The sequence below is a fragment of the Triticum urartu genome, chromosome 6, assembly GCF_003073215.2.
Source record: "Triticum urartu cultivar G1812 chromosome 6, Tu2.1, whole genome shotgun sequence".
Lineage (NCBI taxonomy): Eukaryota > Viridiplantae > Streptophyta > Magnoliopsida > Poales > Poaceae > Triticum > Triticum urartu.
In genome coordinates this window covers 367,549,863-367,621,951 of record NC_053027.1, presented here as the reverse complement: position 1 = coordinate 367,621,951, position 72,089 = coordinate 367,549,863, and the positions used below count along the sequence as shown (strand labels likewise).

Below are 72,089 nucleotides of genomic sequence, written 5' to 3'. Positions count from 1 at the left end.
TTCCAAAAAATCTGTTGCTCGCTCCATAGTTCTGGAGAACGGCGTTTTAGTCATCTTGCCCATAAGGCATGGTTTGCAAGTACCAAGTGATTCCAAAAGTCCATCAGTATGGAGTTTCTTCATGCGCTTTATACCAATATGACCCAAACGGCAGTGCCACAAATAAGTTGCACTATCATTATCAACTCTGCATCTTTTGGCTTCAACATTATGAATATGTGTATCACTACTATCGAGATTCAATAAGAATAGACCACTCTTTAAGGGGGCATGACCATAAAAGATATTACTCATATAAATAGAACAACCATTATTCTCTGATTTAAATGAATAACCGTCTCGCATAAAACAAGATCCAGATATAATGTTCATGCTTAACGCTGGCACCAAATAACAATTATTTAGGTCTAAAACTAATCCTGAAGGTAGATGTAGAGGTAGCGTGGCGACGGCGATCACATCGACTTTGGAACCATTTCCCACGCGCATCATCACCTCGTCCTTAGCCAGTCTTCGCTTAATCCGTAGTCCCTATTTCGAGTAGCAAATATTAGCAACAAAACCAATATCAAATACCCAGGTGCTATTGCGAGCTCTGGTAAGGTACACATCAATAACATGTATATCTCATATACCTTTGTTCACTTTGCCATCCTTCTTATCTGCCAAATACTTGGGCCAGTTCCGCTTCCAGTGACCAGTCTGTTTGCAGTAGAAGAACTCAGTCTCAGGCTTAGGTCCAGACTTGGGTTTCTTCTCCTGAGCAGCAACTTGTCTGCCGTTCTTCCTGAAGTTCCCCTTCTTCTTCCCTTTGCCCTTTTCCTTGAAACTGGTGGTCTTATTGACCATCAACACTTGATGCTCCTTCTTGATTTCTACCTCCGCAGCCTTTAGCATCGCGAAGAGCTCGGGAATAGTATTATTCATCCCTTGCATATTATAGTTCATCATGAAGCTTTTGTAGCTTGGTGGCAGTGATTGAAGAACTATGTCAATGACACTATCAACAAGAAGATTAACTCCCAGTTGAGTCAAGTGATTATGATACCCAGACATTTTGAGTATATGCTCACTGACAGAACTATTCTCCTCCATCTTGCAGCTATAGAACTTATTGGAGACTTCATACCTCTCAATCCGAGCATTTGCTTGAAATATTAACTTCAACTCCTGGAACATCTCATATGCTCCATGACGTTCAAAACGTCGTTGAAGTCCCGGTTCTAAGCCGTAAAGCATGGCACACTGAACTATCGAGTAGTCATCAGCTTTACTCTGCCAAATGTTCTTAATGTTGTCAGAAGCATTTGCAGCAGGCCTGGCACCCAGCGGTGCTTCCAGGACGTAATTCTTCTGTGCAGCAATGAGGATAATCCTCAAGTTATGGACCCAGTCCGTGTAATTGCTACCATCATCTTTCAACTTTGCTTTCTCAATGAACGCATTAAAATTCAACGGAACAACAACACGGGCCACCTATCTACAACAATATAGATAAGCAAAATACTATCAGGTACTAAGTTCATGATAAATTTAAGTTCAATTAATCATATTACTTAAGAACTCCCACTTAGATAGACATCCCTCTAATCATCTAAGTGATCACGTGACCCATATCAACTAAACCATAACCGATCATCACGTGAAATGGAGTAGTTTTCAATGGTGAACACCACCATGTTGATCATATCTACTATATGATTCACGCTCGACCTTTCGGTCTCAGTGTTCTGAGGCCATATCTGCATATGCTAGGCTCGTCAAGTTTAACCCGAGTATTCTGCGTGTGCAAAACTGGCTTGCACCCGTTGTAGATGCACGTAGAGCTTATCACACCCGATCATCACATGGTGTCTCGGCACGATGAACTTTGGCAACGGTGCATACTCAGGGAGAACACTTTTATCTTGAAATTTAGTGAGAGATCATCTTATAATGCTACCGCCAAACAAAGCAGAATAAGATGCATAAAGGATAAACATCACATGCAATCAATATAAGTGATACGATATGGCCATCATCATCTTGTGCTTGTGATCTCCATCTCCGAAGCACCGTCATGATCACCATCATCACCGGCGCGACACCTTGATCTCCATCGTAGCATCGTTGTCGTCTCGCCAACTATTTCTTCTACGACTATCGCTACCGCTTAGTGATAAAGTAAAGCAATTACAGGGCGATTGCATTGCATACAATAAAGCGACAACCATATGGCTCCTGCCAGTTGCCGATAACTCTGTTACAAAACATGATCATCTCATACAATAAATATAGCATCATGTCTTGACCATATCACATCACAACATGCCCTGCAAAAACAAGTTAGACGTCCTCTACTTTGTTGTTGCAAGTTTTACGTGGCTGCTACAGGCTGAGAGAGAATCGTTCTTACCTACGCATCAAAACCACAACGATAGTTTGTCAAGTTGGTGCTGCTTTAACCTTCTCAAGGACCGGGCGTAGCCACACTCGGTTCAACTAAAGTTGGAGAAACTGACACCCTCCAGCCACCTATGTGCAAAGCATGTCGGTAGAACCAGTCTCGCGTAAGTGTACGCGTAATGTCGGTCCGGGCCCCTTCATACAACAATACCGCCGAACCAAAGTATGACATGCTAGTAAGCAGTATGACTTGTATCGCCCACAACTCACTTGTGTTCTACTCGTGCAAATAACATCAACGCATAAAACCAGGCTCAAATGCCACTATTGGGGAACGTAGTAATTTCAAAAAAATTCCTACACACACGCAGGATCATGGTGATGCATATCAACGAGAGGGGAGAGTGTCGTCCACGTACCCTTGTAGACCGTTAAGCGGAAGCGTTATGACAACGCGGTTGATGTAGTCGTTCATCTTCACGATCGACCGATCCTCAGTACCGAACATACGGCACCTCCGCGTTCAGCACACGTTCAGCTCGGTGACATCCCGCGAACTCACGATCTAGTAGAGCTCGGGGAAGAGTTTCGTCAGCATGACAGCGTGGTGATGAAGTTACCGCAGTAGGGCTTCTCCTAAACACCGCTACAGTATTACCGAGGTGGATTATGGTGGAGGGGGGCACCGCACACGGCTGGGAGAGATCTTTGTGATCAACTTGTGTGTCTAGAGGTGCCCCCCTGCCCCCGTATATAAAGGATCAAGGGGGGAGAGGCGGCCGGCCAGGAGGAGGCGCGCTAGGGAGGAGTCCTACTCCCACCCGGAGTAGGACTCCCTCCTTTCGTAGTTGGAGTAAGAGAAGGGGGAAGGAGGAGGGAGAGAGGAAGGAAAGGGGGGCGCCCCCCCCCCTCCTTGTCCAATTCGGACTAGAGGGAGAGGGGCGCGGCCTGCCCTGGCCGCCCCTCCTCTTCTCCACTAAGGCCCATGTTGGCCCATTAAACCCCCGGGGGGGTCCGGTAACCCCCGGTACTCCGGTAAAATCCCGATTTCACCCGGAACACTTCCGATATCCAAATATAGGCTTCCAATATATCAATATTTATGTCTCGACTATTTAGAGACTCCTCGTCATGTTCGTGATCACATCCAGGACTCCGAACTTCCTTCGGTACATCAAAACACATAAACTCATAATATAAGTGTCATTGAACTTTAAGCGTGTGGACCCTACGGGTTCGAGAACTATGTAGACATGACCGAGACATGTCTCTGGTCAATAACCAATAGCGGATCCTGGATGCTCATATTGGTTCCTACATATTCTACGAAGATCTTTATCAGTCAAACCGCACAACACTTTACGTTGTTCTCTTTGTCATCGGTATGTTACTTGCCCGAGATTCGATCGCCGGTATCCAATACCTAGTTCAATCTCGTTACCGGCAAGTATCTTTAATCGTTCCGTAATACATCACCCCGTAACTAACTCATTAGTTATCATGCTTGCAAGGCTTATAGTGATGTGCATTACCGAGAGGGCCTAGAGATACCTCTCCGACAATCGGAGTGACAAATCCTAATCTTGATCTATGCCAACTCAACAAGTACCATCGAAGACACTTGTAGAGCACCTTTATAATCACCCAGTTACGTTGTGCCGTTTGGTAGCACACAAAGTGTTCCTCGGGTATTCGGGAGTTGCATAATCTCATAGTCATAAGAACATGTATAAGTCATGAAGAAAGCAATAGGAGTAAACAAACGATCAAGTGCTAAGCTAACGGAATGGGTCAAGTCAATCACATCATTCTCCTAATGATGTGATCCCATTGATCAAATAACAACTCATGTCTATAGTTAGGAAACTTAACCATCTTTGATCAAGGAGCTAGTCAAGTAGAGGCATACTAGTGACACTATGTTTGTCTATGTATTCACACATGTATTATGTTTCCGGTTAATACAATTCTAGCAGGAATAATAAACATTTATCATGAAATAAGGAAATAAATAATAACTTTATTATTGCCTCTAGGGCATATTTCCTTCATATATAGGATGAAGAATTAGGTCAGGTGAGTCACGAGGGGCCCACAAGGCAGGGGCGCGCCCTCCCCCCTTGTGGCCATCTCGTGGCTCTTCCGACTTGATCTCCAAGTCTCCTGGGTGTCTTTTGGTCCAAGAAAAATCATCGCGAAGGTTTTATTCCGTTTGCTATTCCTTTTCTACGAAACTCAAAAAGAAGGGAAAAATAGAAACTAGCATTGGACTCTAGGTTAATAGGTTAGTCCCAAAAATAATATAAAATAGCATATTATTGCATATAAAACATCCAAAACAGATAATATAATAGCATGGAACAATAAAAAATTATAGATACGTTGGAGACATATCAACATGCTTTTCCATAAACCATTTTATATGGAGACATACCCACAGGGTTTTTATAAGCAATTCTATAAGCCCATAATGCATCATCTAGCACTACTGCAGGTTGCAGCTAACGCGACACTACGATCAGAGACCATTTAACGAAACTATGTGCGATGCATTAATCGCAAATGGTGGTGTAAAAAACCCGTCAAAAAAGGTGCAAAACGTTTGTGTTGACGGATGCATCAAACACGGTTCAAATTTTAGTTGCGTGTGCGATGCAGGGCATATGGTTCAGTTCAATTAACTGTTTGCGATGTGGCAGAACAAAAGAAACGGGCAGCTAGATGAAGGCGTGTGCGATATACAGCTTACGATTCACTCGGAAAAACTGTTTGTGATTAGTCAACATAACATAAACAGTCGGCCAGATCAAGGTGTGTGATATACGGCATATGGTTCACTCGGATGAACTGTTTTCGATTAGGTAAAACAATAAAAACGGTTCAACCAGATCAAGGTGTGTGCAATGGAGGGCATACAGTTCATTTCGATAAACTGTTTGTGTTGAGCCAAGAGAACATAAATGTTTCACATAAACAAGATGTGTGTAATACGCGGCAATCATCCAATTACATAGGTGGCTAGTACACACATGACATGTCCACACACCAAAGTAAACTATTACATGCATAATTAACTAGGATAAACGACCATCTAATCATCATCTACTTCTTATGCTAGCTCGATGTTCCTTCTATTCTAAGTTTCCATTAATTGATGGCATTTTATGAACACGCCACCATTTCCCACCATTCCCTCACAGGTTTCCCGCCACCCAGCGATATTGCGCATACACCTATGTGGCGCGTGACGTACGGAGGCAACAAGCGCAACCTGTAGCACATCCACCTTTTCCAAGCATGCCAACCCACCCAAGCGTCGCCTCTGCCATCAACCTCGTCGACGAGGAAAACGAGCAGGTGCCACGGCCCGTCGAGGCCGAGGCGCTCCCCGGCAACGTGATGAACGACGCCGTGATACGCGTCATCGCCAGGGTTAAGCAGACCCTTGGCGCATGGCGCTTCAGCGTCGCGGATTGATACGTCTCCAACGTATCTATAATTTTTGATTGTTTCATGTTGTTATATTATCAATCTTGGATGTTCTATAATCATTTTATAGTCATTTTATATCATTTTTTGTACTAACCTATTGACATAGTGCCCAGTGTCGGTTCCTGTTTTTCCGTGTTTTTTACATCACAGAAAATCAATATCAGACGGAGTCCAAATGCCACGAAACTTTACGGAGATTTTTTATGGACCAGAAGGAACAAGTTGGGCCTTGGTAGCACCTGGGGGAAGTCCCGATGGAGGGACAACCCACCAGGACGCGCTAGGAGGCCCAGGCTCGCCCTGGTTGGTTGTGCCCACCTCGGATGCCCCTCGGACCGCCTCTTTGCTCTATAAATACCCAAATATTCCCAAAAACCTAGGGGAGTCGACGAACTATTCATCCAGCCGCCGCAGAGTCCAGAACCACTAGATCCAATCTAGACACCATCTCGGATGGGGTTCACCACCTCCATTGGTGCCTCTTCGATGATGCGTGAGTAGTCCTTTGTAGACCTTCGGGTCCGTAGTTAGTAGCTAGATGGCTTCATCTCTCTCTCTCTCTTTCTCTCTCTCTCTCTCTCTCTCTCTCTCTCTCTTGTTTCTCAATACAATGGTCTCTTGGAGATCCATGTGATGTAACTCTTTTTGCGGTGTGTTTGTTGGGATCTGATGAACTTTGAGTTTTTGATTAGTCATATCTTTTTATATTCATGAAAGTTATTTGAGTTTCTTTGATCTCTTATATGCGTGATCTCTTATATCCTCGTATTTCTTCTCCGGTATTTGGGTTTTGTTTGGCCAACTTGATCTATTTATCTTGCAATGGGAAGAGGGGCCCCGTAGTGGGTTCGATCTTACGGTGCTTGATCCCAGTGACAGAAAAGGGAACCGACACGTATGTATCGTTGCTACTAGTGATAAGAAGACAAGATCTATATCTACGCGATAGATAAACGGATCTTGTCTACATCATGTCATTGTTCTTATTGCATTACTCCGTTTTTCCATGAACTTAATACACTAGATGCATGCTGGATAGCGGTTGATGTGTGGAGTAATAGTAGTAGATGCAGGCAGGAGTCGGTCTACTAATCTTGGACGTGATGCCTACGTAATGATCATTGCCTAGATATTGTCATAATTATTTGAGGTTCTATCAATTGCCCAACAGTAATTTGTTTACCCACCGTTTGCTATCTTTTCTCGAGAGAAGCCACTAGTGAAACCTACGGCCCCCGGGTCTTCTTCCTCATATATTTTCTTGCGATCTACTTTTCCTTTGCATTTTTATTCAGATCTATTAAACCAAAAATACAAAAATATTTTGCTGCAATTTATTTTATTTGCGATCTATTATTTCAATCTACTACAATTTTCTGGCATCGTTACCCGAAAGGGGTTGACAACTTCTTTAACACGTCGGGTTGCGAGGTGTTATTATTTGTGTGCAGGTGCTATTTACGTTGTGTTGCTTGGTTGTCCTACTGGTTCAATAACCTTGATTTCTTCACTGAGGAAAATACCTACCGTCGATGTGCTGCATCATCCCTTCCTCTTTGGGGAAATACCGACGTAGTCCTAGCAGACAGGAGCTTTTCTGGCGCTATAACCAGAGAGCAATCAAAAGGAATTTCTGGCGCCGTTGCTGGGGAGGATCTTCTTTATAACCAGGTTCCTAATCACAAATCTCATCTCCTTGCAATTTACATTATTTGCCATTTGCCTCTCGTTTTCCTCCCCCCCCCCACTTCACAAAAATTTGCGGTTTTATTCGCCTCTTTTTTTTCGTTCGCCATTTTCTTGTCAGATCTATCCTTTGCTTGCAATCATGAGTGATTTCGTTATGACACCAACATATGATGGCCTAACTCCTAAAATAGGATGTACGGGCAATCTGGATGTTAAAACTTTTATCTTGGGGCAAGGGAACGTTATGGGAAAAGAACATATCCAAGAATTTTTCAGTTGTGTGGGAAATTTGAGTCTTGATGATGCTCATGTACTTAAAACTACTAGATCTTATGCGGATGCTATTTCAGCACTAGTTCTGAAATTTGAAAGTAAATTTATTCGTACCCATCCTACCTTGCAAAGATTTTTTTGAGCTCCCCGTTATAAAGAATCCTAGAGCTAAAAAGTTGGTCACTCTTGTTCTTATGAATGAGTTTGACTACATAATACGGGAAGCTAGGGAAATCTTTGATTTTTATGATATGAATTGTGAAAAACCTGTGATAGATGAAATTCTTTACAATAGTGACTATGCTTTTAAGACATTTTCTTGGGGACAATAAAATCTTTGATGAGAATCTTAAAAAGGAAGTCCCAGTTCTAGATATAATCCAACAAGTTTTCAATAATGTTAATCAACATTACTCTTGGATTGTTGCGGGAAATCAAAAGGGGTATGATGAGAACCAACTTAGGATTGCTAAGGCCTCCATGTATAACATGTTTTATGTTGTGTTTACAAAGCCTCATGATGAAAATACCTCTAAGAAAGTCAAGAAGAAGGATGACAAATTTTAGATCCTTACTTTATGCCTAGCTAAGGGCGTAAAACTATAGCGCTTGTTAGGAAGCAACCCAATGAATAAAATTTATTTTTGCCTTTTGCTTTATGTTCTTGTGTGTTAGCACAATTATGCTACTGTTATGATTGTGTTTTTATGTTTTAATTAGTGTTTGTGCCAAGTAAAGCCCTTATGATCTTCTTGGGTGATAGTTGTTTGATCTTGCTGAAAAAACAGAAACTTTTACGCTCACAAAATTAATTTTCATCTTTTACCAGAGAGCGATAAAATACCCATTCCACTTGCAGTAGATCAATATACAAATTTCTTAGGACGACCTAAATTTTCAGAATTTTTGGAATTACAGAAGTTTTCGAAATAGTCAGATTGCTACAGACTGTTCTGTTTTGACAGATTCTGTTTTCTTTGTGTTGTGTGCTTATTTTGATGGCTCTATGATTTTATTTGATGAGTTTTTGTCATAGAAAAGTTGGAATATAGTAAATATAATACAAAAACAAAATATGAATTGGTTTTATACAGCACTTATAGTAGTGGTTTATTATTCTTATACTAACGGATCTCACGAAGGTTTTGTTGATTTTTGTGTGATTGAAGTTTTCAAGTTTTGGGTTATCTTACGATGGATGAAGGAAGGATGGAAGAGCCTAAGCTTGGGGATGCCCCGGCATCCCAAGCTATTATCCAAAAATGAGCAACCAACTAAGCTTGGGGATGCCCCCGAGTGGCATCCCCGCTTTGTTCCAACAACTATCAGTATTTTACTCGAGACTATATTTGTATTCGTCACATGATATGTGTTTTGCCTGGAGCGTCTTGTATGATATGAGTCTTTGCTTGTTTCATTTTGTGTTTTAAGTCATCAATCCTTGCTGGACACACCTGTTTGAGAGAGCCAAAATTATGTCATGACTTGTTAGAATTGCTCTCTATGCTTCACTTAAATCTTTTATGGGCTAGGACTTGCTCTAGTGCTTCAATTATATCTTTTTGAGCACAGTGTGCTTAGTAGTTTTGAAGAAATGCTCTCTTGCTTCACTTAGATTTATTTGAGAGTTAGTAAAATTTTGAAGAAATTCTCTCTTGCTTCACTTAAATTATTTTGAGAGAAAGAAATATTATGCTCATGATCTTCACTTATATTTGTTTGAGCTTATGAAAAGCAACACATGAAATTAGTCCCAAAGTGATAGATATCCAAGAAGGATAAAGAAAATAAAAATGTCATGAAGATCATTGGACAAAATAAACTTGATTCTTAGTAATAGTTTTGAGATATGATTATGTGATATGTGAGTTATGTTGATGAGTAATTATGCTCTAGTAGGAATATTGGTGTTAAGGTTTGTGATTCCCGAAGCATGCAGGTATAGTCTCTCGTTATCCTATGATGTTGGAGCATAATTTATTTTTGATTGTCTTCCTTATGAGTGGCGGTCGGGGACAAGCGATGGTCTTTTCCTACCAATCTATCCCCCTAGGGGCATGCGTAGTAGTACTTTGTTTAGAGGGCTAATAAACTTTTGCAATAAGTATATGAGTTCTTTATGACTAATGTGAGTCCATGGATTATACACACTCTTACCTTTTCGCAATTTGCTAGCCTCTATGGTACCATGCATTGCCCTTTCTCACATTGAGACGTGGTGCAAACTTCGCAGGTGCATCCAAACCCCGTGATATGATACGATCTATCACACATAAGCCTCATTATATCTTCCTCAAAATAGCCACCATACCTACCTATTATGGCTTTTCCATGGCCATTCCGAGATATATTGCCATGCAACTCCGTTTTTGTTTGATGACTTGAGCATTCATTGTCATATTGCTTTGCATGATCATATAGCTGACATATTGTTTGTGGCTCGGCCACCGCTCATCATTTTTCATACATGTTACGCTAGATCATTGCCAGTGGCATTCATATAGAGTCATACTTGTCATAGGTATCGAGTTGTAATTTTTGTTTCTTTTGAGTTATAAGTAAAAAGAAGTGTGATGATCATCATTATTCATTTTTAGAGCAGTGCCCCAGTGAGGAAAGGATGATGGAGACTATGATTCTCCCACAAGTCGGGATGAGACTCCGAACAATGAGAGAAAAAGAAAAAAAGGAAAAGGGGAAAAATAAAAAAGGAAAAAAAGGAAAAAAAAATAAACAAAGAGAGAAGGGGCATTGCTAGTATCCTTTACCACACTTGTGCTTCAAAGTAGCACCATGTTTTTCATATGGAGAGTCTCCTATGTTGTCACTTCCATATACTAGTGGAAATTTTTCATTATAGGATTAGATGCACACCCACTTAGTTTTCATATTGAGCTTTCATACACTTATAGCTCTTAGTGCATTCGTTGCATGGCAATCCCTACTCCTCACGTTGATATCAATTAATGGGCATCTCCATAGCCTGTTGGTTAGCCGCATCGATGTGAGACTTTCTTACTTTTTTGTCTTCTCTATATTTACCCCTATCATCATACTCTATTCCACCCGTATTGCTATATCCATGGCTTGCGCTCATGTATTCCGTAAGAGTTGAAAAAGCTGAAGCGCGTTAAAAAGTACGAACCAATTGCTCGGGGTTGTGCATGATAAATACTTTGTGTTAGGAACACAGAGCATGACAAGACTATATGATTTTGCAGGGATAACTTATTTTAGCATTGATATTTTGAAAGACATGGTTGCTTGTTGATATGCTTGAGTATCTAAATTATTATGTCAACACTAGACTATTGCTTTGAACCACATAAAAAGTCCAATTGTCCATGCTATAAAGAAAAGAATAAGATATGACATGTTAAACAACACTCCACATCAAAAATTCTGTTTTTATCACTTACCTACTCGAGGACGAGTAGAAGTTAAGCTTGGCGATGCTGATACGTCTCCAACGTATCTATAATTTTTGATTGTTTCATGTTGTTATATTATCAATCTAGGATGTTCTATAACCATTTTATAGTCATTTTATATCATTTTTTGGTACTAACCTATTGACATAGTGCCAAGTGCCAGTTCCTCCTTTTTCGTGTTTTTTACATCACAGAAAATCAATATCAGACGGATTCCAAATGCCACGAAACTTTACGGAGATGTTTGATGGACCAGAAGGAACAAGTTGGGCCCTGGTAGCACCTGGGGGAAGTCCCGAGGAGGGGACAACCCACCAGGGCGCGCCAGGAGGCCCTAGCGTGCCCTGGTGGGTTGTCCCCTCCTCATGTGCCCCCCGGACCGCCTCTTTGCTCTGTAAATACCCAAATATTCCCAAAACCCTAGGGGAGTCAACAAAATATTCATCCAGCCGCCGCAGAGTCCAGAACCACCAGATCCAATCTAGACACCATCTCGGATGGGGTTCACCACCTCCATTGGTGCCTCTCCGATGATGCGTGAGTAGTTCTTTGTAGACCTTCGGGTCTGTAGTTAGTAGCTAGATGGCTTCATCTCTCTCTCTCTCTCTTGATTCCCAATACAATGGTCTCTTGGAGATCCATATGATGTAACTCTTTTTGCAGTGTGTTTGTTGGGATCTAATGAACTTTGAGTTTATGATCAGTCATATCTTTTTATATCCATGAAAGTTATTTGAGTTTCTTTGATCTCTTATATGCATGATCTCTTATAGCCTCGTATTTCTTTTCCGATATTTGGGTTTTGTTTCGCCGACTTGATCTATTTATCTTGCAATGGGAAGAGATGCCCGGTAGTGGGTTCGATCTTACGGTGCTTGATCCCAGTGACAGAAAAGGGAACCGACACGTATGTATCGTTGCTACTAAGGATAAAAAGACGGGATCTATATTTATGCAATAGATAAACGGATCTTGTCTACATCATGTCATCGTTCTTATTGCATTACTCCGTTTTTCCATGAACTTAATACACTAGATGCATGCTGGATAACGGTCGATGTGTGGAGTAATAATAATAGATGCAGGCAGGAGTCGGTCTACTAATCTTGGACGTGATGCCTATGTAATGACCATTGCCTGGATATCATCATAATTATTTAAGGTTCTATCAATTGCCTAATAGTAATTTTTTTACCCGCCGTTTGCTATCTTTTCTCGAGAGAAGCCACTAGTGAAACCTACGGCCCTCGGGTCTTCTTCCTCATATATTTGCTTGCGATCTACTTTTTCTTTGCATTTTTATTCAGATCTATTAAACCAAAAATACAAAAAATACTTTGCTGCAATTTATTTTATTTGTGATCTATTATTTCAATCTACTACAATTTTCTAGCATTGTTACCTGAAAGGGATTGACAACCCCTTTAACACGTCGGGTTGCGAGGTGTTGTTATTTGTGTGCAGGTGTTGTTTACGTTGTGTTGCTTGGTTCTCCTACTGGTTCGATAACCTTAATTTCTTCACTGAGGGAAATACCTACCGTCGCTATGATGGATCATCCCTTCCTCTTTGGGGAAATACCGACGTAGTCCTAGCAGACAGGAGCTTTTCTGGCGCTATAACTAGAGAGCAATCACGGATCAAGATAGGCATGTCAGCGCGAAAAGGCTGCATCTCACTGCACAATAGGATCGATGGCGCGCAGCAGAGCAAGCTAGGCGCATCCGCGCCGATAGGCTGTATCTCGCCGCACGGCGAGACCGTTGGAGCGCCGCGGAGCAAGAGGAGCGGCACGCCGCACAGCAAGAGCGGATCCATCAGCGCTTGCCTGCTATTGACAGGGCGTCGCAGCTGGGTGCACTTCCCGTCAGTACCCCCATTCCTCGCCAGGAGAGGGCAGAGGCCCTCTGTGCCGTACTTGCACCAAAGGACGGTCGCGTCGTACTTGCACCGGACGCCCGCCGCGCCGTTTGCCTTATCTGCGGCCCACTCGATGCCAACGCGCTGGTCGGTATGCTCGACCGCCTCCTTGGCCCAGGTGTCCACCTGGGCATAGTAGAGGAACATGGTCGTCGCATCCTCGAGCTGGTGATCTCCAATGAAATAGCCAACTTGGAGCTCGAGATCGCGCTCTAGATGTACCACGAGCATATCAACCGCTTGGACGAACGCTTGCATGAGTTCATGCAGAGCCAGGAACTACCGTAGTCAAGGGTTGTTGGTCATGGTCTCATGGACGCATTTTATTTTGTTGAGTCGTTTCGATGTGGATAGCTATGTATTCACATCAATCATAGTATTGCTTTGTTTCAATGTGTGTACTCTGTTTTCTGTTCTTATATGTTTTGTTTCAATGTGTGTGTATATGATTTCCATTCTGTATATGTGGATGATAACAGCTTGATCCAAATTATTATACAAAAACAGATAGAACATGGAATTCATAATATATATATATTAATTGTTCATTAGTTCATCACAGAATATATATATATATATATAAAATATCATCACATATACGTGATGATACTTAACTACTAGGTACAATGCATAAAATTGAAAACGAACAATACTAAAACTAATAATCTCTCATGGGGCCAGTATTCCGGCAGCCCTTCGCCAGCAGCTCCCTGGTGCGCAGCATCTTCCGAGTGCGGAGGCAGTACTCCGCCTCCTCCGCCTCGCAGCGCTTGACGTACCGATCTGCCTCTTGCTGGCGGACGATCCATGAACGATCTTGCCATTTTGTTGGGCGCCCACCAGAGCTCCTCGTCGGTGGAACGCTGGAGCTTACCGGCCCACCTCCACACAATGATGAGGCGCCCGGTGCCTTTGACCTTCCTCGCGAAGTACCCGTCTTTGTACACCTCCTCCGCACAATGACGCGCCCGCCCCCAAAGCTCCGCCGCCTCCTTTTTCCAGGCGGCATCACAGGCTTCACAGGCCGCCTGATACCTGGCTTCCTCCTCCACCATCTCCTTCTTGAACGCCACTCGCCTGGCTTTCTCAGCCGGCGGCAGCGACTTCCACAGACAAAGATTGTACTGGCCCCAAAACCAATCCAAAGTTGGGGGCTCCGACGCAACCTCGTCGAGCGGCACATAGAGGTCCTCGTCGCTAGTATTCGAGTGAGCGTCCTCGGGGGGCGGTGACTCCTCATCGGCGCGTAGGCAGACCGGCGGCGCCATGGCAGAGATTTGAGAGAGAGAGGCGGGAGAGGGGAAGGATGTAGATGAGAATGTAGGTGGGATGACGTGAGCAAGGTAGAATTTATTAGCGGCTGGAATCTAGCTCGACGGGAAAAGTACACACGCCGGTCACCGGAATTTACTGTAGTTTGAATTACACACGATTCCTACAGCAAACTCTGTGTGTGAACTTAATAGCTGATGGTTTCCAATACAGAACCGTGTCTGATTAATGGCCCTTGCTACTCACCTACCAAACCTCGAGCCGCGAAATAGAGTGCCAATCGTGTGGGGGCCGGTTGTCGTGCCAGATCTTTATATTTTGTTTTTTGAACACCAGATATTTACATTGTTTGATGATTTTTGAACTCGCACACAAGTACACAAAAATATGATTTTTCAAACAGTTATGGTTAGCCGTTGCATGTGGATGTAGTTCAGGATTACAGTCATTAAATGGCTAGAAAATCACTTAAATGTCTTTAAAAGGTCAAATGACCCCTAGAATTTTCCAAATTTTCACATGACAGTTGTAGTAGTGCACGTTGAACATAGAAAAAATTTGAAGGCCGTAAGAGGAAGCTATCTCCCGTTCGTCATCAAACATGTATTGTTCCCTCTCGGAACCACGAGCCTTCTAGTGAGTTGCTCCGGTTTGTGAGGGGTGTGTGTCCAAACTTTCGTCAAACAGGCCAATTTTTTTACCACATCATCTTGGTGGCATGACATTACATCAAGTAAGGTTTCATGTTTTTCTGGTCATTTTTTAATTTTCTGGAATTTAAATGCCATGGCACTCCATGCATGTGTCCATGCCGTGAGACCAATATGTTTGAAAATTCATTCGAATTTACTACACATGGAATTAACTCACACACAAGTACACAAATATGATTTTTTTTAAACCGTTATGTTAGCCGTTGCATGTCGATGTAGTTCAAATTTGAATTACAGTCATTAAATGAATAGAAAATCACTTAAATGTATTAAAAGGTCAAATGTCCGCTGGAATTTTCCAAATTTCTACATGATAGTTGTATTAGTGCACGTTAAATGTAGAAAAAAATTGAAGGCCATAAAAGGAAGCTATCGTCCGTTCATCATCAAACATGCATTGTTCCCTCTCGGAACCACGAGCCTTCTAGTGAGTTGCTCCGGTTTGTGAGGGGTGTGTGTCCAAACTTTCGTCAAACATGCCAAATTTTTTATCACATCATCTTGGTTGCAAGACATTACATCAAACAAGGTTTCATGTGTTTCTGATAATTTTTTATTTTTTTGGAATTTAAATGCCATGGCACTCCATGCATGTGTCCAAGCCGTGACACCAATATGTTTAAAAATTTGTTTCAATTTACTGCACATGGAATTAACTCACACACAAGTACACAAATATGATTTTTTTAAACCGTTATGGCTAGCCGTTGCACGTAGATGCAGTTCAAATTTGAATTATGGTCATTAAATGGCTAGAAAATCACCTAAATGTATTTAAAAGGTCAAATGACACTTGAAATTTTCACATGGCAGTTGTATTAGTGCACGTTAACTGTAGAAAAATTGTGAAGGCCCTAAGAGGAAGCTATCACCCGTTCACCATCAAACATGCATTGTACCCCCTTGGAACCACGATCCTTCTAGTGAGTTGCTCCGGTTTGTGAGGGGTGTGTATCCAAACTTTCGTCAAACATGCCAAAAATTTTACCATATCATCTTGGTGGCATGACATTACTTCAAGCAAGGTTTCATGTGTTTTTGATCTTTTTTATTTTTTTGGAATTTAAATGCCATGGCACTCCATGCATGTGTCCAGGCCGTGAGACCAATATGTTTGAAAATTCCTTCCAATTTACTGCACATGGAATTAACTCGCACACAAGTCAACAAATATGATTTTTCAAACCGTTATGGTTAGCTGTTGCATGGGGATGTAGTTTTTAATTTGAATTACAGTCATTAAATGGCTAGAAAATCACTTAAATGTCTTTAAAAGGTCAAATGACCCCTGGAATTTTCCAAATTTTCACATGACAGTTGTATTAGTGCATGTTACTTGTAGAAAAAATTGAAGGCCATAAGAGGAAGCTATTGCTCGCTCGTCATCAAACATGCATTGTTCCCTCTCAGAACCACGAGCCTTCTAGTGAGCTGCTCCTGTTTGCGAGGGGTGTGTGTCCAAACTTTCATCAAACGGGCTAATTTCTTTACCACACCATCTTGTTGCCATGCCATTATGTCAAGCAAGGTTTCATGTATTTCTGATCATTTTTTAATTCTTTGGAATTTAAATGCCATGGCACTCCATGCTTTATGTCATAGCCGTGAGACCAATATGTTTGAAAATTCCTTCCAATTTACTGCACACGGAATTAACTCGCACACAAGTACACAAATATGACTTTTCAAACTGTTATGGTTAGCTGTTGCATGTACATGTAGTTCAAATTTGAATTACGGTCATTAAATGGCTAGAAAATCACTTAAATGCCCTAAAAGGTCAAATGACCCATGTGATTTTTCAAATTTTGACATGATAGTTGTATTAGTACTACACATTTTCTCGTACATTTAAAACACCATCTGTTGCCACTTTACTCCAAATTCGTCTTTCACAACTAATAAAAAATATCAACAACATCACATACAGTTTTTTGTAGGAACCGTTTGCGATGAAAATTCGTGGGCCTATTTAAGTCTTCCTCCTTAAGCTTCGCTAGCTTCGTCTGCTCCAGTGCCGGCAACCTCGAATCCCCGGATCCTGATCCCCATTCCCGTAACCCCTTCATGCAAAGATGACGCCGTGGAAACGCTTCGTGAGGGCCCGTACGGTGGCCACCGCCTGTGTCGAGAGCGCGTCCGCATCCGCATTGAGTGCAGCCGCATCCGTCGAGAGGGCGTCTGCGGCAGCTAATACGGCAGCTGCAGCAGCTGCTGCGACGATGGCTGCAAACGCCGACAGCGCTCGAGCTGTCGTCCGTGCCGCCGATGTAGCCTTGGCTAGTGTCGAGGGCAGCCATGCCAAGATCGAGGATGCACACGCCAAGATATTCCAGGCCACCTCGAAATCCAGCATGCAACCCACGTCCAAAAAGGCACCGGTGGCCATGGAGCACCTACTTCCTCATGAGATCGTCGAACGAGAGCTGGAGATGCAAGAGGCAGCGGAGATCGAGGAGCGTCGGGAGGAGGAGTTGCGCGTGGCCGAGGTCGAGGTAGAGAAGAGTTTGTCCGTCGAGGAATCGGTGATGGAGTACCAACGCGAGCTCTAGCGCATCCACTACTACGAGTACTACAACTTTGAGGGCAGCGCCGAGGATGAGGACGAGGACACGGTCGACTTCAGTAGGGGGATGTGGATTCCACCAATGGCGGCATGTCGCTAGGACAAGTCATCACGTCTCATGTCACACCGGTGATGCATAGGTCGGCGCTGCGGCGGCTATGTTAAAATTGCGTACTTAGGCTTTGTTTATAATGCTGGTCTTCTGTTAAAGCAATGTTTTGGTCAATTGGCTCTGTTTAATTATTAAAATTGCTCGATTCGGTAAGTGTGGTATGTGTGTTGTATGCTCTTTTGTGTGCCCAAATTAGCAAGCGATGTCAAATTATGCAATGACATGGATGAAGACAGTACCCAGGGAGATTTCCACCAAAATTTGAATTACCAAACTCATCCCATGCGCGTAAAGCAGAAGAATCGTCTATAATGCACACAATCATTCAAAGTGAATGGTGTCCGGCGGCACCGCACGCAAAGTTTCCCTCCACATTTCAATTTTTTTGGCCTACCGCCGAAATATCTACCCCCTTCCCCACCCCCTTTTCTCCCCGATCACAAGTCACATTTCCCCTGTTTCCTCCTTCCTTCCTTCCAAAGCTATAGCCGCTTCCTCGCTTGCTTCCTCGCTTCTCGCCGTCTCGCATCCTACCGTTGGGGTCGCCATGGTCTTCTTCAATGACCTCTCCAGTGGTTCCTCCTCTGACGACGACTCTTTCACCACCCGGATATGTCTCTCTTCTCTCTCTCTCTCTCAGGTTATGACTTGGAATGAAGGATTTTAACCCGACATTTCTTCCTCTTGTAGCTCCCTAGGACCATCAGTTGCAACGAATGGAGCGGGGTGGCTAAAGATCTGCCTGCTCGTTGTCACCAGCAATCTCCATGCGTGAAGTTAGTTACGTTTGAATCCGTGGATAGTGGGAGAAAGTTTCTGTCATGTGCAGAGAAGGTTAGCCCCACTTTTGTTGTTACAAATCATTTGTTAGATGTGATTCATACACTGTCACTGTGCTATGTTATTCTGGATGTTAATACAATGTCACAATTTGTACCTAGTATCTAAAAATGTTGTCATCTCATCAGCGGTGCCATTAAAAAATTATTTGGAACCGCTTTAGTAGTTTGTGCAGCCAACTTTGGTCCACACGTCCTAGCAGCCAAGCAGTAGAATACTAAATATTTATGGCACAAAGGAACTGGGCATCGAGGCAACTAGGTGCTCGAGAGTCCGGTTCCCTGTTTTTCGCTACATTGGCTCGCCAGTGCAGGGCACCGGTGCCAAATGTAGCAACAGTTGTCTTGACACCGGTTTTGGCATACATAGTGGACGACCTTAGTGCTATTAGTTCTATGTTACTAAATTTGTGCATGTACACACTTGTTAGTATCAGTTTGATGTCATCCAAACACTGTCGCTATGCTGTTGCAGTTATATTTAGCTTCCTCATAAAATGTTCAATTTGTTACTTATAGTACATGATTAAGAACTCATAGTGTTATTCTAGTTAATTATAGCTTCTGATGTTTCAAAATTTGGTTGTTGTCCCAGTAGCAATTAATTCATTTGCAAATTGATCTTTTTGAGAAGATATGTCATAATTAACCCGTTTCTTCAGTTTTTAAAATATGTACTTGGTGATTTTCTATGTTGCTAGAAACCCATTTCCCCTAAAATTGTTAGTGGTCTAGTTTTTCAATATTATAGGATGAACGGAAGTGTTCTTACTTGGAGTGGGTTGATCAAGAGTGGCCACAGTCTTTGAAGATGTGCCTAGCAAAGCTCTGGAGCATGTATGAGGAAGAGAACAGATGTAGGCTTAGAGAAAGTGTTGTCAATGCTGAAGAATATTTCAAGATGCGGGAAAAAAGAGGAAGATGGAGAATGAGCTCAGATTTTTAAAATTAGACTTTACTAAGATGATGTTGGCGAAGGAGGAGGCACTTTCCCAGTTGGTCAGTGCAAAACAGGTTCTTACTGAACTGAAAGCAGAGGTGGATAAGACGAGTCTGGATGATCTTGATTAGGGAAATGAACATATTATTCTTATGAAGGTGAACTAGCTATATGTTGTTTTGAGGTAGAACAATATTATTCTCCTTCCACCAGCGGTGCCTGATATGGGATAAAACTAGCTAATATTGTTCTCCTTCATCGACTTAGCTATCGTACTGTGATGTTAAAATATATTTATGTGCCTGATATGAAATTGACAAAGAGCTGGTTGATACGAAATGTGAATTTGCGTAATACATAAATTATTAATTGTAAACTAATAAACCTGCTAAATGGGTCATGGAACTTTGCAAACGGTTCTAGGAGTAAAAGCGATTGTGATGGATATCCCAATGCCATATAGTTTTTTTCATCAAATCGTGTGTGATGTAGTTGAATAAAAGCAAATGGTTAACCGAGGCAGAGCATGTGTGATTGTTACACCTATCACACACGAGGCTATACATAAAACTGTGTGGGATGTATATATGAACGGAAACGTTTTCCCTCGATTGACTGTGTGGGATGTATATATGAACGGAAATATACTTCTTGGATTGATTGTGTGGGATGTACATAAGAACAGAAACATATTCCTTGGATTGACTGTGTGGAATCTACATAACAGATGGAAACGTTTCTCTGGGACTGACTGTGTGGGATGTACTTACGACCGGAACCGATTGGGCATGTATAACTGTATTTGATCGCTCGCCCATCGCACATCATTTTGCCTGGCGTTTGTGTGACCGGAGGGCCTATCCCGACGGTTTGTAGGTTGTATGGGAAGGACCCCCCTATTGCACACACTCACTTGGCGACGGTTCAGAATGTCGTCGCAGAAAGGGGTTAAAAACAGTTTGTATAGCAGCTCGCTGCACCAATGACTCCTATTGTGAAAAAGATGTATGTTATGAATATTGATGATAAAATTGAACATCCATAACACGATGCTAAATGTCGCAAGACTAAAAGAATACCACATCTGTGTGGCACTTCATTTAGTCACATTGGATAAACCAGCATGGGGAAATTCCATAGTGATGGATTTTGAAGTCATCTGATTATGAATCATCTGACACTTGCAACTTTCATCCAATTTTAGTGAAGTAAACTAAAATATCATTCACCGGCAATAAAGAACGAGCAACAAAATAGTTGGAAATGTGCATATTGATGTGCGTATTGCAATAAGTATTGTTGCAAGTAGTGGATTTATCTATCGTCAAGATGACTCAAGTAAATATATATATTTACTTATTGAGACATAAATCTGGATCCTTTGAAATGTTTCAGGAGATTTTCAGAATAAAATAGAATTTATTGTAATAAGAAAATTTTGTTTCTTCAATTAGATTGCGGAAAGAAGTATTTGAGTCACAAGTTTAGCAGATACCTAATGAGTTGTAGAAAATATTTTATAGCTTGCACCTCCTAGAACACTACTAATAGTAGAGTGTTTTGATCATATTGGTTGGGTTACCACCATGGCAACTCGTGTGGGTCTCATACCCATCTCCCTCGATGCATTTTCCATCACAAATGTGATAGTCCTTTGGTAAAGGGTTCCAGATTCTTAACTGGCCAGATGTTTGCTTGCAAGACTTCCATAAAATAGCGCCACCTCTAAGTGTAAATACATATCCAATTGTAGACTTCATCTCATCAACATCATATATCACAATTCCCATCACTATACCCTTCAATTACTGATGGGTATCCGGTATAGTGAAGTGTGCTGAAACCACTTCTCTTCTCAAGCTCTAATAACATATGGAAGAAGAGCCCATTATAAAGAGGTCCAAGTCTTTTCTCCAAATCCGAGTGGTACTAAACTTCCACCCGAAATCATTAATTTAGAAGTACATTTGCAAAGGTCTCTCCCACCTCATCAGGTTGTGACAAGTGGCGCGCTACATGTGCGCCACTTGTCGCAACTTGGGAGGTGGGAGAGACCAATCTCGGAGTTCTCCCTTTTTTGTAGATTTGTTTATTAAAAAGTTTTATCTCTTAAACCGTGCGTTTGAATCTCGAATCATTTTCATCGTTGGATTCATCACGTCGACAGCTTCAAACTAGATCCCATGTTGATAGTTTTCGATGATTTTTTTATGAAAAATCCGAATCGGGAGCATGTTCTTTTTTCCTTTCCGAAGAGGCACAACTGTGACTCTCGCGGAAACAAATTTGTGCCTTCACGAGAAGCAAATCTCTGCCTCTCGCGGAAAAAGGAAAACACGTTTTTCCTTTTTCTAAGAGGCACGATTGTGCCTCTTGCGGAAACAAATTCATGCCTTCACGAGAAGCAAATCTATGCCTCTCGTGGAAAAGAAAGAAAACATTTTTTTCTTTTCCGGGAGGCAGGATTGTGCCTCTCGCAGAAGCAAATTCATGCCTCCACGAGAAGTAAATCAGTGTCTCTCACGAAATAAAAAACATATGTGTTCTTTTCCTTCTTCGGATAGGCGTGATTGTGCCTCTCGCGAAAGCGAATATCACAAGAAGTATGTGCCACTCGCGGAAGAAAAAAACACAATTTTTCTTTTTCCGAGAGGCACGATTGTTCTTTTCAGGGAAGCGAATCCGTGCCTCCTCGAGAAGTAAATTTGTCCTTCATCGAAAAAATATGTTCTTTTTCCGAGAGGCATGACTATGACTCTCATGAAAGCAAATCCATGCCTACATTTAAATGAAATCTATGCCTATCACAAGAAGAAAAAAGCGTTTTTCACAAAAAAAATGTTTTTTTGTCCAAAACCTAAGAATAATGGAAAACCCTGAAAAGTTGAGAAACAAAAAAAAATCATCTGAAAGCTAAAAACGCGTACATAAAAATAAATAAACAAACAAAATTCGAAGGGAGCCCCTAGAGCACGACCCGTGGCGCCGCACAGCCTACCAAAAATGGACCTTGGGAGGGCTCGTGAAGGAGAACTCGCTGAATAGTTGCTCTGCCTTGCACCATTTTCTTTGTCGTGACACCAGTGTGTCCTTATAGAATTTTCTGAAATTTTAGGATGGGTTTAGCCCATCCATATTTCAATATCTGGTTAATTAATTTAAATGTTTAATTTTAAAAACGTAATTTATTGATGACAGTGGTAAATAGGAGAAATGAAAATATGGATAAGTCACTCAAGAATGTACAACAGCACACCGTAAAAAACAAAGATAAACACCTTCTCCCATCGCCGCCGAACACGACGGCCACCGCACGCCACAAAATGCAAATGCATCCCGAACAATTCCGCATCCTGGAAATATCCCCAAACCCTCGCCCGCCGCCGACCGACGACCTCCAGATCTCCGCTCATGGATGACGACGGTGCCGCCTCCCCGTCGCCCTCGCCGTCACCGTCGCGCTCCCCTTCCCCGCTTCCGGTCGCCGACCCCGTCACCGTCGCCGCCGTGCCCCCCGGCCACCTCGCCCTCGCCATCCCTATTCATAAGCATGGTCCCTCCAGCAGCGGCGGCGGCGGGGGCGGGGGCAGGGAGGACGCCTGGAGCGACGGCGCCACCTCCACGCTGATCGACGCCTGGGGTGAGCGCTTTGTCGCGCTCGGCCGCGGCAGCCTACGCCACCCGCAGTGGCAGGAGGTTGCCGAGGTCGTCTCCTCCCGCGATGGCTACTCCAAGCCGCCCAAGTCCGACGTCCAGTGCAAGAACCGTATCGACACCCTCAAGAAGAAGTACAAAGTCGAGAAGGCCAAGTCGGACTCCTCATGGCCATTCTTCGACCGCCTTGACTTCCTCCTCGCCCCAGTCCAGAAGCTCCTGGGCAATTCTGGCGGGGCAGCAGGAAATTCTGGCTCCTCCAATCCCAGCAACCGGAGCACCGCACCTATGGCCCCGCGTGTCAACTTCCCTCAGCGCACCCGCACGGCCTTTCCCTCGATAGGTATGAAGCGGAGGCTGCCATCGCCGCCCCAGGCGTCAGCATCGTCGGAGTCGTCCGACGGGTTCCCACCTGAACCACTGGCTGAGGCCGTGAACGGCAAGAGGCAACGCCTCGAGGAGTCGGCGAATGGAGCGGACAGCAGCGACCGTGCACAGGGCCTGCGCGACCTGGCACAGGCGATTCGACGGCTTGGGGAGACATACGAGCGCGTGGAGTCCTCAAAAGGGGAGCATGAGCTCCGGATGGAGCGGAACCGCCTGGATGCCGCACGCGAGCTGGAGGACCAGCGTGTGCAGTTCTTCCTCAAGATGGAGATGGAGATCTCAAAGGCCAACAATGGTGCTCCACTCGCTGTCCCACTTGCTGCCGCTGCCATGGTCGGTAATTCAGCCTCTACAGCAGAAGATGGTGACTCGCCAGCTACTGCTGATGGCAACGGTCCAAGGAGAGCCTCTATGGCAACCGATGTCAGGGCCAGCAGCAATCACCATGTCCGGTACCGTGTCAAGGACGACAGGCATCACCATGCCTCACGGCGCCCATCTTACCAGTACAACCAGAACAATGTTGGTGCTGCGGATGCCGGAGGCATTGGTAGTGGCAGCGATTCCGGTAACAAGGAAGACGAGGAAGAGATGGAAGGCGAAGAGGAAGAGAGCCAGTAAGGTCACTCCGGGGATAGCAGTTCAAGAATTTGTATCTGTTTTTTAGGTAAGAATTTGTATCTGTTGATTGGATTGCCCTGGTTAAAATTGCTCCCAGTTATGCTGGTCTATCTCGGAGCAAATGGCTACTGAGCTTGTAGTGGTATTAGCAACCAGGAGTAGCAGAGTTATGGTGAACACCTGTGGGTGGGATGTTTGTAGTAACTTGTAGCTGCCTGTTTGTGCTTTTGATGTGATTCTGTGATATTAAGGTTGTCCCTCCCAGGCCCAGCGAATGTAGCATGATTAGTTATATGGTGGTGTTAAGGTTTGCTCCTTTTGGAATCATGACCAGTGTGCCGAACTGTGCTCAGTGCTTATCTTCTGTTTGTTTGAGTAACATGCGTCCTGTTTTGAGTTCTCAACAGTAGCCTATGGCCAACTTGTGAATTGTAATGGAGATCATCAGGTGGAACTGTGCTGCTTATGTTATATGTACTCTCTTCAATAAGTGTGATTCATTTAGCAGGAGAGGTTATTGTGGCCAGAATGCAGTTACTTTACTGTGAGCAAGGCGTACAGGTTTTTTTTTTGAGAAAATAGCAAGGCTTACAGGTGTCATGAAAAGGAATGCATCACTCTAAGGCTTTCGGTCTGCCGCGTCTTTCAGTTGTGTACACAACGATGCATCACAGCGCAATACTCCAATCTAGTAGGATAAGAAGCATAGGAAAATTCAAAATTGACCCTGGCTCCAGTTAGCCTCTTTCTCAAATAAATAAAAGCATTTTAAAGTTTCATTACAGAAGAGATGTACTTGCATCCCGCAAAAAAAGAGAAAGAGATGTACTTGTAGACGTTATCTGCATATACAATTTCATCAAAAAATATTTTCATTTATGGGCTAGACAATATGGTAGATTTAGCATTTGCTATTCTAAAACCATACATTAGTATTTTCATAAATCATAGGCAAAAATATTTATCAATAGTATTACATGTAAGTACGGAGCAACATGAGAAAGAATCAATATATGTTGGCATACTTCTGTGTGGTATTTGAATTTCTGAAAATTTTGATCTTCTAAAGGCCGGAAGTGTGACGCCCCGACAGTGGCACTATACAGACTAGTAGAATGCCTGTGCGTTGCCACAGGTTCTTGAATATTTTGCAAGAGTTCTATAAACATAGTATGTTGACACGATACAAAAATGAGCCAAATTAGTTGAATACAAAAAGCAATATGAAAATGGAAAGATCGATAATAATATTGAAAAAAATACCTTGTGCGATAATGTGACACCCCAAAATTTTGACCTTGTTTCATTGATTAAAATTTTGCCAGGAAATTTAAACTTTCATTTTTTGGATTTTTCCCTTGATTTCAAAGCCATTTTTTTCTTTGTTATTATGCAGTTTTTACCCCAAGTAAAAACTATCCAAATATATTATTGGACTTGTTTGCCCTTTCAAGAAAAAAAAACATTTCTATTATCAGTGGAACTTATTTGCACAATCATTTCTCTCTGAGCTTTATTCCTAAAATGATTTTTCATTAGTTTTGGAGCTCTTTTTTGAACTACAACCACTTGATAAATTTATTTAAAATTTTCACCAAAATTTGGAGTTGTCATGTGATGTTTTTAAATCACTTCCATGCAAAAATATATTTCATTCATTTAATCTTTTGAGCTCTACACCAAGTTTTCAAATCTGGTCCAATGGACAATTTTGCACTACAACCCCTTTAAATATTTCTTTAAAATTTCCACCAAAACTATGGGATGTTCATAGGAGTATATTATTCAACTTTAAGCAAAAACCCCTGGATGTTCTTTGAAATATTTGAGTGAACCAACCTCTTTTTCATACTGGTCCAGCATGGTGATTTGTACAGCAACCATCATTTAACTTCCCCTTTTAGCTATGATTCCTTTTCCTACTTATAGCCCATCCTGTAAAACCCTTAAGTCCAGGAGAGTGGACCCATTGGAGGATTTTAAGTGCATGCAATCATGCCTTTTTCCTTCTGTCCAAAACTGGAGATTTGCAAAACTTACACTAACAAGTTTGAGCTTTTGGCAAACTAACTTCACCACCCTCTTATTCATCCAAAGAGACTATGATCTGGAAATTTGGGCCACCCCAAGAGTTGCCTTCACCCTGTGTGCATAGCCAGAATTGGCATGGTTTTTAGTTTGCTATATGAACTTGAACCACTGACCCAGCAACCTTGTCCACTAAGCTCCTAGCTAGTCCTAACCTAGGTCTGCTTATTGCCAGCCTCATCCAAGCCCTGTAGCATGCATTGGCACTTCGTCGAGCAGCTAGCGTGCGTGCTCTGGGCGTGCCCAGAGCGCACGTTTTGCACGCGCGTGCACCGAGCCACCGCGTCTCACTGCCGCCCACCCCGCGCCCGTTCTGGCCCTTGGCCAACCGCAGCCAGCGCGCCCCGTCTTCTCCTACACCGCAGAGCCACCCCGACCACCTCTGGCACCCCACAGCGCCGCCGTCAGGTCGGCCGTGGCAGCTAGCTGACGGCCGCAACAGGCCCCGGCCATGGCAGCACTGCCCAAGACATACACGCGCGCCAGCTCGCCCCTTGAGCAGTATGGAACTCGTCGGAATGCGCCGGCCAGCTCCACGTCACCCTGCACCTACAGAACGGCGATCGCCGACGAGCTTATCCACGGCCGCCGCAAAACTGACCTCGTTGCACTATAAAAGGAGGCCCCCGAGCTCGTCTAAGCCCTCAGGCAGCCCCATACCATCCTCCAAGTGACCCCATAGCCAGAGAACGACGGGAGGAGGTCGTCTTCCTCACCTCCGACGAGTTCGGCCGCCGCCATGCTCTGGTCCAATTCGTCGCGAGCAGACCCTCCCCTGCCCATCCAGCGACACCACTCAACTCCCCTCAACCTGGCGGAGCTGCCCAGCCTCTCATATGCGATCAGGAACCACTGCAGCCCAGAACCCCAAAACCCACCCGAAGCCTCCTCCGCCGCGGAGCTCGCCGCCGGCGACTCCCTCCACCCCCGCCGACCCAACGACCACCGGGAGGACCGCCCCGGTCTTGCGGATCCATCCCGACCCTCTGGAGCCCACGGGGAGCCGCCGTTCGCTGGCGTTGATCACCGGAGTCCCGCCTCCGTTCGGGCAGAGGAAGAGGAGGGAGAGAGGACTGGTCAAACCTGATCAGTGGGCCCTGTGGACCCACTGTCAGTGACCTACGCGCCCGTCCACGCTGGATAAGTGAAGGCGTAAAACCCCCAAGTGCGTATCCCCTGCTTCGAAAGCGTATTCTTATCTGAAACTTTTCTTTTCTGTTTTATTTAAAAAAACAGAGTTTGACTGAAACTTTGACTGGCTATAACTTTTTAAATATAAATCCAAATGACTTGATTCTTTTTCTGTTGTTTCCCAAATGTTGTCTAGTTTATTTTCATATTTATTTCAAAATTTTCCAAACAACTTTTTTGTACTGTTTTTAAAGTATGTGTTATTTGAATATTTTCAAAAATAGGAATTTGAAGAAGGAGAAAACTTTCAAAAGTTTTGGAATGCCCCGTGCCTCTCCACACCTTGAAGGCAAGCATTCTGAACCCTGGCATAATATTTCGTGGGTTGTTTGATACGGTTATAACACCACCTCGACATGAAGCATTAGTTATTTTTATGTGACGATGTGATCATACGCTTTGAGTGCAAAAATGGAAATTTTTGCTGTTGGAAATGGACATACTTGTGATAGCAATCACCCTCATATGCCTCTCGTGCCTACCGGGAAGGATCCAGGAAAGTATCTGTCTTGGGTAGACACGAGCTTGTCCCTCGCCGAGACGGTTATGACCGGTGGGGCAGGGGGAGGTATGATGAGTGGTGATTGTGTCTGATGGATGTGAAATATTATCCTTGAGCTAATCATGCAGGAAATACTTAAGCCTCCTGAGTCGGCCGTAGATCGAGTCTTGTTCCAGCAACCCCCATACTTGTTTCGTGCTACCACTTGTCCCTGCCGTAGGTAGGGTACGGTTCAGTAAGTTGTCAACCCCTGTCCTAGAACACACCGTACAGAGAGGCCATGGTGGAAGATACCGGCTGCATCCGGTAGGCATGCCACCTGGTCCGGGGGCATGGGTGTTTTCGGTTGTAGCCGAAGGGGGTAGCTCCCCCCAGTTTGCGCGCGGTATAAATTTTGTGATCCCATGCTAAGTCGAGATTGTAGCCTCCCCACTTAGAGTTTTGCTTAACAGGTGTCAAGGGTGATTCCAGACACCGGTGAGGTTGGCTGGTGTGTGCGGTTAGGTGGGTTTTCAATTAAAAGACCGTAGACGGAATTAGTTCCGATGGACTAAAGAGATCCGTTACTCGTGGGTATAGAGTACACCCTCTGCAGAGATATAATACCTATTCGAATAGCCGTGTCCATGGTTAAGGACTACAGTCTGGGATGGGTCAAGTGTCGGTCTTAGTGTCGGTCTTCGGAGGAAAAACTACTAAACGAGAACATTGATTATGACCGGTGACGTATGATGATTATGATTATTATTATTATGGACTAACCATTTATGTTATTTGAATTATTGAGTATCCCTGGGACGGTTCTACCTCCTGGATATTCACCGTGATTATTCTTATATAAGCCCTTTATGTGGTGTCGCTCAGACGCCCGACTGTGGCATGCTTGTCATTTCATTTACTTATAAGCCCTTTATGTGGTGTCGCACAGACGCCCGACTATGGCATGCTTGTTATTTCATTTACTTATAAGCCCTTTATGTGGTGTCGCTCAGACGCCCGACTGTGGCATGCTTGTCATTTCATTTACTTATAAGCCCTTTATGTGGTGTCGCACAGACGCCCAACTGTGGCATGCTTGTTATTTCATTTACTTATAAGCCCTTTATGTGGTGTCGCACAGACGACCGACTGAGGCACGCTTCATATTATTATCCTTTCGAGGCGTCGCTTCAGACACCCGATCGGTGCTTTTCATTTCTACTCCCTGATTGTTTACTCATGTTTTATTTGAATGATCTGCTTGCGTGCATCATGAACCTTATTTCATAACTGACGAAGTGATCATGGAATATTTCAAAACATGATTATCAATGGCTATATTATACCTGTGTTCTTAATGTTTGTGAGTACATTCAAAGTACTCACTGGCTTGTCCCTGGCTATTGTCTTGGCCAGATTTCTTGCGTGGAAAGGAGCGTTGCGATGACAGCCCCGGAACCTACGTAATGGTGATAGCAGCCTCGCGAAGATAGGAGTTATCCTGGTCAGCTGTTCCTGTGGGAAATGGAGTCCCATAGACGCTGATGATCCGCAAACCGCTTCCGCCATCAACCACTAGAGACCAATTGTTGTACCCATAGGCCAAAATGGTCTTGCACTTCATATTTTGTATTTTGCTTGGAGTTTCTGTAACAAGTTGATGTCTCATCAGCTAACAGTAATCCTGGGGCTGGTGAGCACAAGGGCCGCTTTTGGGAAATTAATATCCCGAAAATCCGGTCCTGGCAGATAACATTTAGATTGGCATCCTTTTTTGGTTTGTTATGAGATATCACCGCTTTCACATCATTATGTTGTAAAAAAACTCGGTGAATTTTTGGCCCCTTTCAGCGACGTCGCTTCGGACCCTTGTCGATGGATTCCTTTTGTGCATCTCCAAAATCCATATCTACGTCTCCTATATTCTAAAAAGAATATATAAAAGTACACCATTTGTATTATCATCTATAACATACATACAAAGAATGGTTAGCTATATGCACCTCTTCTCGTGGTGTTTTAGTTCGGTCTGTCATCGTTACATCAATGCATATGTTGAAACCCATCACTTTCTATCTTTGATGAAATATAAACGGTATTTTATACTGCATCATATAAACATATATAATAAAAATAAAAGTGAAACTAACACAATTGTTTTATTTTGTAAGAAAGAAAACCCTTTTTCATATTATTAAAAAAAGATGTTGCATTTCTCTCAGGGAAAACAACCAACTATAATGTTCATATATAAATAAGCAGTCATCTAAAATTTCTTAAATCATTTATATAGGCTATGGAAAATTGTCCAACAGAAAATAAAAACATGCAACCAAACCAACATAAACCAAGTATATTTGGTTTCTTCTCTATATTTTTTTGTGATACTCTAAATATATCTAATAAGTATAAAAAATATTTAGTTGTATGAACCATTTAATACATATATATACTTTAATTTTTTTTGTGAGGTATATATATACTTTAATTATCTATGCTTTTTCGTAGAACAAACGTTGCCGATCCATGGCCCAAATTAGCTATACAGCCTGACCCAACTAGCACCCAATCTACGACCTCTCTCGACCCTCTTCCCTCCACCTCGCCGGATGCGCGTCGACGAGCTCTTGCCGCAACCGCTGTCAAATTGTATGCAATCATATAATGTAAGAAGGAAAGAGTACACCATACTCCCTCCGTTCCTAAATATTTATCTTTCCAGGCATTTCAACAAATGACTACATACGGAGCAAAATGAGTGAACCTACACTCTAAAATATGTCTACATATATCCGTATGTAGTAGTCATTTGAAATATCTAGAAAGACAAATATTTAGGAACGGAGGGAGTAGAAGCTAATATTTGTTTTGGAAGGCCACGTCCACCACAAGTACTACTTGATGTTGTACGTATGCATGCAACAAGCGTATATGTGCACACGTAAAGGATATTGGTGTCTCGAACTGTACGAAGAGATTAGATCCATTTAAAAAGGACAGAGTCAGGGTCAAGCTTAGCCTGCTGTTTTTATTCTTGCCGCTCAAAAAATATCAGACTAGCTATAGTGGGTAGTAATTTCAGCAGTAACATAGAGTCCAACTCCACAGATTTGCATACGTGGCAATGATTTAATGAGGAGAGAGAGTATAGCAGTAACATAACTGGTTACCCTAACTTCGTGCTTGGTCCCACAATTTTTTAATGCAAATCAATCCACTGCGGCGTCCCCCTCGCGAAGGAAAATGAGAGAATTCCTTATTTGACACTATCTTAAAATATGGTTTCCTATTTGGCCCTGAAGAAATTTTTCTTCCCTGTTTGACATCTGCTCTAAATTTCTTTCCCAATATGACACTCTAGTGCATTTTGTTCACTAACGGTGTTAAAGACAGACGTGAAAAGACCCTTTTATCCCTTGTGCATAAGGTGACCAAACATCTGTACATGACAATATCTACAGTTATGTTACACTAGTCATCAACCCGTGCACATGCACGGGCTAGCTATTTTGAGGAACACGTGGATGTTAAGAATATGAAATAGTTTTCAAAACTTTGTAAACTTTTCAAAAAAATTGAATATCAGGAGATTTATATAAATATATATTTGAATATTACTACATCTTTTCTTTACATTTGAATACTGTAACATCTAATAGTCTGTGTAGACACACTTATGATTTCTTATGGTTTGAAGTAGGGAGAATGTGATTATTAAATCTAATGACTCCCATTGTCTTATCAGAGAACTTTGTGAAGTTATATGATTGGAGCATAAAAAAATAGCATGCTTATGGATCTACACGGGATTGAGCAGGATATTACAATGTAAATACGTACTACCAAGTTCCCAAGAAAAACATTTCCCATTTAACATAATTAACGAGGTCGAAGGAAACATTGCCAAGAAGTACATAAGAGATTATCAGAGAAAGTGCATAAAGAAAGATAAAATGGAAATTATATAAATCCAAAGGCTATGTATGTTACTTCTCATAGCTTTCATGGCCAGCCCAGAAATATAGAGAAATGAAATCCCGTCTACAAGCTCCGTAGCGGGTATTTGTATACGTGCATGTACATAGCAGAACTCAACCATATTTAACACACTACAGCCAGCCCAGACTACACTGGTGCATGCATGCATTAGTCAAGTATTTGAGTATTCGGTGAAGTATAATACCGCCGGCCAGGGCGCTGGTATACGGGTATTTGGAACTGAGGCGCGGACGTTTAGATATATGTATGAGTCGATGAGACGTCAACGGGAACTGCTCCGGACCTCTACATCTACAAGGTTAGCTAGCTATATGATCAAATACGTAGACCGATGCATGTACGTAATCGGCCAGTATACGTGTGTGCGAGCATGTATGCATGCATGGTACGTGAAGTAACCGGGCAATCAAGTCTGTGCATGCATGTAGGAATAACTCTAAATATACGTGTAACTTGCACTGAAAAAAATTGTAACTGGACTTAGCTTTCTCAAACAACAGAGACTAGAGGGACGGCTAGATCGGGATCCGAATATTTTTTTTGTTCGATATGGGCCAGGGACTATCATAGGGGTATTTTGGTCCATCCATTTTTTATTTGACGGAATAGTCTAATGAAACCGACTGCAATATCACGTAAGGAAAGAAATTTAGACTATATGTCAAATAGGAAAAAAAATATCCTCTCCCTCCCTGCCGCCTCCATCCTCTCCCTCCCTGCCGCCTCCATCTCCCTCGCCCCGCTCTCCGTCTCGCCGCCCAGCGGCAGCTCTGGCCGGCGACGCGAGGCCACCTGAATCATGGCCAAGTTTGGTGCCCGTAAGGAGGCGGCACTAGTCCGGTCATCGGCGACCTCACCGTCGCAGCAACACATCCCTGGCGCCCCGGCAAGCTCGTGCGCCAACCGCTGGCCACAACAACTCTTCTACCCCGGCGCTCCGACGAGCTTGTCCGCCAGCCCCTCCACACCACCGTACATGTACGTCCCTCTCATGAAATCCTCTACTGCAAACCTTACATGGTACTCCCTCCGTTCCTAAATATTTGTCTTTTAGAGATTTCAAATGGACTACCACATACGGATGTATATAGACATATTTTAGAGTGTAGATTCACTCATTTTGCTTCGTATGTAGTTACTTGTTGAAATCTCTAGAAAGACAAATATTTAGCAACGGAGGGAGTATAAATTTCTGCTTTTAATTCAATCTTCGCCAATTGCAATTCCTTTAGCTCAAATACTTGATTGAGCGTGTGTAGGTCTTCAGGGAATTTCTGTACTGCCAAGTCTTTACTCACATCTAAGTTTGAATTTCTAAGTATGATTCAGCATGTGTAGGTGTGGCCTGAATTACCAAAACCGTGAGCTTCAGTTGACATCCTTTTGTTTTTGCTTTCTTCATTGAACAGGTGATATATATCAAATCGAGACACTAGTTAGGACATGCTTTTTGAACAAAGGATTGATTATGCTTCATATATAGCAGAAACAGTAGGATTATCCTACTGCAGTTTTATTAAGATAAGTATTTACATGTTAGACTTTGATACAAAGAGGAATAAGTTATGTACCTGACCAAATACAATCATTTCGAACAGTCCAAATACCCCAGGTCACCAAAATAGATGTGTTCCGTGTTAAGTCTATCTCTTACAGTAGCCTAAAAAATATCTTGTTTAAGTCTGTTTCTGACCAAATCCAATTGCATACCTCATGAATTTGTCTAGTGCGCTTGATAATTTAATATTTATAATACTTCTGTTAGAGAGATGAGGTGTTGTACAAAATTTCATTGCTACTGTACTATGCTCATGACTTCTGATATTTGTAACAGGAGGCCAATGTACACCCCTGCACCTGACGACTTGCTAAGTTTTGGACAATTCCCTCCAATGCATAATTATAATTTTCAACCTTCGCAAGTGCAGCATCCTGTACAAGGGCACCAAAATATGGATACCAATCAACCGGCTGATGGTTCCGATGATAAAGCTGAAGCAAGTATCATCGATCCTTCCTCCCTCTACACACTAGATCACTCCCTTGTCCAGATGGACATGTTAGACTCATTCGCCAAGGAGATCGCAATAGTAGTGAAGGAAAGCCTTGATGCTCAAGGAAGATCAAGCAGAAGTGGTCCGAGGATTTACGTGAACAGGCCACGTGAAGAAGCTGCTGAGCAATTGGTACGCGACTATTTCTGTGATAATCCTATCTACAAGAAGAAGGTATTTCGTAGAAGATTTCGGATGAGAAGGCCCCTTTCCTGGCATGTTAGGAAGCCTCGACTGTATGCACTGGCGTTGGGACAAATGTCCCATGGAGTGGAAGGGACAATTCACCAGTGGGTATAAGGGCATCCCTACTCTTATTCTAGAGGATGTTGCTTCTCAGGATCTTTGGATATGGCATGCATTTTTTGGTGTTCCTGGATCCAACAACGACATCAACGTGCTTAATCAGTCGACGTTGTTCCTTGAGCAACTGAAAGGGCAAGCTCCTCGAGTGAACTATAATGTCAACGAGAAGGAATATCAACTTGGTTATTACCTTGTAGATGGAATATACCCAGAGTGGGCAGCATTCGTGAAGTCGATACCGATGACTCAAACAGAAAAACAGAGGTTGTTTGCTAAACATCAAGAAGGTGCAAGGAAGGATGTGGAACGTGCATTTGGTGTGCTCCAGGCACTATGGTCTATTTTACGGCGCCCGACACGTTTATATGACCGGGGCGATCTCCGTCATATTATGTTAGCCTGCATATCATTCTACACAACATGATAGTTGAGGATGAAAAAGAAGAGGCGGGGAATATGCTTGATTTGAATGAGGAAGCAGGCTCATCAATGTTTTCCCATCAATATTTACTCATGGTGACATGCCAATATTTGTGAGGTACTTCAAAGAGATGCTAGAATTCATGATCGTCCGATGCATAAGGCTCTAAAAAATGATTTGATTGAGCATATATGGAAAAAGTTTGGGCGACGATAGATTATATTCGAGACTTGATCCATGTATTGCTAAACATGTTTTATATATTTTAATTATATTATATTGGCACTTATTATTTATTATGGGTCCGTTTGAATTTGTGTTCTTGTATTTATATATGGGTACTGGCAAACAAAATTTCATATTGATACATGTCACATATAGATCACAAAGTTGAAGTACTAGTATAGATCCCAGAAAACAATAAATGAAAACCTCAAGTTACTATCTCTATGTTACTACCCACTATGGAGGTAGTAATATAGACTAATAACATATGCATGTTACCACTCTATGTTACTACCTACTATGGCTAGTCGGCAAGTGCAAATAGGAGATGCAACATGTGGGACCTGCTATGTTTAAAGGAGTCTAGATGGGGGCCACCAAGCTGAGCAAACTAAATTACATGGTGCACAAATAAAAGAGTCATATTCTTACTTAAATTAAGTTAAGTCAGTTATTATGTTTGATATGTCCAGATCGTTTCCTTTTGAATTAGATTAAAGAAGTTAGATAGATAGGTGTGGTGCGGCCAGTTTGTCGGTCACGCAAAATTAGGAGGACTTAGCTATATATAAAGTCAGATCATGTGGCGTCTATGTAATGGTTAGGTTATGTTAATATGAATTAGACATCGTGTGTTCTGGCCGTTGACCATTATTCGAGTTTAGAGAAACCTTGTCAAAAATCTGTACTGGCGTGTGAGTTCCCGCGACATGATGCGTAAGAGATTACAAGCTGAGGCTCTACAGTTTGTCCACGTTATTTCTTCAGATCGAGGGGTTGATGTGTCGTTTTTGTCGGAGTTTGTGAATTCCTTCATAAACCCGTAACGAGTTCTTGCTGCGATGGACTTTCGTGTCGTGAAAGATCGGGTCAACAACGGACCGACCCTCGTCTCGAGGTTCGCTTTACATCAAGTGGTATCAGAGACCGGCGTTTCTCACGGCACTTCGGAGGAGACGGCCGGCTCGCCGTCACCAAGGAGCTACTGGAGGCTCTCCGGCAACTTTTTGTTGGAGGAGAAAGGTTATGGTGTTGAACTTTTTTACACCTACTGTAAAGTGGGAGAGAAAATTTGCACCATGACGATTGAGCATGACAGCTCGGTCAACGCGGTCGGCATCAACATGGTAGAGAAGTTGGAGCTATCCATGACACCACATCCACGACCATACATGCTGAAGTGGTGCAACGACAAGCTCGACATCACGCACCAAACTATGGTACTGTTTTCAGTCGGAAATTTTCTTGTGAGGTTTTGTGCGTCGTAATTCCGGTGTCGATGGTTTCGTGTCATATATTGTTGGGACGGCCATGGTACAAGAAAAACTATACTACACATGACTATCTCGCCAATACATACACAGTCCTACGAGGTACAAAATATGTTCTTGTGGCTTTGGAGAAGAAGGCGTTCAAGATCCGAAGGAAAGAACGACTGCAAAAAATGAACAAGCCAGAGGAAGCAAATGAAAAGGAGTCTGACGTCGCTAATATTTTCTGGCATACATTCAATGTGCTGACAAAAATGTTGCTGGCGAGACTGACTTGAAACCGAGGACGGTTTCACTTGAAGAGGAGGAGGATGATCTGACCCAAATATCAGCTATATCAGTTATCGACATTGTTCAGTCAGAGGTCCAAAATATTTACGTGCTATATTACTTTCAGTTCTACGATGGAAAATACCTCATGGCCGTCGCCCCTATGGAGTACAGGCAGGCGCACCAGGATTTACCTGGTTGCTACTTTGACAAGCCACGGCTACCAGATTGTATGCAATCATATAATGCAAGAAGGAAAGAGTACATCATAGAAGTTAATATTTGCTTTGGAAGGCCACGTCCACCTCCACCACAAAGGACGGGGCTTGCTTGCTCCCGTCCCGTGCTCCCATCGGTGCTTCCGAAACGTTAAACTCACATCGAACGACTGGGCCCTTTTCTTTCCCCGCCGTCTATTTTTTCTGAGAAAACAATTCGCGGAGCTCCCGTATTCCGTCCCCTTCCCCGTACGTATTCCGCTTCGTACCCTTTCGTCCCCTTTTGCTCTCACTTCCGACAGCCGACCGTGGTCCGCGGGGAGCGAAGGCATCGAGTGAATCCAGCGACCGCCCTCTGCTCCCATCGCCGCACTTCCCCGTCCCTTCCCGCCGCTCACTTTGCCACCGCAGCCAAGCAGGCAGCTATTGCACAAGCTCAAGATTGAATCAGATCAGGCCTAGGCCATGGCCTGGAGCAGGTGTGGCGCCACCCCCGTCATAGATGCCGGCCCTCTCCAATCTCAAGACCACCTCCGCCTCCTGGTTTTGCTCCTCCTGCTTGCTGACCTTGACCCCTCCCTGTTCGATCCAGTTTGTTTCTTCGTTCTTCTAATTTGTTGTCTGCTGATTGGATTTGTTCTCAGACCAAATTGAGGCGACGCCGCCTACATCACCGACGAGGCAACGGTCGCGGCGGCCGCCGACGCCTAGACCGTGGCCACCGTGGCGGCTGTCGCCGGCGGCGACTTGGCTTCCTGGCAGCGCCTTCGCGCGTGTTCCCTGCTAGTATAGCCGCAGTAGAAGCTAAGCAGCAGCAGAGGCGGACGCAGACGCCGTGCTGCTGATCACAAAATTGAGGCGGTCAACTATTCTACAGCTGAAAGACGACAGATCTCACAGGCCTTGAGCTGACCGTAGTTTTTTGAGACGTACTACTAATGAAACTGTTTGGTATGTACTAATGCTAGCCTCACGTTTTAGTCTAGATGTGTATCAACTGCAACTCATTCATTTGTATGATACTATTTGAGCAGGTGTATGCTGCTACTATAAGCATTTCCTTCATTAAGTATTGGTGAGAACTCTGCTCACGCCCGCCGAGGTCGCCTTGCTCCTCAACATGCTCAGTGAGTGACCCTCTCTGATGGGAGTGTCTAGCACAAAATGTTGATCATGTTTTGTACTGGTTGGATGAACTGAATTTTAATTAGCTGATGTTGGTGATATTTACAGACAACATGAGGCCAGAAGACGTGGGTCAACAGTGTCAACGCCGGCATTGTCACAGTGATCAACTACAGTTCTGCTTGTGAGGTTAGATATAAAATCTATGCTGTTGGATGTTGGTCGTACTACAGTTTGTACCTGATGCAAAGTATTCTTACAACAACATAGTTCATATTGCTTGTTTAGCAGTAGACATGCTAGAAATCACAATACTATTCACAGAACTTGGGTGTGATCATTGTTTTGCGACATGTCTTTAGATGGAGTACACCGGTGAATGAGTTCACAATATTTACAGTGCATGAAAGGTAGAAAAAAATTGTTGCATTCCATCGACAGTCACGTGAACAAGTAAGAATTGCAAGCATGGTCGTATACTCATAGGTTCTAATAGAATTGCAAGCAAATACATGAGATAAAAATCTGTAACATCGATTAAGCCGGCTTCTGTTGATGGAAAAATAGTAGATTCTGTCCTGGCATCATCACAGGGGTAGAAGTACCACTCGTAGGAGTCTGTTGTTGGAAGAATGATAGATTTTGTTTTGGCATCATCATAGGGGTAGAGGTACCACATGTAGGAGTCTGTTGTTGGGGGAACGATAGGTTTTTTCCTGGCATCATCACAGGGGTAGAGGTATCACTCGTAGGAGTCTGTTGTTGCAAGAATGATATATTCTGTCCTGGCATCATCATAGGGGTAGAGGTACCACTTGTAGGAGTCTGTTGTTGGGAGAATGATAGATTTTGCCCTGACAACATCGCAGGGGTAGAGGTACCAATGGATTGTCGCAGACTTGAGTCGTAATTTGCTAAATAGGGGTGTACAAGATTGGCCGGAGCTCCCATATGACCCTATGCAGGTAAATAGCAAAGCTTAGGTCCCAGAGGATTGAAAATGAGAAAAAGTTAAAAAGAAGACTTCTTTTACCATTTGGGTTGGGTTGTACTGTGGTAGATACCCAGGCATTTGGTTTGCGGAAGGCATTTCAGGTCGTACTTGTAAAGAATTGGCTGTCTTCTTTTTCTTCTTCGTTTTTGCTTTCTCTGAGCCACCAACAGATCTTGCTGATTCTGGTATAATACTTTCTCCCAAATGACCCTGAGAAGATTAATAGCAAAGCTTAGCGTCATTGTAGTTTGAAAAAGAGAGAAAGTTATATGGGTAGACTTTTTATACCATTAACATTGGGTTATGCATAGGCATCTGATTTGTGAAAGGCATTTTTCTCCCAAATGACCCTAAGAAGATTAATAGCATTACTCATCCTGGCTTGCTCGTTGGCCCGGACGAGCTCAGCACGAAGGGTCTCAACCGCGGCAGCACTATCTGCAGTTATGCATATCTTAGTATATAAATCTCAGCTTCATGCTCATATTATTATACATATATATACTGACTGCCCCACAACATACCTTGCACCTCGTCAAGCCGCCTGTTAATAAGTGTGATGTCGTCATCCGCCACATCAAGTTTCTGCTTCAGACCTGCAACCTCTGTAGCATGGGCAGTCGCCATGGATGAGACAACCTGTGTTCCAGTTAATTAGATTATTTCCTGGGCATATCTTTTTTTGATCCTCTGATCGCCTCCTTTTGGATGCCCATCAGAGTCTCAGGGGCTACTACCTATACACAGGTGCATTTTTGCACGTAGAGTGCAACTGAAAATATTACATTGCATACCTCGAAGCCTCTTAGCAGGCCCGTGAAGGCTTCATTCAATCTGCTTCTCGCGGACAAAATCCTCTCAACTATCGTACCCATTAAGGTACGATGTTCCTCTGAGATGGACGCATGTCGCAACATGTCCATCAATGTATCCGGTGCCACCCGATTCCTAGAAGCGGCGGTGGGAGTGCGGACTCCCTTCGAAGGGATATGTTTACTCGACACTAGAGTCGTCTCCGTCTGTAAACCGGATAGTCCGGGGCCTTTATTGCTAGTCCCAGAAGGGGCCGCACACCCCGGACCTTGGACTACCGAAGTATCACCTTCGGGAGTGGTCCTCATTGTCCCTCGCACCACTTGTTGATCAGGAGAAATCCTCCGGGAAGACACCTCAAATCGTCTGCCCTATTGGGTGAGAAGGTCTATGGAGGCGTCTCGCTTTCCATCATCTCCGGAAGAAGAACCCCCGAGGAGGAGGACTATTGAGGAAGACCGCGTGCCGGGCTGCAAACATATATTTTAGATGTTACCCTTGTAAGTGGAAAGGAACAGGATATGTTAAGGACACCCTTGTTCACTTATGATTCGGCTAAGGGCTTGTCCTTACGGAGGAATTGCGCGACAACGTCGTCTTCCAGACCCGAACTGCCTAACAAGGAGATCTTCCCTCGCTTAGGAGCCTTTACCTCCAAATCTTCAGAGGCAGTCGTCTTCTTCCCATGGGGGAAAGGGATGTCAGCTTCTCCTTCTCTTTTGTCTTCGTAAGAGGGAGTTCCAATCTCCCTGGACAGAGTGTCTGGTGTACATTTAGAATGGAGGACACCTTTGGCCTTCTTGCTCTCCTCCTTGTCCTCCTTTGCCGGCACTTGATACGGCGCCAGAGCCAGCATCCTTGTTAATACAGGATTAGCTGAGTCCTCGGGAAGAGGGGCCAAACACCGAATTCGTTCCTCCTTCTTTATCCAGCCTTGTTCGAAGATTGTTTTCTCAGTATTACGGGATATTTAACTTAGCTATGTTTGGGAGTCGAGTGCTTACCGAGGTATCCGGATGGTTGCAGTCGAGGCCGATGTCTTCGGTGGTATCCGGCCACTGTTTTCGTGTCCCGAAGAATAACTTCCACATTCCTCTGTGCATCATGCCAAAGAAGTGCTGAAGGGTCCGTGGTCCTTTCGAATGGAACTCCCACATGTGGAGAGGCCGTCGCTGGCACGACAGGACCCGGCGGACTAGCATTACCTGGATTACATTGATGAGGCCGGTGTCCTTTTCGAGGAGGCTCCGGATGCGGCTTTGTAGCGTCTGCACGTCGTCAATTGATCCCCAGTCCAGTCCCTTATTAATACATGATGCAAGCCGTAATGGAGGGCCAGATCGGAACGCAGGTGTAGCTGCCACTAGGTACCACGGGGTTCAGTGATGTAAAACCACTCCCGCTGCCATAGGTTGGAAGTTTCCGTGAAAGAGCCTTTTGGCCAAAGAGTATTGGTGAGCTTGTTCACCGTAGCACCACCACACTCTACTTGCTTCCCCTCGATTACCTTCGGCTTCACATTAAAGGTCTTGAGCCATAAGATGAAGTGTGGGGGAATGCAAAGAAAGGCCTCGCACATGACAATGAACGCCGAGATGTGAAGAAAGGAGTCCGGAGCTAGATCGTGAAAATATAGCCCGTAATAGAACATGAGTCTGAACGAAGGGATGGAGAGTGAACCCTATCCCCCGGAGGAAGTGGGAGATGAATACGACCCTCTTGCCAGATCTGGGAGTAGGAATAACCTGTCCTTTAGCAGGGAGCCTATGGGGGATTTCCGCGGTCAGGTATCTTGCCACCTGGAGCTCCGCGATATCCTCCTCTGTGACAGTGGAGGCCACCCACCGGCCTTGAAGGCTGGGTCCAGACATGACTGGGAGGCTTAGAGCAATTAATTTGAAACCTGGGTGCTGGGACTCGAGGTTGGAAAGGTTGGAGTAGAGGTAGGCGTAGAGGAGAAATATGGGTCTGTGCCCCTTTATAAAGGCGATGAATATCAAATGCCTCCTCATAATCCTTAAAGCTTGCCTATTCCCAAGGGATCATGCCAACGAAATGGTTGGGTTACCCACGCCTGTATTGATGAGAATCCCACATTAAGGGGACATGATCTCTGCTTCGACAAGACATGCCAATAAAACCGCATCTTGAAACGTGGAGCGAGAGGCTAAAGAAACAACGGTTCAAAGTAATGACCGGGAAGGGACGTGATGTCGCGCTACAAACGTTGTCAGCAAATTGGACTCATGAAATATTATACTCTCTGCGGTTGTGTGTGGTATTTGTTTTGCAGAGCCGGACACGTTTTCTGTGGATGCTTTGAAGTGATCGGAGGAGGAACCCGCCTTGCAATGCCGAAGATAATCTGCGTGCCGGACACCTCGTCATTGAAGCCTGGTTCAGGGGCTACTGAGGGAGTCCTGGATTAAGGGGTCCTCGGGCGTCCGACCTGTTGGACATGGGCCAGACTGATGGGCCGTGAAGATACAAGATAGAAGATTATTTCCCGTGTCTGGATGGGACTCTCCTTGGCGTGGATGGCAAGCCTGGCGTGCGGATGAAGATTCCTTTCCCTGTAACCAACTTTGTACAACCCTAGGCCCCTCCGATGTATATATAAACCGGAGGGTTTTAGTCCATAAACACTATCACAATCATACAGGCTAGATTTCTAGGGTTTTAGCCATTACGATCTTGTGGTAGATCAACTCTTGTAATCCTCATACTCATCAATATCAATCAAGCAGGATGTAGGGTATTACTTCCATCAAGAGGGCCCGAACCTGGGTAAAACATCATGTCCCTTGCCTCGTGTTACCATCGACCTCAGATGCACAGTTCGGGACCCCCTACTCGAGATGCGCTGGTTTTGACACCGACAGCGGAGGTCGTTGCGTCGCCGTTCAGCGACGACGCATGCGTCTCCCTGCTGCCTGTCTTCTGGGGTTTGACGTTGGCCTGAACATGCTCGAGGGTTAGAAGAGGCCATTGATAAATTGTCAGGGTCTTGATTCTGCTGCGCCCTCGCCGGCTGCCGTGGTGGGGACTGAACCGTGGGGACAGCCCCCTTCGTACGGCTAGCGGCGCGGGCGGTGGCTGTTGCTTGGGAAGGTTGTAGTGGGCAAGCTCGTCGTGAGCCCCCAGCTTCAGTGAAACTGAGCAGGCTTTGGATGGTGGCACGCCACTCATCCATCTGCTCGGCTACTGGCGAAAACCTCAGTAATAGCTGAGCTCGCGCCATGGCTTCCGTGGCCGTGCTTGGCATGGATGTCGATGACATCGACCGCACCGTCGCCTAGCTCCGGATGGTGCTAGCGGTGGCGGCGTTGCGCCCACGCTGTTGTGGGACGACCATTGGGGCAACATGGTCGCGCAGTGGTGTTGCTCGAAGATCAGCGTCTCCGTTGAGTGTAGCGGCCTGGTTGGCTCGTCCTGGAGGAGGCGCGTTCGCCGCGGCCACTCCCGTGGTGGGGGCGACCGGAGGGCGATGGCTCACCCCAGACCGAGTGCCGTTGCTGCGGCTGTGCTTGTCGGCGAGAGGAAGGGGAGCGGACGGATTGACCCCCTTGCCTGGACCTTGCAGAGCTTGACCGTGAGAGGCTGCTAATGATGTTCTCCTCCGGTAGCTCTGGCCCCCGTGTCAGCCGCGGGGGAGGTGGTAACAGCGCCACATTCTCCAACCACGCCCCCCAGCAGCGTCCACGTCCTCGCGCGCTCCCGTGCCCCCCGGCGTTAGAGGCCACAGGCGGTGGAGCCTTCAAGGTGGATGGATGGGCCGAGGTGCCAGATTTCTTCTTGGGCGCCATGGTCGATGGCGCTGTCGAGGATGAAGATGGCGATGAAGATGACGTCTGTCGTACACTTTCAGGTTTGCGCAAGCGCTCCCCCTACCTGGCGCGCCAAAGATGTCGCGAGATTTCTGCGGCCACCTATGGGACCAGGTGGCCCCTTGTTGGTTCAGCAGGGGGACAACACGTTGCACAAAGAGTGGACTGGCGTACGGCAGTGTGTCGGAGAGCACACAAGAGATTTACCCAGGTTCGGGCCACCGCGAGGCATAAGACCCTACTCCTACTTTAGTGGATTGATGGTGGAATGAATGTTGTGGTGCGCAGTACACTTGCCCGGCAAGGTTTGCCTCAGGGGCGCAGTGACCACACGCTTGTGGTGGCTTGGGTTCTGTCAACTTTCCAACCTTCTAACCCCTCCTACGAGTGCCATTGGCCTCCCTTTATAGATTAAGGGGTCACCACAGTGGCAAAGTGGTCATTATCTACTGATATGATAGCAAACAGTGCTATCATAACTAACTCTGCGGGCTGACATGGTGCATTAAATGTGCCACTAAGTGTCACATCACTGGTCGCTCGGCAAGGCCTGCCGGGCTATGTTGTCAGCTCCGCACCTGCTATCTTGAAACGTTGTAGGACGGGTGTCATTTGTAGGCTTCTTCTGTAGGAAATGGTTTCCATGTGGCGAACGACTACCACTTAATCATCTCGCAACTTGACACCGCACTGATTGAGGACATGAGTCGTGCTTGAGTGGTTGGTGGGGTGGTTCTGCCCCCGCGAGCCCCGGCAGGCTTTGCCGGGGAGACTCGGTCGCTTACTTTTGGTGATAGCCTCGCCCCTTGCCGGGCTCTCCTGCCTGGCAAGGGAGGCCCTTATCTTGCCAATATCTTGCTCCTTAGGCTCGATCTTGGTCCCTCCGAGCTGCATGTTGGTTCTTCAAATCTCTTGGTCCTTCAATCTCCGACTTAAGCTGGTGCTTCAATCTTGATCTTGTGCCCATGCACAGTTGGTCATCAGACCCAGGGTTTGTCGCACCGACAAGGTGACAAAGAACTAGCTCCAATTCATCAATATAATGTAGGCATGTCTTCCGTATATAGTCATACATGCTTATGGAAAATAACTTGCATGCCATCTTTTGTCCTACCCTGCAGTGGCAACGAGGTCCTATTGGAAACTAAGGGATATTAAGGCCTCCTTTTAATAGAGAACCAGACCAAAGCATTAGCACTTAGTGAATACATGAACTCCTCAAACTACGGTCATCACTGGGAAGTGTCCCGACTATTGTCACTCCGGGGCTGCCGGATAATAACACGTAGTAGGTGACTATAACTTGCAAGATATGATCAAGAACACAAATATATTAATGAAAATATAATAGGTTTAGATCTGAAATCATGGCACTCGGGCCCTAGTGACAAACATTAATCATATCAAAGTCATAGCAACATCAATCTTAGAACATAGTGGATACTAGGGATCAAACCCTAACAAAACTAACTCGATTACATGGTAAATCTCATCCAACCCATCATAGTCCAGCAAGCGTATGATGGAATTACTCACCCACGGCAGTGAGCATCATGAAATTGGTGATGGAGGATGGTTCATGATGACGATGACGACGATTCCCCCTCTCCGGAGCCCAGAACAGACTCCAGGCCTGCCCCCCGAGGAAGAACAAGAGGTGGCAGTGGCTCCGTATCATAATACGCGATGAATCCTTCTCTCTGGTTTTTTTCTCCCCGAACGTGAATATATGGAGTTGGAGTTGAGGTCGCTGGAGCCTCTTGGGACACACAAGACTAGAGGGCGCGCCCTCCACCCTTGTGGAGAGGTGCTGGGTCCCCTTTGGTTGATTCTTTCGCCAATATTTTTCATTTATTCCAAAAATAATCTCTGTGAAGTTTCAGGTCATTCCGAGAACTTTATTTTTGCCAAAAATAACACCATGGCAATTTTGCTGAAACCAGCGTCAGTCCAGGTTAGTTCCATTCAAATCATGCAAATTAGAGTCCAAAACAAGGAAAAAAGAGTTTGGAAAAGTAGATACGATGGAGACGTATCATTTCCCCGGCAGAACAGCTCAGCCGGAGCCCTAGATTGCTTCTGCCTAGGTTTCGCCTCGAGACGGCGACGCTTCGCCTAGGGGGTAGGGCACGCCCCCACCCTTGTGGCTACTTGGTGGGTCCCCAGTGGTACTGTCTTCACCCAATATTTTTTATATATTCCAAATAATTCTCCGCAAATTTTCAGGACTTTTGGAGTTGTGCAGAATAGGTCTCTCGGATTTGCTCCTTCCGGTCCAGAATTCCAGCTGCCGGCATTCTCCCTCTTTCCGTAAACCTTATAATATAAGAGAGAAAATGCATAAGTATTGTGCCATAATGTGCATCCCATAATGCAATAAATATCAATGTAAAAGCATGATGCAAAATGGACGTATCACTGCTCTTCACGTCCTTGATTACTCCCGCCATGGACTCCAAAAGGGACAAGTCCTTGGCGCCGTCAGAAGAATCGTTAGCTTCTTCGACTCTTTGGGACAGCGCTGCCAGAATGCGCCTGATCTCTTCATCAAAATCCATGCCCACTTAAACGGATGAGCCATGGGCTGCAAGCCCAGGTTGGGCAAGGACCAGTGCCAGATTGCTTCAGGATGGTTGTGGGACTGCAGCCGATGTGCCAAAAAAGGGAAGAGGGACCATGGTTTGAAGGGGATTTTCCTCCTCAACCACTATCTTTGGGCCAGATGTGTTGTCGAGGGTCTCCTCAGCTTCCTTTGAGAGTTCTTGGATGTTCCCAGCAGCATGCTTCTGGCCTTCTGCGGCAGCAATCCTAGTGGCCTCCTCGACAACGTCCTTCGCGATGTTGGCCACTTCCTCCAACAACTCAAGTTCCTCGGTTGCCGATGCTGCAAATAAAATCGACAAGCAACGATAATGAGATACCCAGATACGAAGCAATTCCAGTAAAAAGAGACAAGGGCAAGTGGATTACCTGGAGGTGTTTGCCGTGGAGGGGCGGCGGCTTTCCCGGCAACGTCGGTTGTCGGTATGCGATCCGTGTCCACTCCCTCGGTAGCCGTGGTCTCAGCGTGAACAGACCCCTCAGCGGAAGCCCTTGCCAGTGATTTCTGAGCTTATACCTTGGTTGGGGAGGACCTCTCTTGGTGGGCCCCACCCTAGTGGATCTCCTCTCCTCCCTTGGCGGGGGATGGGGCATGTTCCTTCACATCTTTCTGGGTGGGCGAAACTTGCCCCATGCCATCATGCCGGGCTCTCAGCTGGGGGCTGGGCACAAGATCCCCTGTCCTGTCCCCCGCCAGACCCGTGCTCGCCAAAGGCCCAGGCGCTGCCATGTGCTTTGTTCATTTGGCCCGGTGGACAAGGGGTTCTTCTTCTCTGCCAAGTCAACAAACAAGATTGAATCAACAACTATCAAATGCATAGTACCTCAGCAAGAAGTTCAGTAGATCTCCTTACTCTAGATCTACAAGCATGGAGCCTAGTGCATACGCCGCCCCTCTTCAGAGTTGGAGGAGCGGAGCTTCCCGGAAGCTTTGAGCTCGTTGGCAGGACCGAGGTTCGTGGCATGGTCGAGCTGTGTGAGGAAGCTGGACTCAACTGGGGTCTAAGGTTAACCCCAATAATGGCTTGTCGCTTGGCGGGTGGAGTTGTGGCCTCCGACAGGCGAGTAGATTGGCTGTGCACCACCTCTGACTTGTCAGTCTTGGAGGCGATCTTCCTCGCCATCTTGGTGACTGTCGAGGAGGCAGGAGCTGCCTTTCCCCGTTTGGTCCACTTGCGAGGGAGTCGATATGGGTCTTGTCTTGGGGCTTGAGGACCCAGCGTGAGCCGTTCCTCCTCCGCCTTAGGCTGTTCTGCCTCTTCAGCCTCATTCTCTTCTTGGGCTTCTCCTTCCGCGGCGTGATGAGTTCCGGCCCCGGAAGGGTCAGCCCCGGCAAGCTCTTTTGTGTTGTGCTCCTCACTCCCTTCTTCAGAGGAACCTTCGCCTTCAGCTTCCACCTCCTCTCCGGGCCTCTCCCTCTTGGCAGCCTAAAGCGCCCTGTCATCTATGATCCGCTTTACGATGAACCCTGCCTCTGTCGGGGAAGTGCGCTTGACAATGTCGTTCTCCACCCTAGAAGCCCTTTCTTCCAAACTGGTGACCCATTCTATCTCTGAATTCAGTGTTGGCAGTTGGCAATCCGGCGCGACTCCATAAGTGTTGCAGTCAGGCATCCATTTCAGAATTTGGTGCCGGGCGGAATTAATGTGCAACGGGTCAACCCTTGCCGGCAGATGGAACGGCCTGAGGCTTCCAAACAACTGTTCGCATAGCCAGCCATGGCCGTAGATTGACAAGTTGTTGGCGGGGCCTGGGTACAGGCGCATCCTGTTGGCGGAGTTCCCATACTCCCAGGCAAACCTATCCCTCCTCTGCAATGGTGCGATGCAGCACCAGAGAAAGTCAGGCCCCACCTGCTCGATGGTTAGCCCGGTCGCTTTGAGGCAAGCAATCTTGTTCAGCGTCTGGCGGAGCCTGACGTCATTAAGGCCTAGTTTGCTCCAGTCGCTGCTGCACACAACGCATTCCGTTCACGCCGCGCAGAACTCCAAAACATCTTTGTCCAGAATCCAGCACCAGTCTGCCCTCCATTCATCCCATCTGTCGCGCTGCTGGCCGGGGATACAATCCCCGTCATCCTTTTTGCCCCGAGGAATCCAACTTATATTCTCCAAGCGGTGAGATTTGTCTTCGACCTGCGAGACGAAGAAATGCCTAAACAGATCCACATTGGGGGCAACTCCATTTTTTTTCACACAGATGGGCAAAGATTTCCATGCACGCCATTGCATTGGGCGTGAAATCCATAAGACGGAATCCATACACCGTCATCATGGCCACAAAGAAATAGGAGAAACGGGAGGTGAGGCCACGGAAGAAATACACGCAGAAAAAGTTGTATGAATCCGATGGAACCTTGTCCCCCTCCGGCGAGACCATGGGAGCTCCATGCCCTTTCAGAACTTCCCTCCCCCACATGTACGCATACTTTGCGATCAGGGTGTTAGCATCGAAGTTTGACAGGAAGAAGACTACATCTTCCAATTGCTTCCTGTCCAACCCCTCCGCCCTTTTCTTCTTCCACTCTGTGGCGGTATCCCTTGTAGTGGCCACCCGCTTCCCCTTCGCACCAGCCGTCTTTTTCCCCATCTCATGAGCTCACTGGATGGACCAAAGATCTAGTAGGAGGCAGGTGATGGCGATGAGAGCGGTTGCCTGGCTTGAGGAAGAAGATGATGGGAGAGGAGATGGAAACGAATGAGTAGCGCCCCTTCGCATTGCCTTTTTATTGGTAACAGGCGTGGGGGCTGGATCTTCGCAGTCTTTTCTCAAAAAGTTACCACTTTTGCAGGCGCATTACCCATTAACTACTACTGTTCCACAACCCCATGACCTGCAGTAATTATGCAGAGTGGATGTTGGATTGACTGGTCATCATAACAACCGCTGCATGTACAACACTTCTTCGACATGTATCCATGCATTGTTTGGGGTTCAGCGACACGTATGGCTCAGGCCCGGGGGCCTCTGTTGGGGTACACAAACAACGGTGTGTGTTTCCGCTGACTTGTGCACGGACACAGAAGCTACAACCCCGGCAGCCAAGGCTTGACAAAGGAATGACGATCACAAGCATACCAAAACAAGACCAAACCAAAGGAGCCGCTCCTCGTGAGATCAAAGGGCAGATCAAGAAGACCAAGTCATACAAGACACCAGAAAATCATCTTGGGAAGGCATCCCTTGCCGGGCAGGACAACCTGGCCGGGTCGAGGCCGCCCCAAGGACAAGTCAAAGATTTAATGCGAATAGTACGGGGACCGTCATGTGCGTAGCGCCTTGTATTTCGTACACGATCACTCAAACCGATTGAATGTGATTAACTTTGTTTTGCAAGTTTTATGTGAATAGTATGTCTCATGTGTATGTGATGCATGTGTGTAAATTATACATGGCTTGTGTGTCATGTTTGTCAGCCAGCAGGAGCCAAAGTGCTGCAATTATACATTATAACGACCTGCGTGTCGACTTGTGATTCTCTGTAAATTCATTACCAGTTGTAGTAGTTGGATAATAGAGATCATGTTGGTGGCTTGGCGTCCCGACGTGACAAACAAGATGGAGTTCCTAGATGGTCATTGGAGTTAGAGCCAACATGGAAGAACATCCATGAAGGAGCCATAATATTTCACCAATATGTGTTTATTTGTGATTGTTATGCTTCCTTTTTTCTATGCATGTTAAAAATGTTAGAAAGATCCCTCATTAATTTCAAGCGAATTGCCATCTCCGATGTTGCACCTTGGCATGCCAAGTACGTCTAGTAGTGGGCTCATAAAACTGGGGTGTTGCTAGGTGTCCTTGAACTGAAGGGTTCGTGTCAGACACAGACATGCACTACATCAGGTTAACTTGACAAGGCTATCAAAACTATTTTGGGCCTTGTGGCAAAGAAGGCTGGGAGCCAGGGTATGAGATACCTACCCGACCGGCAGGAGACATATAGAGATACGATTAGCAAGGAGTTGCTTACCAGATAAGTATGTTGGCTAGCAGTGATGCTAAAGCTCACTAGTCGCATGCGCTAGTCGAATCCTGAATCACCGGGAGTTCGCAGAGGGATGCCGACTTCAGTGGGAGTATTTCTATTTAAGGCTTGAATTACTCTACATTAACACATTTCTTAGTGATTGCATATTTTTTCTGTTGTAGATCAATTGCACCACCTGCTCAACCCAACTTCGCATTGAAATCAATCTTGGAAAAGGATAAACTTAATGGAACAAACTTTACCGCCTGGTATAGAAATCTGTCAAGGTACACAAACAGGGGTGTGTGTTTTCCTTAACTTTTGCGCGGACAAAGAAGCTTCAGCCCCAGTAGCCAAGGCTTGATAAAGGAATGATGATCACAAGTATACCAAAACAAGACCAAACAAAATGAGCCGCTTGTTGTGATTTCAAGGGGCGGATCGAGAAGACCAAGTCATACAAGACAGCAGAACATCACCTTGGGAAGGCCTCCCTTGTCGGGCAGGAGAGCCCGGCCGGGTCAAGGCTGTTGGGGAACGTAGTAATTTCAAAAAATTTCCTACGCACACGCAAGATCATGGTGATGCATAGCAACGAGAGAGGAGAGTGTGATCTACATACCCTTGTAGACCGACAGCGGAAGCGTTAGCACAACACGGTTGATGTAGTTGTACGTCTTCATGGCCCGACCGATCAAGCACCGAAACTACGGCACCTCCGAGTTTTAGCACACGTTCAGCTCGATGACGATCCCCGGACTCCGATCCAGCAAAGTGTTGGGGAAGAGTTCCGTCAGCACGACGCATGGTGACGATCTTGATGTTCTACCGTCGCAGGGCTTCGCCTAAGCACCGCTACAATATTACCGAGCATTATGGTGGAAGGGGGCACCGCACACGGCTAAGAAAACGATCACGTGGATCAACTTGTGTGTCTAGGGGTTCCCCCTGCCCCCGTATCTAAAGGAGCAAGGGAAGGAGGCCGGCCGGCCCTATAGGCGCGCCAAGGAGGAGTCCTCGGGAGGGAGAAGGAAAGGGTGGCGCCGCCCCCCCTCTCCTAGTCCAATTCGGACCAGGGGGAGGAGGCGTGCGGCCCACCCTGGCTGCCCTTCTCTCTCCCCACTAAGGCCCATATGGCCCATTACTTTTCCCGGGGGGTTCCGGTAACCCTCCGGTACTTCGGTTTTCTCCGAAATCACCCGGAACACTTCCGGTGTTCGAATATAGCCGTCTAATATATCAATCTTTATGTCTCGACCATTTCGAGACTCCTCGTTTTGTCTGTGATCACATCCGGGACTCCGAACTAACTTCGGTACATCAAAACTCATAAACTCATAATATAACTGTCATCGAAACCTTAAGCGTGCGGACCCTACGGGTTCGAGAACAATGTAGACATGACCGAGACATGTCTCCGGTCAATAACCAATAGCGGAACCTGGATGCTCATATTGGCTCCCACATATTCTACAAAGATCTTTATCGGTCAGACCGCATAACAACATACGTTGTTCCCTTTGTCATCGGTATGTTATTTGCCCAAGATTCGATCGTCGGTATCTCAATACCTATTTCAATCTCGTTACCGGCAAGTCTCTTTACTCGTTTCGTAATACATCATCTCGCAACTAACTCATTAGTTGTAATGCTTGCAAGGCTTATGTGATGTGCATTACCGAGAGGGCCCAGAGATATCTCTCCGACAATCGGAGTGACAAATCCTAATCTCGAAATACGCCAACCCAACATTTACCTTTGGAGACACCTATAAAGCTCCTTTATAATCACCCAGTTACGTTGTGACGTTTGGTAGCACACAAAGTGTTCCTCCGGCAAACGGGAGTTGCATAATCTCATAGTCATAGGAACATGTATAAGTCATGAAGAAAGCAATAGCAACATACTAAACGATCGGGTGCTAAGCTAATGAAATGGGTAATGTCAATCACATCATTCTCCTAATAATGTGATCCTGTTAATCAAACGACAACACATGTCTATGGTTAGGAAACATAACCATCTTTGATTAACGAGCTAGTCAAGTAGAGGCATACTAGTGACGTTTAGTTTGTCTATGTATTCACGCAAGTATTATGTTTCCGGATAATACAATTCTAGCATGAATAATAAACATTTATCATGATATAAGGAAATAAAATAATAACATTATTATTGCCTCTAGGGCATATTTCCTTCAGTCTCCCACTTGCACTAGAGTCAATAATCTAGATTACACAGTAATGATTCTAACACCCATGGAGCTTTGGTGCTGATCATGTTTTGCACATGGAAGAGGCTTAGTCAACGGGTCTGCAACATTCAGATCCGTATGTATCTTGCAAATCTCTTTGTCTCCCATCTGGACTAGATCCCGGATGGAATTGAAGCATCTCTTGATGTGCTTGGTTCTCTTGTGAAATCTGGATTCCTTTGCCAAGGCAATTGCACCAGTATTGTCACAAAAGATTTTCATTGGACCCGATGCACTAGGTATGACACCTTGATCGGATATGAACTCCTTCATCCAGACTCCTACGTTTGCTGCTTCCGAAGCAGCTATGTACTCCGCTTCACATGTAGATCCCGCCACAACGCTTTGTTTAAAACTGTACCAACTGACAGCTCCATCGTTTAATGTAAACACGTATCCGGTTTGCGATTTAGAATCGTTCGGATCAGTGTCAAAGCTTGCATCTACGTAACCATTTACGATGAGCTCTTTGTCACTTCCATATATGAGAAACATATTCTTAGCCCTTTTAAGGTGTTTCAGGATGTTCTTGACCGCTGTCCAGTGATCCACTCCTGGATTACTTTGGTACCTTCCTGCTAGACTTATAGCAAGACACACATCAGGTCTGGTACACAGCATTGCATACATGATAGAGCCTATGGCTGAAGCATTGGGAACATCTTTCATTTTCTCTCTATCTTCTGCATTGGTCGGGCATTGAGTCTTACTCAATTTCACATCCTGTAACACAGGCAAGAATCCTTTCTTTGCTTGATCCATTTTGAACTTCTTCAAAATTTTGTCAAGGTATGTGCTTTGTGAAAGTCCAATTAAGCGTCTTGATCTATCTCTATAGATCTTAATGCCCAATATGTAAGCAGCTTCACCGAGGTCTTTCATTGAAAAACTCTTATTCAAGTATCCCTTTATGCTATTCAGATATTCTATATCAATTCCGATTAGTAATATGTCATCTACATATAATATCAGAAATGCTACAGAGCTCCCACTCACTTTCTTGTAAATACAGGCTTCTCCAAAAGTCTGTACAAAACCAAATGCTTTGATCACACTATCAAAGCGTTTAATCTAACTCCGAGAAGTTTGCACCAGTCCATAAATGGATCGCTGGAGCTTGCATACTTTGTTAGCTCCCTTTGGATCGACAAAACCTTCCGGTTGCATCATATACAACTCTTCTTCCAGAAATCCATTCGGGAATGCAGTTTTGACATCCATCTGCCAAATTTCATAATTATAAAATGCGACAATTGCTAACATGATTCGGATAGACTTAAGCATCGCTACGGGTGAGAAGGTCTCATCATAGTCAATCCCTTGAACTTGTCGAAAACCTTTTGCGACAAGTCGAGCTTTGTAGACAGTAATATTACCGTCAGCGTCGGTCTTCTTCTTAAAAATCCATTTATTCTCTATTGCTTGCTGATCATTGGGCAAGTCAACCAAAGTCCATACTTTGTTCTCATACATGGATCCCATCTCAGATTTCATGGCTTCAAGCCATTTTGCGGAATCTGGGCTCACCATCGCTTCTTCATAATTCGTAGGTTTATCATGATCTAGTAGCATGACTTTCAGAACAGGATTACCGTACCCCTCTGGTGCGGATCTTACTCTGGTTGATCTACGAGGTTCAGTAGTATCTTGTTCTGAAGTTTCATGATCATTATCATTAGCTTCCTCACTAATTGGTGTATGTGTCACAGAAACTGGTTTCTGTGATGTATTACTTTCCAATAAGGGAGCAGGTACATTTACCTTATCAAGTTCTACTTTCCTCCCACTCACTTCTTTCGAGAGAAACTCCTTCTCTAGAAATTTTCCGAATTTAGCAACAAAAGTCTTGCCTTCGGATCTGTGATAGAAGGTGTATCCAATAGTTTCCTTTGAATATCCTATGAAAACACATTTCTCCGATTTGGGTTCGAGCTTATCAGGTTGAAGCTTTTTCACATAAGCATCGCAGCCCCAAACTTTCAGAAATGACAACTTTGGTTTCTTGCCAAACCATAGTTCGTAAGGCGTTGTCTCAACGGATTTTGATGGTGCCCTATTTAATGTGAATGCGGCCATCTCTAGAGCATATCCCCAAAACGATAGTGGTAAATCAGTAAGAGACATCATAGATCGCACCATATCTAGTAAAGTACGATTACGACATTCGAACACACCATTACGCTGTGGTATTCCGGGTGGCGTGAGTTGCGAAACTATTCCGCATTGTTTCAAATGTACACCAAACTCGTAACTCAAATATTCTCCTCCACGATCAGATCGTAGGGATTTTATTTTCTTGTTACGATGATTTTCAACTTTACTCTGAAATTCTTTGAACTTTTCAAACGTTTCAGACTTATGTTTCATTAAGTAGATATACCCATATCTACTTAAGTCATCTGTGAAGGTGAGAAAATAACGATATCCGCCACGAGCCTCAACATTCATCGGATCACATACATCTGTATGTATGATTTCCAACAAATCTGTTGCTCTCTCCATAGTATCGGAGAACGGTGTTTTTGTCATCTTACCCATAAGGCACGGTTCGCAAGTACCAAGTGATTCATAATCAAGTGGCTCCAAAAGTCCATCAGTATGGAGTTTCTTCATGCGCTTTACACCAATATGACCCAAATAGCAGTGCCACAAATAAGTTGCACTATCATTATCAACTCTGCATCTTTTGGCTTCAACATTATGAATATGTGTGTCACCACTATCGAGATTTAATAAGAATAGACCACTCTTTAAGGGTGCATGACCATAAAAGATATTACTCATATAAATAGAACAACCATTATTCTCTGATTTAAATGAATAACCGTCTCGCATCAAACAAGATCCAGATATAATGTTCATGCTTAACGCTGGCACCAAATAACAATTATTTAGGTCTAATACTAATCCCGAAGGTATATGTAGAGGTAGCGTGCCGGCCGCGATCACATCGACTTTGGAACCGTTTCCCACGCGCATCGTCACCTCGTCCTTAGCCAATCTTCGCTTAATCCGTAGTCCCTGTTTCGAGTTGCAAATGTTAGCAACAGAACCAGTATCAAATACCCAGGTGCTACTGCGAGCATTAGTAAGGTACACATCAATAACATGTATATCACATATACCTTTGTTCACCTTGCCATCCTTCTTATCCGCCAAATACTTGGGGCAGTTCCGCTTCCAGTGACCAGTCTGCTTGCAGTAGAAGCACTCAGTTTCAGGCTTAGGTCCAGGTTTGGGTTTATTCTCTTGAGTAGCAACTTGCTTGCTGTTCTTTTTGAAGTTCCCCGTCTTCTTTCCTTTGCCCTTTTTCTTGAAACTAGTGGTCTTGTTGACCATCAACACTTGATGCTCCTTCCTGATTTCTACATCCGCAGCTTTCAGCATTGCAAAGAGCTCGGGCATAGTCTTATTCATCCCTTGCATATTATAGTTCATCATGAAGCTCTTGTAGCTTGGTGGCAGTGATTGGAGAATTCTGTCAATGACGCAATCATCTGGAAGATTAACTCCCAATTGAATCAAGTGATTATTATACCCAGACATTTTGAGTATATGCTCACTGACAGAACTGTTCTCCATCTTGCAGCTATAGAACTTATTGGAGACTTCATATCTCTCAATCCGGGCATTTGCTTGAAATATTAACTTCAACTCCTGGAACATCTCATATGCTCCATGACGTTCAAAACATCGTTGAAGTCCCGATTGTAAGCCGTAAAGCATGGCACACTGAACTATCGAATAGTCATCAGCTTTGCTCTGCCAGACGTTCATAACATCTGGTGTTGCTCCAGCAGCAGGCCTGGCACCCAGCGGTGCTTTCAGGACGTAATTCTTCTGTGCAGCAATGAGGATAATCCTCAAGTTACGAACCCAGTCCGTGTAATTGCTACCATCATCTTTCAACTTTGCTTTCTCAAGGAACGCATTAAAATTCAATGGAACAACAGCAGGGGCCATCAATCTACAATCAAACATAAACAAGCAAGATACTATCAGGTACCAAGTTCATGATAAATTTAGGTTCAATTAATCATATTACTAAAGAACTCCCACTTAGATAGACATCCCTCTAATCCTCTAAGTGATTACGTGATCTAAATCAACTAAACTATGTTCGATCATCACGTGAGATGGAGTAGTTTCATTGGTGAACATCACTATGTTGATCATATCTACTATATGATTCACGCTTGACCTTTCGGTCTCCGTATTCCGAGGCCATATCTGTATATGCTTGGCTCGTCAAGTATAACCTGAGTATTCCGCGTGTGCAACTGTTTTGCACCCGTTGTATTTGAACGTAGAGCCTATCACACCCGATCATCACGTGGTGTCTCAACACGAAGAACTTTCGCAACGGTGCATACTCAGGGAGAACACTTCTTGATAATTAGTGGGAGATCATCTTAAAATGCTACCGTCAATCAAAGCAAGACAAGATGCATAAAAGATAAACATCACATGCAATCAATATAAGTGATATGATATGGCCATCATCATCTTGTGCTTGTGATCTCCATCTTCGAAGCACCATCGTGATCACCATCGTCACCGGCGCGACACCTTGATCACCATCGTAGCATCGTTGTCGTCTCGCCAATCTTATGCTTCCACGACTATTGCTACCGCTTAGTGATAAAGTAAAGCATTACAACGCAATTGCATTGCATACAATAAAGCGACAACCATATGGCTCTTGCCAGTTGCCGATAACTTGGTTACAAAACATGATCATCTCATACAATAAAATTTAGCATAATGTCTTGACCATATCATATCACAACATGCCCTGCAAAAACAAGTTAGACGTCCTCTACTTTGTTGTTGCAAGTTTTACGTGGCTGCTACGGGCTTAAGCAAGAACCAATCTTACCTACGCATCAAAACCACAACGATAGTTTGTCAAGTTGGTGCTGTTTTAACCTTCGCAAGGACCGGGCGTAGACACACTCGGTTCAACTAAAGTTGGAGAAACCGACACCCGCTAGCCACCTTTGTGCAAAGCACGTCGGGAGAACCGGTCTCGCGTAAGCGTACGCGTAATGTCGGTCCGGGCCGCTTCGTCCAACAATACCGCCAAACCAAAGTATGACATGTTGGTAAGCAGTATGACTTATATCGCCCACAACTCACTTGTGTTCTACTCGTGCATATAACATCAACACATAAAACCTAGGCTTGGATGCCACTGTTGGGGAACGTAGTAATTTCAAAAAATTTCCTACGCACACGCAAGATCATGGTGATGCATAGCAACGAGAGGGGAGAGTATTGTCTACGTACCCTCGTAGACCGGAAGCGGAAGCGTTATAACAACGCGGTTGATGTAGTCGTACGTCTTCACGGCCCGACCAATCAAGCACCGAAACTACGTCACCTCTGAGTTTTAGCACACGTTCAGCTCGATGACGATCCCCGGACTCCGATCCAGCAAAGTGTCGGGGAAGAGTTCCGTCAGCACGACGGCGTGGTGACGATCTTGATGTTCTACCGTTGCAGGGCTTCACCTAAGCACCGCTATAATATTATCGAGGATTATGGTGGAAGGGGGCACCGCACACGGCTAAGAAAACGATCACGTGGATCAACTTGTGTGTCTAGGGGTGCCCCTGCCCCGTATATAAAGGAGCAAGGGGAGGAGGCCGGCCGGCCCTATAGGCGCGCCAAGGAGGAGTCCTCCTCCTAGTAGGAGTAGGACTCCTATTAGGAGGGGGAGTCCAATTCGGACTAGGGGGAGGAGGCGCGCGGCCCACCCTGGCTGCCCTTCTCTCTCTCCACTAAGGCCCATATGGCCCATTACTTCTCCCGGGGGGTTCTGGTAACCCTTCGGTACTCCGGTTTTCTCCGAAATCACACGGAACACTTCCGGTGTCCGAATATAGTCGTCCAATATATCAATCTTTATGTCTCGACCATTGCGAGACTCCTCGTTATGTCCGTGATCACATCCGGGACTCCGAACTAACTTCGGTACATCAAAACTCATAAACTCATAATATAACTGTCATCGAAACCTTAAGCGTGTGGACCCTACGGGTTCGAGAACAATGTAGACATGACCGAGACATGTCTCCGATCAATAACCAATAGCGGAACCTGGATGCTCATATTGGCTCCCACATATTCTACGAAGATCTTTATCGGTCAGACCGCATAACAACATACGTTGTTCCCTTTGTCATCGGTATGTTACTTGCCCGAGATTCGATCGTCGGTATCTCAATACCTAGTTCAATCTCGTTACCGGCAAGTCTCTTTACTCGTTTCGTAATACATCATCTTGCAACTAACTCATTAGTTGCAATACTTGCAAGGCTTATGTGATGTGCATTACCGAGAGGGCCCAGAGATACCTCTCCGACAATCGGAGTGACAAATCCTAATCTTGAAATACGCCAACCCAACATTTACCTTTGGAGACACCTGTAGAGCTCCTTTATAATCACCCAGTTACGTTGTGACGTTTGGTAGCACACAAAGTGTTCCTCCGGCAAATGGGAGTTGCATAATCTCATAGTCATAGGAACATGTATAAGTCATGAAGAAAGCAATAGCAACATACTAAACGATCGGGTGCTAAGCTAATGAAATGGGTCATGTCAATCACATCATTCTCCTAATAATGTGATCCCGTTAATCAAATCACAACACATGTCTATGGTTAGGAAACATAACCATCTTTGATTAACGAGCTAGTCAAGTAGAGGCATACTAGTGACGTTTAGTTTGTCTATGTATTCACACAAGTATTATGTTTCCGGATAATACAATTCTAGCATGAATAATAAACATTTATCATGATATAAGGAAATAAAATAATAACATTATTATTGCCTCTAGGGCATATTTCCTTCAGAGGCCACCCCAAGGACAAGTCCAAGATTGCCCCAGAAGTCTTCTCAGGGCCGCCATGGGAAGGAAATCCCACCAAGACACCACCACTCCACCGCCTGACGACGCAAGTCACTTATCAATGCAGTGTCGAGCCTCCAAGATGATTAAGTGGATTCCACCATGCACGTGGCGTCTCGTTGGGAGATAGATTATCCTCGCATGACACCCATCCAAGAGGCGTGTCAAACAGATAAGAAGAAGATGACTAAGCAGCACGTCAGGCATGTCAGGATTCGCCCTCCACATGACACCTAGCATTACATTTAATGCACTTTGTCCTAACTGCCAGAGTTAGGTATAATAGCACTATTAGCTATCTAATCACTAGATAATGACTGTTTTTCCATTGTGGTTACCCCTTGCACTATAAAAGGAGGTTCAAGGCAACATAGAAAGGGATTCGGACCGCCTCGCACTTGTATGCGCGTAGTTTCTTCCTCGGAGGCCACCTTTTCGGGCTCAAGTGCTATATGTTGTCGTGTTCCACCATCCAATCCACTAAAGGCAACAGTAGGGTTTTATGCCTCACGGTGGCGCAAACCTGGATAAAAATCTCTAGCGTCATGCCGTCGCGCTGCCCCCATGGCTTCCCCTCTTTGTGCAACATGATTTCCCCCTTGCCGAACCACAAGGGGGCCGTGGCCCCATAGGTGATCTTGTCCACCCACTACAAAATCTGAGAATTGTTCTCAAGCATGATAAAAAGGAACCACTTCCAATGGAACCTGCCGATAATGCTAATGCCACAACCAAGAATACCTATCAGAAACTCGTTGATGAATCAAACAAGATCAGCTGCCTCATGCTGGCTTGTATGGATCCTGATTTGCAGCAGCATTTCGAAGATGTTGGTGCTTTCGATATGATCAAGAGTCTCAAGAGCATGTTTCAGGTGCAGGCTAGGACCGAAAGGTTCAACATATGGCGATCCTGGATGGATTCCAAGCTAAAGGAAGGTGATCCACTGGGCCCACATATGATCAAGATGATCGGGTATGTGCAGACTTTGGATCAGTTAGGCTTCCCGCTCTTGGATGAGTTGGCTACAGATGCAGTTCTGGGTTGTCTTTCGCCTAGCTATAGGACGGTCATCTCGAACTATCATATGCATGGCATGGATAAGAAGCTCTCTGAATTGCGTGGGATGCTAAAGGTGGCATAGTAGGATATTAAGAAATTCACGCATCAAGTGTTAATGGTGCAGAACTCCAGCAAGTTCAAGAAGAGTTGGTCAAAGAAAAAGGCTAAGGCAAAGGGCACGAAGAATGTAATCTCTGCTGGTGCACCAAAGTCTGGACCAGACTCAAGGAGCATTTTCTATCATTGCAAGGAGACCGGTTACTGGAAGAGGAAGTGTAGCAAGTGGCTTGCAGAGCATGGCAAGAAGGTCGGAAATGCTTCTTCAGGTAAAGGTACATTTGTTACATATGTTATAAACATTTACCTTGCTGCCATATCTAGTAGCTCTTGCATATTTGATACTGGATTTGTTGTTCATATTTGCAACTCGATGCAGGGGATGGTAAGAACTAGGCATGTGGCATAAGGGGAGATTGACATCAGGGTTGGCAACAAAGCAAGAGTTCCTGCATTGGAGGTCAGCACGATGCAGCTCCAGCTTCCTTCCAGATTCAAATTGGAATTGAATAATTGTTATTACATTCTTGCACTTAGTTGAAACATTATTTTTTCCTCATGTTTGATGAGTTGGGGTTATGAATTTAATTTAAAGGACAATGGTTGTTCAATATCTTTGAATGGTATGTTCCACGGCTATGCACCCATTGTTGATGGGCTATTTATTTTGAATCTGGAAATGGAACCTATCTATAATATGAATGTAAAGAGGCATAAGCCTAATGAGATAAATCAGGCATACGTCTGGCATTGCCGGCTTGGACACATTAGTCTGAAACACATGAAAAAGCTCCATGATGATGGACTCCTAACTTCGTCCGACTTTAGGTCATTCGATACATGCGAATAATGCTTGCTCGGCAAGATGACTAAGTCTTCTTTTGAAAAAGGTTGTGAGAGGGCGTCTGAGCTGTTGGAGCTTATACAAAGTGATGTGTGTGGTCCAGTGAGCACAACTGCTAGAGGTGGCTATCGGTACTTCATGACTTTTATCGACGACTTGAGTAGATATGGATATATCTATTTGATGAGGCACAAGTAGGAAACTTTTGAAGAGTTCAGAGAGTTTCAGAACGAGGTTGAGAATTAGCTCGGCAAGACTATAAAGCTTCTACAATCTAATTGTGGAGGTGAATACATGAGCCAAGAGTTTGACAATCATCTAAAAAGCTGAGGTATATTACCTCATCTCACACCTCCGAGTACACCATAGAGAAATGGTGTGTCAGAATGGAGGAAGCGTACCTTGTTATACATGGTGTGATCTATAATGAGCAAATTTGATTTACCCTTGTCATTCTAGGGATACGCTCTAGAAACTGCAGCTTTTACACTCAACAAAGTACCATCTAAATCCGTAGACAAGACACCACATGAGATGTGGACTGGGAAGAGTCCTAAGTTGTCTTTTCTAAGATTTGGGGAAGTGAATGATACGTCTCCAACGTATCAATAATTTTTGATTGTTCTATGCTATTATATTATCTGTTTTGGATGTTTAATGAGCTTTAAAATGCTCTTTTATATTATTTTTGGGACTAACCTATTAACTGAAGGCCCGGTGCGGTTTCTGTTTTTTTTGCCTATTTCAGTGTTTCACAGAAACGGAATATCAAACAGAATCCAAACGGAACGACACCTTCGCGAGGATATTTCTTGGAACAAACGCAAACCAGGAGACTTGGAGTGGAAGTCTGGAAGTCCACGAAGCTTCCACGAGATAGGAGGGCGCGCCCAGGGGGGTAGGCATGCCCCCCACCCTCGTGGGCCCCATGGAGCTCCACCGACGTACTTCTTTCGGCTATATATACTCTTATACCCTAAAAACATCAGGGGGAGCCACGAAACCACTTTTTCACTGCCACAACCTTTTGTACCCATGAGATCCCATCTGGGGCCTTTTCTGACGATCTACCGGAGGGGGATTCGATCACGGAGGGGTTCTACATCAACACCGTAGCCTCTCCGATGATGTCTAAGTAGTTTACCACAGACCTTTGGCTCCATAGTTATTAGCTAGATGGCTTCTTCTCTCTCTTTAGTTCTCAATACAAAGTTCTCATCGATGTTCTTGGTGATCTGTTCGATGTAATACTTGTTGTAGTGTGTTTGTCGAGATCCGATGAATTGTGGAACTATGATCAAGTTTATCTATGAATGATATTTGGTTCTTCTCTGAATTCTTATATGCATGATTTGATATCTTTGCAAGTCTCTTCAAATTATCGGTTTAGTTTGGCCTACTAGATTGTTCTTTCTTGCAATGGGAGATGTGCTTAGCTTTGGGTTCAATCTTGCAGTGTCTTTTCCTAGTGACAGTAGGGGCAGCAAGGCACGTATTGTATTGTTGCCATCGAGGATAAAAAGATGGGTTTTATATCATATTTCTTGAGTTTATCCCTCTACATCATGTCATCTTGCCTAATGCATTACTTTGTTCTTATGAACTTAATACTCTAGATGCATGCTGGATAGCGGTCGATGTGTGGAGTAATAGTAGTAGATGCAGAATCATTTCGGTCTACTTAACACGGACGTGATGCCTATGTTCATAATCATTGCCTAGATATTCTCATAATTATGCGCTCTTCTATCAATTGCTCGGCAGTAATTTGTTCACCCACCGTAATACATGCTATCATGAGAGAAGCCACTAGTGAAACCTATGGCCCCCGGGTCTCTTCCTTATTATATTGCATCTCTTTTTATTATCGCATCTCGTTTACTATTTTGCAATCTTTACTTTCCAATCTATACAACAAAAATACCAAAAATATTTATCTTACTATCTTTATCAGATCTCACTTTCGCAAGTGACCGTGAAGGGATTGAAAACCCCTTTATCGCGTTGGTTGCGAGGTTCTTGATTGTTTGTGCAGGTACTAGGTGACTTGCATGTTATCTCCTACTGGATTGATACCTTGGTTCTGAAAAATTGAGGCAAATACTTACGCTGCTTTGCTGCATCACCCTTTCCTCTTCAAGGGAAAACCAAGGCATGCTCAAGAGGTAGCAAGAAGGATTTCTGGCACCATTACCGGGGAGATCTACGCTCAAGTAAAGACATACCAAGTACCCATCATAAACTCTTCTCCCTCGCATTACATTATTTGCAATTTGCCTCTCGTTTTCCTCTCCCCCACTTCAGATCACTTGCCTTTTCTTCGCCCTTCTTCCGTTCGATCTTTTGTTTGCTTGTGTTACCATGTACCTTCTTTTTGCTTGCATCTTCGCTTGCTAAAAGTTTATGGATCATGATCTACATGCTAATCTCTTTAAGAGATCCAATTATGATGAACCTATTGCTAGTGAGTTGAGTGCACTAGATTATCTTTATGAGGTTTTGCTTGAAATTCGTGAATCAGAAAAGTGTGATGAATTACTTTATGAAGCGATTCACTATAGATCTTTGAATAAAAAGCATGATTGCAATGATTTTATTATAAATTCTATTGATGTAAATTGTGCTGATAATATGCAAAACCTTAAGCTTGGGGATGCTAGTTTTGCTATGTCCCCTACCTGTTGCTATGATCATAATTGGGGTGATAGTGCTTCTTATGATCTTGAAAATTTATTTAAGCCCCATGATGAATATGAGATTGATAATAATGTTTGCAATAATATTGAAGTTGGTTTGGAAGAGTGTCAACTTTAGATCCCACATATTTGGAGAATGTTCAATCTTATGATTTTTTTATAAAAGTGGGTTTGGAGAGGTCATGACTTTAGTTAATGTTAATCCCACTATTTTGGAAGAGTGTTGTGATAGCCTGGCTTATTAGGGATGATAGACTACTCATATCAATAAGGAATTCCTTCTTTTTCGGGAGCCCATTCGGACAGAACTCCAAAGTTAAGCGTGTTCAGCTTGGAGTAGTGTCAGGATGGGTGACCGACCGGGAAGTTGCTCCCGGGTGCGCACGAGTGAGGACAAAGTGCGCAGAAAAGACTAGTATTGATCTATGGGGCCAGTCTAGATCCCGCCAGGAGTAACGACCACCGGCGGGTGTGTCCGGGGTGTTACAAGTTGGTATCAGAGCTGACCCTCACGGTTACACGAATGTTTGCGGACAGGTGCGCGGTCATGTTGTTCATGATGTTTGTGACCCGTCGTGGCACACGACATGGTACATGTACCGGACTGGATGCACAGACGTATGTGCCAAGAGGGAACGTTCATGTGGCTCGACGAGGACGTCGGTTCCTCTGAGTGGGGTTGTATGTAATAGCCTGGCTTATTAGGGATGATAGACTACTCATATCAATAAGGAATTCCTTCTTTTCCGGGAGCCCATTCGGACAGAACTCCAAAGTTAAGCGTGCTCAGCTTGGAGTAGTGTTAGGATGGGTGACCAACCGGGAAGTTGCTCCCGGGTGCGCACGAGTGAGGACAAAGTACGCAGAAAAGACTAGTATTGATCTGTGGGGCCAATCTAGATCCCGCTAGGAGTAATGACCACCGGCGGGTGTGTCCGGGGCGTTACAAGTTGGTATCAGAGCCGACCCTCGCGGTTACACGGATGGTTGCAGACAGGTGCGTGGTCATGTTGTTCATGACATTTGTGACCCGTCGTGGCACCCGGCATGGCACATATACCAGCCTGGAAGCACAAACGGTTGTGCCAAGAGGGAACGTTCTTGTGGCCCGACGAGGACGTCGGTTCCTCTGAGTGGGGGTGTATGTGATAGCCTGGCTTATTAGGGATGATAGACTACTCATATCAATAAGGAATTCCTTCTTTTCCGGGAGCCCATTCGGACAGAACTCCAAAGTTAAGCGTTCTCAGCTTGGAGTAGTATCAGGATGGGTGACCGACCGGGAAGTTTCTCCCGGGTGCGCACGAGTGAGGACAAAGTGCGCAGAAAAGACTAGTATTGATCTATGGGGCCAGTCTAGATCCCGCCAGGAGTAATGACCACCGGCGGGTGTGTCCGGGGCGTTACAAGTGTCAACTTTGCATACATGTGGATCGTGTTAAGAATATGTTTTGTGATAGCTATATTGTTGAATTTGCTTATGATCCTACATGTAATTATTATGAGAGAGGAAAATATGGTTGTAGAAATTTTGGTGTCACTAAATTACCTCTCGTTATGTTGAGATTGCTATTTTTTCTTTCTCCTTGCATATGCTAGATCTAGCTTGTCTTGCTAATTTGTTTTCTTATAAAATGCCTATGAATATGAAGTATGTTAGACTTAGATGTGATTATCATATTCTTCATGATGCTTCCTTCGTGTTTCAATTGCTATTTTTCATGTGAGCTTCATTAAAATTATAGATGCCTAGCTAGGGGCGTTAAATGATAGCGCTTGTTGGGAGGCAACCCAATTTTATATTTGTTCTTCACTTTTTGTTACTGGTTAGTAATAAATAATTTATCTAGCCTCTTTTATGATTGTGTTTTTTATGTTTTAATTCGTGTCTGTGCCAAGTAAAGCCTTTAGGATCTTCTTGGGTGATTATTGTTTGATCTTGCTGATAAAAACAGAAAGTATGCACTCACGAAAATAATTTTCATTTTTTACCAGAGAGCTATAAAATACCAATTCCAACTACAATAGATCATTATACAAATTGTCCTGGTCGTCTATTTTTTCAGAAGTTTTGGAGATATAGGAGTATTCGAAACCTCCAGATTGCTACACACTATTCTGTTTTGACAGATTCTATTTTTCCTGTGTTGTTTGCTTATTTTGATGAATCTATGGCTAGTATCGAGGGGTCTGAACCATAGATAAGTTGGAATATAGTAGGTTTAAGACCAATATAAATAAAGAATGATTTAATTATAGTACATTAAAGTGGTGGTTTGTTTTTTATACTAACGGAGCTCATGAGATTTTCTCTTGAGTTTTGTGTTGTGAAGTTTTTAAGTTTTTGGGTAAAGATTTGATGGATTTTGGAACAAGGAGTGGCAAGAGCCTAAGCTTGGGGATGCCCATGGCACCCCAATGTAAAATTTAAGGACAACCAAAAGCCTAAGCTTGGGATGGCCCGGAAAGCATCCCCTCTTTCGTCTTCGTCTATCGGTAACTTTACTTGAGGCTATATTTTTATTCACCACATGATATGTGTTTTGCTTGGAGCATCTTGTATGATTTGAGTCTTTGATTTTTAGTTTACGACAATCATGCTTGCTGTACACACCTTTTGGGAGAGACACACATGAATTGGAATTTATTAGAATACTCTATGTGCTTCACTTATATCTTTTCAGCTAGATAATTTTGCTCTAGTGCTTCACTTATATCTTTTTAGAGCAAGGTGGTGGTTTTATCTTATAGAAATTATTGATCTCTCATGCTTCACTTATATTATTTTGAGAGTCTTTTAGAACAGCATGGTAATTTGCTTTGGTTATAAAATTAGTCCTAATATGATGGGCATTCAAGATGGGTATAATAAAAACTTTCATATAGAGTGCATTGAATAGTTTAATACTTGATAATTGTTTTGAGATATAAAGATGATAATATTAGAGTCGTGCTAGTTGAGTAATTGTGAAATTGAGAAATACTTGTGTTCGGGTTTGCAAGTCCCGTAGCATGCATGTATGGTAACCGTTGTGTGACAAATTTGAAGCATGAGGTGTTCTTTGAATGCCTTCCTTATGAGTGGCGGTCGGGGACGAGCGATGGTCTTTTCCTACCAATCTATCCCCCTAGGAGCATGCGCGTAGTGCTTGGTTTTAATGACTTGTAGTTTTTTGCAATAAGTATGTGAGTTCTTTATGACTAATGTTGAGTTTATGGATTATACGCACTCTCACCCTTTCACCATTGCTAGCCTCTGTTGTACCATGCAATTTTTGCTGGTACCATAAACCCATCATTTGCCTTCCTCAAGACATCCACCATACCTACCTATTATGGCATTTCCATAGCCATTTCGAGATATATTGCCATGCAACTTTCCACCCTTCCGTTTATTATGACATTCTTCATCATAGTCATATTTCTTTGCATGGTCATGTAGTTGACATCGTATTTGTGGCATGGCCACCATTCATAATTTATTATACATGTCACTCTTGATTCATTGCACACCCCGGTACACCGCCGGAGGCATTCACATAGAGTCATATTTTGTTCTAAGTATCGAGTTGTAATTCTTGAGTTGTAAGTAAATAAATGTGTGATGATCTTCATTATTAGAGCATTGTCCCATGTGAGGAAAGGATGATGGAGACTATGATTCCCCCACAAGTCGGGATGAGAATCCGGACGGAAAAAGCGGCCATAAAAAAGGCCCAAACAAAAAAATGAGAGAAAAAGAGAGAAGGGGCAATGTTACTATCCTTTTTCCACACTTGTGCTACAAAGTAGCACCATGATCTTCATTATAGAGAGTCTCTTATGTTATCACTTTCATATACTAGTGGGAATTTTTCATTATAGAACTTGCCTTGTATATTCCAATGATGGGCTTTCTCAAATTGCCCTAAGTCTCCGTGAGCAAGCAAGTTGGATGCACACCCACTTAGTTACTTTTGTTGAGCTTTCATATACTTCTAGCTCTAGTGCATCCGTTGCATGGCAATCCCTACTCACTCACATTGATATCTATTGATGGGCATCTCCATAGCCCATTGATATGCCTAGTTGATGTGAGACTATCTTCCTCCTTTTTGTCTTCTCCGCAACCACGATTCTATTCCACCTATAGTGCTATATCCATGGCTCGCACTCATATATTGCGTGAAAGTTGAAAAAGTTTGAAAAGGCTAAGTATGAAACAATTGCTTGGCTTGTCATCGGGGTTGTGCATTATGGGAGCATTTTGTGTGACAGAAATGAAGCATGGCCAAACTATATGATTTTGTAGGGATGAGATTTCTTTGGCTAGGTTATTTTGAGAAGACATAATTGCTTGGTTAGTATGCTTGAAGTATTATTATTTTTATGTCAATATTAAACTTTTGTCTTGAATCTTTTGGATCTGAACATTCATGCCACAATAAAGAAAATTACATTAAAAATTATGCTAGGTAGCATTCCACATCAAAAAAATCTGTTTTTATCATTTACCTACTCGAGGACGAGCAGGAATTAAGCTTGGGGATGCTTGATATGTCTCCAACGTATATATAATTTTTTGATTCCATGCTATTATATTATCTGTTTTGGATGTTTAATGGGCTTTAATATGCTCTTTTATATTAGTTTTGGCACTAACCTATTAACCGAAGGCCCAATGCCAGTTTCTATTTTTTTTGCCTATTTCAGTGTTTCATAAAAAAAGAATATCAAACGGAATCCAAACGGAACCAAACCTTCGTGAGGATCTTTCTTGGAACAAACGCAAACCTGGAGACTTGGAGTGGAAGTCTGGAGGTCCGCGAAGTTTCCACGAGATAGGAGGGCGCGCCCAGGGGGGTAGGCGCGCCCCCCACCCTCGTGGGCCCCACGGAGCTCCACCGACGTACTTCTTTCACCTATATATACTCTTATACCCTAAAAACATCAGGGGGAGCCACGAAACCACTTTCCACCGCCGCAACCTTCTGTACCTGTGAGACCCCATTTGGGGCCTTTTCCGGCGATCTTCCGGAGGGGGATTCGATCACGGAGGGCTTCTACATTAACACCATAGCCTCTTCGATGATGTGTGGGTAGTTTACCGCAGACCTTCGGTTCCATAGTTATTAGCTAGATGGCTTCTTCTCTCTCTTTGGTTCTCAATAGAAAGTTCTCCTCGATGTTCTTGGAGATCTATTCGATGTAATACTTTTTGTGTTGTGTTTGTCGAGATCCGATGAATTGTGGATTTATGGTCAAGTTTATCTATGAATGATATTTGGTTCTTCTCTAAATTCTTATATGCATGATTTGATATCTTTTCAAGTCTGTTCGAATTATCGGTTTAGTTTGTCCTACTAGATTGATCTTTCTTGCAATGGGAGAAGTGCTTAGCTTTGGGTTCAATCTTGTGGTCTCCTTTCCCAGTGACAGTAGGGGAAGCAAGGCACGTATTGTATTGCTGCCATCGAGGATAAAAAGATGGGGTTTATATCATATTGCTTGAGTTTATCCCTCTACATCATGTCATCTTGCCTAAAGCATTACTCTGTTCTATGAACTTAATACTCTAGATGCATGTTCGATAGCGGTCAATGTGTGGAGTAATAGTAGTAGATGCAGAATCATTTCAGTCTACTTAACACGGACGTGATGCATATGTTCATAATCATTGCCTAGATATTCTCATAATTATGCGCTCTTCTATCAATTGCTCCGCAGTAATTTGTTCACCCACCATAATACATGAGATCATGAGAGAAGCCACTAGTGAAACCTATGGCCCCCGGGTCTCTTCCTTATTATATTGCATCTCTTTTTATTATCGCATCTCGTTTACTATTTTGCAATCTTTACTTTCCAATCTGTACAACAAAAATACCAAAAATATTTATCTTACTATCTTTACCAGATCTCACTTTCGCAAGTGACCATGAAGGATTGACAACCCCTTTATCGCGTTGGTTGCGAGGTTCTTGATTGTTTGTGCAGGTACTAGGTGACTTGCATGTTATCTCCTATTGGATTGATACCTTGGTTCTGAAAAATTGAGGCAAATACTTACGCTGCTTTGATGCATCACCCTTTCCTCTTCAAGGGAAAACCAAGGCATGCTCAAGAGGTAGCAGTGAAGCATTTGTCAAGTGACTTATGTCAGACAAGCTTACACCAAGTCATATAAGTGCATATTCGTGGGATATCCGAGGGAAACCTTGGGATATAGCTTCTACAACGGCGAAGAGAACAAAGTGTTTGTTGCTTGGAATGGGGCCTTCCTTGAGAAAGAATTTCTCGGGCGAGAAGCCGGTGGCAGGCAGGTTCAGCTCGAAGAAATTCGAAAACCACTTGGGGACAACTCGGCTGATGATGTGATCATACTGGAGTCTGTCAGGGAACCTGGGGTGGAAGCTGCACATGAACCACGGAGGTCGGAAAGATTGCGCAGAGTGCGCGATGTATTGTTGTTGGAAAGCGACGAGCCGACTACATATGCGAAAGCAATGGTGAGCCCAGATTCTGAGGCATGGCTGGAGGCCATGAGATCCGAGTTAAACTCCATGGATGAAAATCAAGTCAGGGACTTGGTTGATCCGCCACCTAGTGTCGCTGCCATTGGTTGCAAATGGGTCTTGAAGATGAAAACCGATGTGGATGGAAATGTTTAGATCCACAAAGCTTGGCTTCTCTCTAATGGTTATGGACAAGTTAAAGGAATTGACTACGATGAGACTTAGTCACCGGTAGAGATGCTGAAGTCAGCGAGGATCATACTAGCTATAGTTGCATATTTCGATTACGAGATATGGCAGATGGATGTCAAACTGTCTTTCCTCCACGGAAATTTAACTGAGGACGTGTATATGATACAACCCGAGGGTTTTGTCGATCTGACTAGCGCTCAAGGGATCCATTTATGGGTTGAAGCAAGCATCTCGGAGCTGGAATATTTGTTTTGATGAGGTCATCACCTGTCTTGGTTTCATCAAAAGCGAAGAGGACGCTTGTTTATAAAAACAGTTGAGTGGGAGCTCGATGGTGTTTTTCATCTTGTATGTGGATAACATACTACTGATCGGAAATGATGTTTCGATGCTGAACTCAGTCAAGGAGTCATTGAATGGCAAGTTTTCAGTAAAAGACCTCTGTGTAGCAGTTTACATATTGCGCATTAAGATCTATAGAGATAGATCGAGGAAGCTGCTCGGCTTGATCTAGAGCATGTACATAGATAAAGTGTTGAAGCGGTTCAACATGAGTGAGACCAAGAAAGGGTTCTTGCCTATCTCACATGGTATAAGGCTAAGCGAGACTTAGAGTCCTTCGACAGATGAGCGAAGCAGGATGAGTTGGATTCCATATGCCTCGGCAATCGGATCCATCATGTATGGCATGATATGTACACGGCCTGATGTTGCTTTTGCAATAAGCCTAACAAGGAGATACCAGGCCAACCCAAGTGAGAGTTCCAAGAAAGATACGATGGTCGATTCTACCACAAAAGCCGAATACATTGTGTCTTGTGAAGCTACAAAGGAAGGTGTTTGGATCCGGAACTTTCTGGATGATCTTGGTATTTTCCTAGCCTTGGTAAAACCGTTGAACCTTTATTGCGATAGTTCTGGTACCATCGCACAAGCTCGGGAGCCGAGGAATCACCACAAGACCAAACAGATAGATTGGAAATATCACCTGATATGAAAGATCGTAAAGAATGGTGATATAGAGTTATGCAAAATTCCCACAGATGCAAATGTTGCAGATCCGCTGACTAAGCCACTTCCACAACCCAAGAATGAGGGGCACGTTAGAGCTATGGGCATACGATGTCTATTTGATTGTCTCTTGTGCAAGTGGGAGACTGTTGGAGAGATGCCCTAGAGGCAATCATGTATGATGATATTTACTATGTGTTTATGAATAAAGATAGTCCTTGGACATTATCAATGATGTGTATCAACAAGTACGTGACTTGGTTGTGGGACTATGTATTGTATGATGACTGTCCTAAAACGTCCCTAGTTGAAAGGGTTGTGTGGACGCGCAACCGACTAGACTAGGATATGACACGGTGGATGGCTTGGTCTCACTAGCCATGGAGAATTGGATGCTAATCGGGTAATATGGA

At 44.2% G+C, this 72,089-nt stretch overlaps 1 protein-coding gene, 1 long non-coding RNA gene and 1 pseudogene across 14 annotated transcripts; all 3 read left to right on the top strand.

Annotated features, from left to right (window-relative positions):
- Positions 1–22,902: 22,902 nt before the first annotated feature.
- On the top strand, positions 22,903–24,621 carry LOC125513531 (trihelix transcription factor ASIL1-like). The gene has a single exon (XM_048678661.1). It carries the CDS (start codon positions 23,044–23,046, stop codon positions 24,292–24,294), a length of 1,251 nt encoding a protein of 416 aa, XP_048534618.1. The 5' UTR covers positions 22,903–23,043; the 3' UTR covers positions 24,295–24,621.
- A 2,212-nt stretch (positions 24,622–26,833) lies between these two features.
- On the top strand, positions 26,834–35,050 carry LOC125516787 (annotated as a pseudogene).
- A 1,981-nt stretch (positions 35,051–37,031) lies between these two features.
- Positions 37,032–62,076, top strand: LOC125513530. Of its 13 annotated transcripts, none has more exons than XR_007285985.1 (6): positions 37,032–37,769; positions 37,853–37,945; positions 38,052–38,132; positions 60,507–60,708; positions 60,819–60,899; positions 62,032–62,076. It is a non-coding gene; the product is annotated as an uncharacterized LOC125513530 (long non-coding RNA). The 13 variants fall into 13 exon arrangements; XR_007285986.1 differs by having other exon boundaries at positions 60,507–60,714; positions 62,032–62,069; XR_007285983.1 differs by lacking the exon at positions 62,032–62,076 and having other exon boundaries at positions 37,034–37,769; positions 60,819–61,963.
- Positions 62,077–72,089: the final 10,013 nt, after the last annotated feature.

What these genes read in the sequence shown, in the direction of transcription:
- LOC125513531 (XM_048678661.1), top strand. Translation starts at nt 23,044, where the DNA reads ATGGATGACGACGGTGCCGCCTCCCCGTCGCCCTCGCCGTCACCGTCG.